We start from the raw sequence: 63,465 nt of genomic DNA, 5'->3' as shown, positions 1-63,465 counted from the left end.
CTTAATGATCTAAAAATAAGACAAATTTTCATTTTGAAATATTGGAGCTCTGATAGCTTTTTGGTACGGTAACAGCTTTGAACCATCTATCATCCGGGTTCGAATCCCAGAAGAAAAAAAAATTTGGGGGGATGAAGGGTGACTTTTATTATTTTTTTATGGGAAAATAGGGGGGAGTTTGGTTGAGCACCCACCAGTTTTAATTTTAGTTTTTTAAAAAATTCAAAAACTTGGAAAAGGCAATTTAAAAAGTTTTCATTAGTTCAGTAGTTATCGAATTCTTAATCTACAGACAAAATAACTCTCCATACAAATCTTTTTTTTTGCATAACTTTTTCAGTGTCTCTCATCAACCACAACGTATTAAATACATTTAAAATTGAAGAAATATCTAAGTAGGAGAAGCTTAATTATATATAACAAGTATTGCGTACCTAAACGGAAAAATAATAGAGAAGCTACTATATAACTTGAGTATCACAAAAATTGATTGCCCCCTGTGAGGTTTGAACTCACGGTCCCTTGTTTACAAGACGAGTGCTCTACCATTGAGCTAAATAGGCCACTTGTACAAGAAAAAAAATTTAAGATAATACAAATTCATAGTAAATATTGAGTAAATTCTGAAAAATTTGTATCTTTTAAAAACAATAAAATTAGGCAAACGTCAGTAGGGCAGTTACCCTATAAATAGTATTCAATAATATTCATAAGTATCAACGTTCAAAAACGTATTGCTCCTGGTGAAATTCGAACTTATAACCCCGGCATAACAGTGTAGAAGAACCGTGCGCTAACTGATTGCGCTACTGGAGCTCTTACATTACAGGTTCAAACTTTTTGTAGTTGTTCGAGATGGTAGTTTCTATGTTGTAATTTTAAAAAAAAACTTAAGATAAAATTTTTATAAAAGAATATAAAAAAATTTAAAAGTATAACATTTAAAAAAATTATTTTTGGGCGATGGAAATGTCTGACCCCCACCCCAAAATTAGCTCAAAACCATCCAATGTCAATATATATATAACTAGCGGCTACGCCCCTAGAGGCCTCTAGGGGGCACTTGAGGAAGAGAGAGAGTCAAATTTAATAACCCAATTTCTTATTTTAAATTTTTAAAGAAAAGTAAACAAAAAATTTTTTTTTGGGGGGGGGAATTTTTTTTTTTAGGGGGGGGGGCCTCCCCCTTCATTTTTAATTTAAGTTTAAAAAATTAAAAAAATTTTTTTTTTATTTGAGGGGGGGGATTTTTAATTTTTTGGGGGGGTTGGGGGTGTCCCACCCCCAAAAAAATAGTTATAAACCTTCCCAGGACCTATGAGAAGCTACCCTGTTAAGGAGAACCCGATCGATTCAGCGGTTAGAGAGATCCTTCGGTACAGACACACAGATACACAGACACATAGACATCCTGTTACTGTAGTAAAAGGATTCCTGAGAAGGACAACATTGTCAGTTCAGTGGTTGCTGAGATCTTAAGCTTCAGACAGACAAAATTAAATGAAAATTAAGCCCCGCGGCTGAATTGACGGCTGAGGCTTGTACTAATTTAGCACCTGCGGCTGCGGCTGGGGCTTACAATATCTCAGCCGCGCGGCTGTGTCAAAGCTGCGGCTGAATTTAAAAAATTAAGCTGCGGCTGAGGCTGCGGCTTACAAATATCAAGCCGCGCGGCTGCGGCTGCGGCATAATCATAACTTTGCAGCTGCGGCTGAGGCTTTCTTGAAGCCGCGCGGCTGAGTGCGGCTGCGGCTTCAAATTATTAACAGCCGCGCGGCTGAGTGTGGCTGAGGCTTCCCCAACTATAAGCTGCGCGGCTGATTGCGGCTGAGGCTTAGAGGGGCGTTGGCTGAATGAGGCTTAGTGCGGCTGAGGCTTAATGTGGCTGAATTGGAGTTTTGTGGCTGAGGCTTACAGTGGCTGAGGCTTACAGTGGCTGAATGCGGCTGAGGCTTACAGTGGCTTATGTTTTCTTTAAGCCGCGCGGCTGCGACTAAGGCTGAGGCTTATTGGGTGGCTGAGGAAGCCGCGCGGCTGATTTTGAGGCTTCTCGTAAGCCGCGCGGCTGATGGTGGCTGAGGCTGAGGCTGTGGCTGCGGCTTCCGAACCCTGGTAATTTTACTAAACTCTAAACTGATGGGTTACTCCTCTTTAGTAGAGACTATTTTACTGAAAATCCAATCCATCCCCACTCACCCTCCCCCCTCCCCACATATATGTTAGAGCGCAGCATTTATGATTATGAATATTTGTATGTGGACATGAGTAATAAAAAAATATTTCTTATCTTTCCTTTGTTATTTTTACAGCTATTGAACCAATGATAAGTTAACAGAGACAATTCTAAACTTGATTAATGTAGCACAATCGACATATTTACATGGATATTGCACCAGAGCTGGATCTTTAAATCATTTTGATGTTGCGCAAAATCGAGGTGCGCAAAATTTCAGCCAATCACAGCGCGGCATTTCACACAATACTGTGCTCTCATTGGTGGAAAGTTGGAACGTCCCGATATGGCGCACCATCAAAATGATTTAAAGTTCCAGCTCAGATGTTCATGTACTCTAAAAAAGTAATTCTCGCAGCTGGCTAAAATAACTCCATCCCCTCCTTTACTTAATTTTCTTTCCTCTTTCTGGAGGAACGAACTGACCGATAAAGAGGTCCTTATCATCAACCTAAATTGGCGAGAAATTTTCCCTTGTCAATTTATCCACATATAATATATCCATTTGGATCACTGAGTACCTCCACCCTCCCAAGAGAAGCGTAGCCGCTAGCTTACTATTAAATAAAAAGATTTAAAAACCAGCTAAAATGCTACTTATAAAGTAAAATTTATATTTTGATTTATAAATTTCAAATTACCAATAACTTATTCTTGTGTGCCTAAAATATTTAATATTGCATATACTTGCATGAAAATGTATAGAAAAGAAACAAGGATGACAACATACATAAGTAGCGAAGCATGACCGACATGGAGACGGATAAAGCATTGTAAATTATAGATGCGCATGTGTCATAGGAAACACTAAAAATTGCACCTTTCTATATTCAATAGCAGCCGAGAAAATTACAGTTCTTCTATAGCGATACGAACTGAAAGACTGACAAACTGACTGACGTTCGGACTGGCAAAGTAAATTATAGAGTAACTTTGTTACAAACAAGAATCGCAGCATCCATAAAAGCGAATCTCTGAAATGGTAGTTCAAACGAACATTAACACTTGTATAGTGTCAGAACTGAATAATCAAAATATAAATGTCGAACGCAACAAAACTGTAAGTAAATCTGCTGAAAAACTGCTTAATTACAGGGTATTGTTTAATGACATACTTACATTTTTAGGATTTAATTATAGAGATACTCTTATGATTATGTACCTTGTTGTCCTAGGAATCATTATTACAAAAATCTAATGAATAGGATAATAATATCATACAAAATTGTCACCAAAGTTAAAAATTAGCATGTAATATAAAAATATCTAAACGTTACGGATGGACCGACCTTTAAGATAGAAAAGATTCCCTTTTAAAACAAACACACAAATGAAATTTCATATCCACAAAAGTGTATGAAGCACTCAAACATACCACAACAAAAGGGATCTTAGGGGATAAGACATTGGACGATAAATTGATGTGCAACACATTGATGACAAGAAAAATTACCCTTCCTGAGTATTAAATTATTGGGACATCGCTGGTATAAAAAAACAATAAAATTTGAATGAAAGTTTTTAAGCCAACGAATAAGATAAAACTTTGGGTACCAAGGTAAAATTTCAGTCCAATGTCCCCTCCCTTCCTAACATATAACACATACACAAACACACTCAAGTTCAGTCACGAGAAAACACTTGATTCAGGGGCTTTGAGAGATATCTTATCCTGATATAAAAGTAACATGATCTTTGTTTGTCTGTTTGTACCAAAGGATCTTGCTACTGAACCGTTGTGGTTCTTATTTACAATGTATCACAGGTCCTAGGAAAGTTTATAACTATTTTTTTTTTGGGGGGGGGAGGGGGGAGGGTACCACCACCCTCAATATTTTAGTAGATGGTATGGTGGGGGGAAGATGGTAGTAATCTCTATTTCAGCCCACTGCAAGTTTCACTTTATTAGAGAACATGAAAACCTGGTGTAACATCCAAGTAATAATATGTTCGATCACTTGGTCAATGTAAGTGTAAAAACTTACACATTATGGTAAGCGCAAATTTTTCTTCCAAAATAGCAGATCTGATTGGGCTATACTTTTAGAAAAGCTTTACACGTGACTTAAAATTAAACAATTAAACATTAACCCTTAACGGTCGGGGGGGGGGGGCGTCGAACGCCCCCCCATCCGGTTTTTTCTACCTCATTTTCTGTGTGTGAAAGATAAAGAGCCCAAACTGCTTGACTTTTTATGTGTGGGTATGAGACATAACTGAGAGTTGAAATTTTTTGAATATCTCCATCCTGGCGGGCACAGGATGCCATCAAACCTGGCAGGGTCATCCAGGTAAAGAGCAAAAATATTTTTTTGACTTAAACAAAGCATTTTATCTTACCAAAATACTAAAATATCCTCTAGTAGTACATCCTCATATTAAATACAGGTGTTCAAGTCAATTTCAGGTTCCAGGTATGATCCTGCAGGTCCTGATCCTCCAGGTCTCCAGAAATCTTTAAATGGCTCCTGTGGCCGCAATTTTTGACTTAAAGACTTCAAATTTTAAACTTAAGCTTTTCTTACATGTCTACATAACGTATTAAAATTTAATAAAGATCCGCCGCCGTTTTCCCGCCGACCGCCGACTGCGGCGGCTGGCAGCTGCCTAGTACAGCTGCGGCCGCTGAAATTTACATTTTGATATTTCAAATATAAAATTTACCCAAAGATAAACATTTTCTGCAAAACAAATTTTATTCTAGCTTCAAAAATAAAAAAATTACAGCCGTTTGAAATTTTTAAGTAAAAAAGGGACCTGAAAACAAAGGTTGTTAAATAAAAAGGTGAAGGAAGCGAAAATTGACCTTGACTTACTGAAAGTCGGAAATTCATCATAACACAGGGGACTTACACAAAAAAACTTAGCCCTCTAGCTCTAATAGGAACTGAGATAATAAGGGGGGGCGTTGAACGCCCCCCCCCCCCGACTGATTAAGGTGCGGCAAGGGGCCCGACTGTAAGGGGTTAAGTAAACGATAAAGTCAAAGATTTTGAAAGTTTTTACCAGTCCCTTTATTTGTGACGCAAATGCCTAAAAAATCTCTATTTTCTATCAATGACTTGCATGGCATAAGGACAGGATAATTCGGTGTACGATTTTGTACAGTACATATTCTGATTTTCTCCAACTTTACAAATATTTTGTTTCGTAAAATTTCTAATCTAAAAAATCTTAAACCAATTATCAATACAATTTTCAGTTATTAATAATAATAATAATAATAATAATTTATTTCGGAAAAACAGAAGAATACAATATTGCATTGGAAAAATTAGCCACATGGCTATACGGATTGGATAAAAACACAAAAGTGTTGTTGGCCCATCCGTTATACAATATACTTTTACAGTTTACATTATATATATAAGTTGTGCATTGTAGTATGATTGTTTCCATACATTATGTATCTACTGGTTGCCTATAGGGGATGTCGTGGTTGTGATTAGATCACACCAATCACTGCTGTGATTTTGGTCCATAGGACCGACATGCCGTTTGGTTAGTTCACACGCCGTGTTGTCCTTATCCTGAAAAAGGCGTCATGCACCAGATCCAAGCATCAAAGAACACAGCGTGACCATGTGACCGTTGGTGTCCCAAGGGTGTGTTTGCGGGGGGTTGCCTGGGGGACAAGTGGGTTATTTACATTGTATTTTTTAAATTTGCATACGTTATCGGACTACTTTGTATCTAACACTGAAAGATTTTAAGTATGAGCTATATTACGTAGTACTCTCTTTTGACAGTGAAATTACTCTATATCTAACTTTGTCTGTCCTTCCGTCCACATAGTAGTAGTTGTAACTATAACAATGCTTCGCTTTCAAATATTTGATAAAAAGACTGAAAAAGGTAAATATAAAAGGTAAGTATAATACAAAAACTAATTCATACCCCACAATGGATATAATATGTATATATGGATATATAGAAAGGGCAAAGTTTGTCGTCAATTTAGGTTGTTACAATGGTCCTTTATCATTATTCAGTTTGTTCATCTAGTAGAAAGTTAGGGAATGTGGTTAAATGGGTAGATTTATTTTAGCCAGCATCGAGCATTACTTCATTAGAGAACATGGAAATCTGGTGCAACATCCAAGAAATAATATGTCGATCAACCCCACTATCTCCCCTAACTTACCTTACCAAGTAAGCAACTCACTTCAAAGGAGTTTATTTAAACCTGTAAATAAAAAAAAAATAGCTAATCAAACTTAAAAGTTATTGGAGTGAGGGAACAATGGGCTGTGTTTTATACAATTCCCGAAAGGTTTAGTCTTTGACTCAAAACTTTAGGAACTTTTTTTTAATCTAGCCTAGTTTATACAAAATTTATACCCATATAAATTGATAAAAAAGACCTTTTTCATTAACTTAGATACATTTCGAATTTGATAATTTCATACAATAGTCCCTTGTATAAGAGAATAAAGCAATGCTCGGTCGTTTTATATGATATGTTTCAATGTATGGACACTCAATTGAGCTTTAAGCATTGTAGTAGTATAAAGTTTACGCCGCGCTCAGGAATATGATATTCAGTTACGTAGTGAGTCTAATCTCTACAGGACAAACAACACTAAATAATGTTTATATTACACACACACACACACTCACATACACACACACACACACACACATTAACCCTTACCCACTCATACAAACACACACACACATACTGTCCCTCACACACACATACCTCACCTCTCAGAGTAAACTTATCACTCAAATTGTACTTTAGTAAAGTTTTAATAACAAATCATTATTTTTCTTTTTATTGTTATTGTGAGTTTTTACTAGTGACAAATAATTTTGAATAGTGATATATTTGAAGATATCTAAGTTTTTCCTACATTTAGGGTAATCTGTTAGTGAAAGATTTTAAAACTGTTTATAACAAATTATGTTTAAGTTTGGTTTCTTGGTCAAAATGTAGGATTATTTACATTTGGTTTTGATTTTTGCAATTGTGGACAATAAGATATCTACAATAATAATTACAAAGTAGCTTGATTTCTGTCCTTGTGTCTGAAGCTTAAGATCTCGGTAACCGCTGAACCGAATAGGCTCTACTATTCAGGGAATATACCTCCTGTGGTGGTTTTAAGCTGTTTTCTTGGGGGGTGGACACCCCAACCCCCACAAAAAATGAAAATCCACTCCCCCTAAAAAAATAGTTTTGAGGCAGTTACTTCACAAAAAATGGCAGCACCAGAAATACTTTATTTTTTTTATTTACCTTTTGGGGCAAAGCCCCTAGAGGCTAGTAATATCTAAAAGCACAAAATAAATTGAAAAGAAGTAAATTAACATGCCCAACTAAGTATTCAGTATAACCTAACCTAAACTAAATTAATAAACAAACCATTTAGTAAAAGAATATCCCAAAATTGGATTTTACTTTTATTTGAAACTAAAATTAAAAGTGGTGGGGGTCGACTCAACACCACCTTAACCACCTTAAGTAGCCTTAAGACCTCTAGGGGCTTGGTATTAAATATAAGTTTTAAGTAATTTGTTAATAATCCTGTGTAAAATATGAATGTACAAATGTACCAGTACCTACCCTAATTTCAGAAATATTTTCAATTTTGTTGGATGTTGTTTATTTGAGATGAGAAATAATTAGATTGAAATTCCCAATGAGAAAAGGAGAATATAGCCCAGTAAAGGCAGCGGACAGGTATTGGTAAACGCAAAGATATGCTATAACTAGGGTCGGTCCGTCCGCCCGTTCGTAACATATAGCTCTTTTTATTAATTTATGCATGTTTAAATTGCCTTATCCATTACAAACTTTGTATGGTGATTCCTGTAGTAGTTATGTCTGATTTAGTAGCAACTGAATGATAGTTATAAGAATGTCCGTACGTACTGATTCCTTGGACAACAGATCTATAGTATAGATGTATATACAGACAACTACCTCCCTTCATTTTTCAAAGACCTCTTTCGTCTGCTTCTAAATAATTTTCTGCTACTTAGCTGTGTTAATATAAGATATACCATTGGTTGATTTTCAATGACCCAATAGGAAGGTTGCACAAGACGATTGCGATGGGGAGATACAGTTATTTAACCCTTTCTCCCTCTATTGTTTTACTCTAATCCTTGGACAACAAAGTAAAATGCTATAAAAAAAGCATCTTTATGATCAAGATCTAAAATTATATGTATTTAAGCAAATTTGTAAAAAGGAAATTACGTACAATTTCGTCTCGACTTTTACATTTGTAAATGTTTTGCTTATTCAGTTCTCACACTTTACAGGTGTTAACGTTCGCTTTTTCTTCCATTTCGGTACTGCATTGTTATGGATGTTGTCATCCTTCTTATATTAAATTCAGTGATTTTAAAAGATAAGACAATGGACGATGAATTTGTATAATTCTATAAATCAAATTCCATCTGTGTAGATGAACTTATTGGATCTACTGCAGTTCACGGTAAAATATTGCTGGTAATCAATATTTCCAAAAATCTATGAAGTTGAAAGGCTGCTAGCTGCCAAACGGCTGAACGTACATAACATACCCGCACACTGTTTAAAGCGGCATAAGAAGGCCTACAAATAATCTGGAATAGCCATAAATCAATAATGCATAATTATCTTGCAGTGCAGAGAAATGCGCGAAAAAGACCTATTTTACGCGTTTTTTTCTTCAGTGAAGTTTTCCCTGTGCATAATTGGATCTTGGCTATTCCAGATTATTTGTAGGCCTTCTTATGCCGCTTAAAATGGTGTGCGGGTATGATCTGTACGTTCAGCCGTTTGGCAGCGAGCAGCCTTTAGAATTAATAGATTTTTGAAAATATTGCTTACCTGCAATATTTTACAGTGAACTGCAGTAGATCCAGAGATCTTTATGGACAGTCAAAAAAAACCTTACTACTTTATATAATAGCATGTGAACAGCTGCGAATAACAAACAATATTAATTAGCCTTTTCCATCAAATAAGACTTTGTTATTTTTGCAATGTTTTTAAAGTGAATTGAATTATGTATTTTGCTTAACGCTCAATTGCACGCATATGTAATACATTATGCTTGTTTACGTGTTATAAAATCTGGGTCAAAATTAAATTTTGTTGTTAAAATTTCTGCTATTTTCTGTCAAAGTGCAAATATTTTTAATCTTTACTCTCCTCCTGTCCAGCCTGTCTCAAAGGAATCAGGGAAGGAGGGGACATTGGGCAGTTTATTATATTAGTCCCCAAAGTCTTATGATAACGTTTTCTTATTCGTTGGCTTAACAACTTTAAGTAACTTTATCGAAATAGGATTCAGTTAAGTGTCCTAACAATTCAACCACTAATTGTAATCTTTAGAAGTCCGTCTATCTGTCTATAAGATACGTCATTTGGGAAACGTTAATTTCTCGCCTGCTTTTCAAGATATACATCTGAATTTTTGTGAAGATTTCCTGAACATCAAGTACATACTTTACTTAATCTATTTGTTAATGACACTTAACTTCTATAATTGCCTTTGTCCGTTTGTCCTCAGTTATAAAACTGGGTGCAATTGTTTTGTTCAAATTTGTTATTTTCTGTCAACCTGCAAATATTTTTAAGTTCTCCCCCTGTTTTATAAGTAGAAGTACATTGTAATAGAATGTTGTTAGAGATCAGAGATTGCATCAAAGTAACGCTTTCCTAACGATTTTAAACCGGATTATTTAAAGCGGAGCTTTTCTATAATTAGGGTCGGTCGGGACGTCCGTGACGGATAGCCTTTTTAGTTAATTTAGGCATGTTAGAATTGTTCTATAGATTTCAAACTTTGCAGTAGTTATGTACGATTAAGAATCATTATCAGAATGATTTTTTAAATACTGATTCCTAGGACAACAAAGTACAATATTATAAGCAAAACAACTCTACAATCAAGTCCTGAAAATGTTAGTATGTCCATAAACATTATTCTGTATCAAGCAGTTTTTAAACAAATTTACTCACAATTTTGCTTCGACTCTTATACATTTATATTCATATTATTTAGTTCTGACACTATACAATGTTAATGTCCGTTTGCCCTACCGTTTCAGTGCTTCGCTTTTATGGAGGTTGTCATCCTTGTTTCTTTTATCGATGCCTAGGAAAATTACCATTTGAAAAGGGAAGCATCTTTATAAACATGTCTAATTATGTAAGTACGTCGATGTTTATGTTTCCTGTTTTAAGCTTGTTTGCGTTTAATTTAGTACTAAAATCCATGAATAAGCCACCAAACAAAATAAATCTAAAATTTTAAGGGTAGATTGAAACGTCTTCTTTACTGCGTTGTGTTGCCCCCCAAAATTTTGCAAGAACTGAAATATTTTTTAGAATTAATTAGCTAACTTAAATCACTTGTTTGTAAAAAAAATTATATCAAATTTTAAACATGCATACTTCTTTGTAATAACAAAGTGGATGCTACGAATTAGGTTTTTGCTCACTCTATGTTTACATTGCTCTATTGTATTAGCATGTTGTTCGTTAAAGTAATGAAATCAAGAAAACAAGGATGACAACATCCATAAGTACCGAAGCTCTAAATCAGAACGAAGGACAAAAGATCAATAACTCTTGTAGAGTGTCAAAACTTTAAAAGTAGAACATTAATTTGTAAGTCTAAACAAAGTTGACCACAAATATATTGCTTAAATAAAGGATACAGTAAAAGGATACACTTTCATTTAAGATTTGATTATAGAAATGTCTCTTGGTGTACCTTATAGTATTAAGAATCATCATTCAAATATCAGATGAATAGGATAATTATATTTCTTTCTTTGCCTCACTGTGCAATGAGAATATCAAGTTGCTTTGTTTACCTTCATGAGTTGGAAAATTAAAATCTAAATTTTGTTTGCCTAGATTACTTTTGAAGGACATCTAAGTACATTTGAATAAAATTAATTCACGTTAAATTGAGTTTGTATTTTTCTGTATGGCTCGAAACGATACACGAATTTTCAGTATGACTCAGAACCGGTTAAGAACTAGCGGGAATAAATCGAATTCTGAGTCATTCCTGAATAGTTATTCTCGCATCGTATTATAGACAGCTTTCTGCTGATGCAAAATTCTAAGAATAAAAATAAAACCTTTTTGTTACACTGAAAACACGGGTTAACAAAACTGGTATTAAATAATTTTTATTTTGATATTCGTGGAGAATTGTTTGTTTTCAAATGCTATAGATGATTTTCAATATGACTCGGTTAAGATCTGTGAAAATAAATCGTAATCGGAGTCATGATGGAAACGTATTTAGGATAAATAAAGAAGGTCAATATTTTCAATTGCTTAAATAGTCCAACAGAAAACAATATCGGAAAATTTCGACCTCATCATTGGTTAGGAAATATACATGTTTTTTTTTATTGGATAAAAGCTTTCTTGGGGGAAATAAACAGATCTATAGTATAGATGTATATACAGACAACTACCTCCCTTCCTTTATCAAAGACCTCTTTCGTCTCCTTCTAAACTATTTTCTGCTACTTTGCACAAGGCGGTTGCGATGAGGAGATACAACTTTATTTAACCCTTTCTCCCTCTAGTATTTTACTCTAATGGGTAATAAGATATCACCGGTCTTATTTTATGATTTTAATAATTTATAAACAAAAATTTATAGCAAATTCCTTTCAAGTTGAACGGACTTTGTGTCTGATTGAGCATCTAGAGTGATAAATGTATGTATTTTAGGACAATGGAGACCCCTATCAACAGACTGGTTCTAGTTGCGCTTCTAACAGCCCTGCTTAGTCTGGCATTTTCAGGTAAAGGCTTATAATTTTAATTCTGTAAAGGTTAATATATGTTTTTTTCGTATATTTTTGAAAAGCCAAGAGTTCGTTAAGTTTGACATTTTATAGGTAATTGATGTATTGATTAGAAAGTCTCTTCCGTTCATTCGATTGAAACATGCTGATTTTAATTTTTGAAGACAACATCTATTTTTATATGCTTCTTTATGGATGTTGTACTTCTTGTTTAAACTTTTAAAAACAAAGACAAAAAAGTCGTTCAAAAAATCTGCGTGTGACGTCATAAAAATGAGGAATTATCCATCTCTTTTGTAGGAGTTTTCTTTCCCACCCCTCCTCTCCTCATCCCTTATTTTTATGGCGTCAGAATTTTTTTCGAGAGACTTTCTTCGTCTTCATTAAAAGCTATTTAATGATTTGACTGTCAAATAGAAATTTTGACAAATATGATTTTGACACTTGTTATACCTAGATATTATAGTGAGGAGATCATTTTTGTTTATTTGTATTATTATTTCCCCTAAAACATATTCATTCATACTTTAACAAGAACGCCAACATCCATAAAAGCTAAGCTCTAAAAGTAGGGGGAAGGACAAACGAACAATTACTCTTGTAGAGTGTCAGAACTTGATAAACAGAACATTTATTTGTAAGTTAAAACAAAATTGTACATATATTTGTTGCAAATTTGTTACATGATACTTTCGGTTTTGGGATTTGATTGTATTGTAATTTATGGACCGACTGACCCTAACTACAGAAAGATTCGAATTTAATGACTAGAAATTTGTTTTTAAAAGAAAGCATAAATCATATATTTTCAAGTAAACAAACAAAATAACTTATTTACATTTTTTAGTAGCGAAGCCGTGATTTTCTCGGCTCCCATAAAAGATAGAGAGCTGAAATTTAAATCAGGGATTAATTTATATGTTAACAGTCTTCATTTTTTCACCAAGTTTCATTAAGATTTGTTAGTTGGTTGGGGTGCTAGATCGATTCCTACATTTTAAAGTTTTCATGATTTTCTCAACTCGTATTTAACACAGATGACTGAAATTTTCAGGGATTTAATACTTTCATATTCTGCATACTTTTATCAAGTTTTATCGAGATTTGCTTATTGGTTGGGGTGCTAGTTCGATATCTAGATTTTTAGGTTTTCATGATTTTTTAGTCTAATGTTTTTTTTCATGAAACTGCAATAAAGTTAACTATTTCCGGATATCTATCGATAGTTTTGAGCTTCGCCACTAAAGGATGTTGTCATCCTTGTTGTGTAGGCAAATCTTTTCTTTTATTTGGGCCTCAAATTTATATATTTTAGGCAAAAAATTAATATAGATTGCGCTGTTTTATATTGTCAAGATTTGGTAATTAAACCTAGTTGATCCTTAGGTCATGTTAAAGTGAAGAAAACTTTTGCTTCGTTTTCATGGATGTTGTTAGCCTTGCTTTAAAAATGATGCACTAGGGGATAATTATTTATCTCATCGTATTATAAACAGCATTCCGCGGATATCAAAATAAGAAAAATAAGATTAAAAACTGTTTTGTGATATCCGTGGCGTGGGGTCGAAGGAACGTCCAAAAACATGTTTCTGATTTTATAATTTTTATTTTAATATGCTTGTAAAATTGTCTGCAATACATTGCTTTACGAGATCATTCAAAGTGGCTGATAACCGGTTTTATATCAATCGGTTTCGAGGCCATACTGGAAAAGCAATTATTTGGGTTTAGTGAATTTTTCAAGAGTTTGCAAAGAGGCAATGATTCAGCGCAGAGACAGAGATATTGCACTCGACAAAATCTTTTTCACCTCTTTATTTTTTGGTGTTTGCCTAAATTCATTTACTTACATCTCCTATAGAATAAAGCTCATTAATTTGAAAGGGGGTAATGCAATTTATAAAATACAATCAGAAAGGTGTGGGTAAAGTAATTTTTCTTCAGATAGCATTTCACTACCCATTGGTTTGAAAGAGCAGAGGGTATGTAGCATATTCTGGAGTCATGGAAGTCAGGGATCATAAGGGATAAGACAATGGACTATAAATTGATATACATCTCCAATAATTATATACAAAATTACCCAATAGGCAGAAAAAATAATTTGGTTGAAAATTTTAGATACTGCAATGTGTTTAGTCAATCAAAGTACCCAAAGTTGATGATTCAACCAATAAGATATGGTTTTTAAAAAAACTGTTGGTACCATTGTAATTTAAAGTCCGATTTCCTCTCCCTCCCTGAAAGTAAGTATGCAGGCTCTCATAGCTCTCATATGGGAGCCTTAATATACGTAGACAAGAGTCACATACTGTTTGCAATATACATATTTCAATAGATAGATGGTTTTAAGTAATTTTATGGAATTTGGAGTGATTAGTTTCAACCTAGCAGGTTCGAATCTTGTCAACCAATAATTTTGATCTAAAGAAGAAGAAGTAATTTGTTTATTATCATCGGGGATGTATGATGCATATTATGAAATATTGTCGTCAACGTCAAGTGACATATACCTTAGGATCCTTAGGATAAAAACAAGCCCCAGGGACAAGGGAGGGATATTCTGACAAACAAGTCTAAAGGAAAATTTCCCTACACTTCACTTACATGATAAAAACAAACTATATCACCAGCTACCACATAAGATTTCATGATAATATGTAATATTGTTGGTTAGACTGGCTACCCCTGTACAAGTCTCCTTTAATTTAGAATAAGACAGAAAAGGGTAAAAATGTTTGGAAAATTACTAATTAGGCACAAACACTGTTTGGTCCAAAATAATGTTTTTCAGGTCATTTGAATTTTAATTTCCGAGTGTGTACACAGTTTCCTCGGTGTTTCCTCATCATATCTCAATATTTACTACAAGCTAAAAAAAAACTTCAAACTTCCAAACTTTCAAAATTTAGATTTTTTTTTTGGAACTTTGAAGCTTTTTTAGCTAGTAGTAATTATATTGAGATAGAATGAGGAAACTGTGTACACGTTCGGAAATTAAAATTCAAATGACTGTTTTTCAACCTTTTTTTTATTAGTATTAACGAGGCTTTTCTATTATTAGGGTTGAAACAACGTATATATGTGATCGTTAATTGAGGCGTATTAGAATTTTGATCATTTTACTTTTTTAGATATTTTAAACACACATTTTTATAGGATAAAATTCCACTGTGGTTTATGCTCAAATGTATATTCTGCAAGAGAACAGACACCCATTAGACTCAGAATGTACACGAGTTTAAAAATAAAAAGAAAAACCTGTTTTATCATTATTAGGTTTTAGTACAAATAATCCTTTTAAAAATTGTTGTCAAACTCGATTAATTCAGGGATTCAAAGGGATAAGACAATGGATGATAAATTTATATAAATCTCCAATTATAATTATCAAATTGACCTCTTATGTAGTTTAATATTGTTGGTTTAAATGTTTGGGCACAATTATTTGGGAACGAACCAATTAAAATTCAATAAATGTATTCAATGTTTTTAAGCTAACCAATGTTAGAACGTGTAATAAAACTTTGGTTAACTACTTAAAGAGAAATATTTACTGTAAAAAATCGGACCATGAATTGACCGTCCCAAAGAAAATATCCTCTCCTGATTAATTAGGGCCATTAAATAAAGTTGGCTTTGCTTTTAGCTTAGATAAACAAATTATGCCACTTGATATATTATTACTTGGATGTTGCATCAGATTTTCATGTACTCTCTGTTAAAGTGATGCTCGCAGCTGGCTAAAAAAACGATAGCCCCTCTAAACTCCCTTTATCCCATCAACTCCACACCTACTTAATGAACGAACTAACAAAAAAATGAGTGGTCCATATTAGCAAGGACAAATTTTCTTCTGTCAATATATCCATGTATATCACATATCCATTACTATGCCACATATCATTTGCATATTCACATAAGCACAGTACAACTTAAAACAAAGTTCTTAAGGAATAAGCTATGGACGATAAAATGATGTACACATCTCCTATGATTATATTGGTCAAAAAGTTTGGACATTGCTTGTTTTTATCCAACAAAAAATTTTAAATAATGTTTTTGAGATTATGAATTGAGAACACAACCTCTTATTTGTTGGATTAGAAGGTCCTACCCCAAACGTAAGAGTCCCAAACGTCAGAGTGGACAAACGCAAGAGTCCCAAACGCAAGAGTCCCAAACGTCAGAGTGGACAAACGTCAGAGTGGGACAAACGTCGGAGTGGACAAACGTCAGAGTGGACATTGCTTAAGTAAAACATCAGAGTCTATGCTATTTTAATTATATGACAAAAAATCTTCTAATTTTTTGCAAAAAATCTTTCAAATATTTTATAAAAATCTTCCAATTTTGAATGACATCTTATTCGTGTTTTGTCTTTGGTAACAATCAGACGTGAGAGATTTTGTTGTGAGCCGATAGCCATGCAGCCGCCGTAAGGTAAAGTTATACAGTATTGAATTTATAAACAAAGTAATTTAGGTGTAAACAATTAATTTCAATATATTGACCTCAATTTATTTGAACAAAAGAAAAAAAACAAAAATTTTAATACCACCCTACCCCTCCCCCCCCCCCCAACCTCCTGACAAAACTATGACTCTGGCTGCAGCACCCTAGCCTGCCTAGCCGCAGCGCTCGGCCCCCTAGCCTGCCTAGCCGCGGGCGCTCGGCCCCCTAGCCTATAACCTAACCTAACCTAATCATAAAGAAAATGGCTCTGGCTGCAGCACTCAGCACCCTGGCCTACCTAGCCGCAGCGCTCGGCCCCCTAGCCTGCCTAGCCGCGGGCGCTCGGCCCCCTAGCCTATAACCTAACCTAACCTAATCATAAAGAAAATGGCTCTGGCTGCAGCACTCAGCACCCTGGCCTACCTAGCCGCAGCGCTCGGCCCCCTAGCCTGCCTAGCCGCGGGCGCTCGGCCCCCTAGCCTATAACCTAACCTAACCTAATCATAAAGAAAATGACTCTGGCTGCAGCACTCAGCACCCTGGCCTACCTAGCCGCAATTGCAAACAATTGTGGGATACTACAACCATGACGTTATTAATGAGTAATATTCCACTGCACAAAAATTATGTTTGTTAAAAATTTGGGTATGCCAATATTTAAACTTTATAATATATATGTGATATATTTGAAAGGGTGTAAAATTTTCGTTCTAACACAGTTGTTAAATAAATATGAAAAAAAGTAAAAATATAAATGTTTTTTTTTTATATGGTAATGATTATAAAATCGAGACTCATACGTTTTACTTATAAAATGTCCACTCTGACGTTTGTCCCAAAAATCCTGCGTTTGTCCACTCTGACGTTTGTCCCACTCTGACGTTTGTCCCACTCTGACGTTTGTCCCACTCTGACGTTTGGGACTCTTGCGTTTGTCCACTCTGATGTTTTTCCACTCTGACGTTTGGGACTCTTACGTTTGTCGTGGAACCGATTAGAATACTTTAATTGGTTTAAACCAGGCCTATCTATTGTAACAATCAATTCTACAAAAAATCACGAAACCTTTGGAAGTTAGCTGGGGGTATATCTTGTTTGCACAATGTACATATAACTGAAGAGGGGTGGGTAAGAAGGGGAGGAAAAGGAAAAGTTGGTTGTGGGTAAATTTTCCTTTAGAATTGTTTGTCAGAATATTATTCCCTTTTCCCTGGTTTAAACCAATAATTTGAAACCCAACTTTTTAACCTATAATTTTAGTCTCTATTAAAGGTGATTTTGTTTATCATAACTGGGAGAGGGTTACTTTGTCATATATGTCAGCCATTGTCTTATCAAGATCTGAAAGAAATTGCTTTTTGACTGGTGAAAATTTAGCGCATAAAAAGTTTTTTTCTAATTATGTAAACTTTACATTAAATTTTGCCTTTTTCATCTTGTTTTACAATGAAAATAAAAATGTAATTATAGTCACCACTAAAATTTTGTAATTTTGTATCATGCAAAAAGAAAACTAATTCTTGGCATTAAAGTTAAGTGCAAACTTGACTTGAAAGAATTTTAACAATATCACATTTGAATGCATTGGCCTTATTTGGCCCCCTTTCCTTACAAACAAGTATATTAAAGGATAAGGCAGTATTACACCCCCTTATGCTAAACAAAATTACCCTCTTCTAGATAGAATAGAATTGTTTTTGGAAAAGTTTTTAACAACCCAAATAATATCCCCTCCCTCCTTTCAAATTCTGGGTTCAAAAACTTAAGGAGAGAGGGGGAATTGAACTGCAAATGCAATCAAAACCAAAGTTTTACACCCTCGTTATCTTATTCGTTACTGAATTGCATTTTAATAATATACAGAAGGATTAGTTTTGTTTAGTCATTTAGATCAATGTATCGTTCTTTGTCTTATCAAAGAAGGATGGGACAATTCAAAGTTTTATATTTCTTATTCATTAGCTTAACAATTTTGGGGACTTCTATTGAATTTTATTTATTTAATTTTCTATTTTGTTCAGTGTCCAAAGGTTTCAATCACTAATTGTTATGCAAAGAAGGGGTAATTTTGTGTATCATCATTAGTGATGTACATTAATATGTCTCATACTCTTGTGGAAGTATGGTCCAAATGATGTGTTATGGAAACTGGTGGATTTTTATTAGTTTGTTGTAAAATAAATTGGTAACATGCACTGCTGGGTATTACCAGGGATCTAAAGGGATAAGACAATTTCCGATAAATTGGTGTAAGTACCAAATGATGATACATAATATTACCCCTTCCATATACATATAGTGGTTAAAACGTTTGAACACTCAACTTAATGAAGCAACCCTTTAAATTCAATAAAAAGTCCCTAAAGTTAAGCAAACAAATAAGCAAAAGGTTTTTTTTATAAAAGTTTGGGGACAAACTATAACTTATACTGGTACTCAAAGTTTTTTCAACACTCTACCTCATTCGTTGGTTAAAAAACGTTGGGGACTACAAGGGTCTATTGGGTTTACCAAAAATAATTTTAATCTACAGAAGATGAAATTTATCTATCAAATTTGGGATTTACACTACACATCGTCTTATCCCCTAAGAACCCTGAGTGCTATTGGGGATGTAAAGGTGTGAAGGGAAGAGTTTTATGCCCGTAAGGCGTGCACAATTATTTGCATTCAACTAAGTTTTTGCTTTAGAGTAAAGCTTCTCTTTAACTTTCCCAAAGTAAGAATCCTAGGACAACAAAGTACAATATAATAATCAAGACATCTATATGTAATGAAATGCAAATTTTAAGTATGTTATTTTACTGTATCCTGTACTTTAATTTTAGCACAATTTTGTTTAGACTTATAAATTAATGTTCTGTTATCAAATTCTGAAACTCTACATGTTTATTGTTCGTTTGTCCTTCCTTATGATTTGCAAGCTTCATTTTTATGGATGTTTTTCTCTTGTTGAGGTAAAGTTTCTATGAGTTTGTTGTCTTTTAAAAAGCAGTTTCTGTAAAACCAACAATATACATGTTTTTTTTTTATCACGGATCAGAGCTGTCTATTTTCCAGCCAAATTGTGTCAGATTTCCAATATTTGTTTGGCTATTTACAATGTTGTTCTTGTTCTAAACACAAGAATAGTTTATTTTATAATAAGGCCAAATTTTCCAGTTTAAAATCCTTAAAATCATGAAACACATATTCAATTATAATTAATACAATGGATATTTATTAGAAAGCACCTGTTTTTAGTATCAAAGCTACTCTAAAATCCGAAACGTCCTTCTTTCCGTTAATCCATCTTTCAGCTTCGTTTTGGGAGAAATTTTCTCAGTTGCTACTTAAGATTACCAAGATGGCCAACTTAAAATAATTCTAATGTAGCTAATTTTCTAGAAAAACAAGGAGGACAACATCCATAAAAGCGAAGCTCTGATATGGTATGACAGACGAGTTGAGTGTTTTGACAAAATTATACGTAAATTTGTTGAAAAACTTCTTAAATACAGAATACTGTTTAAGGACATACTGACATTTATAGGACTTGATTATAGAGATGCTTTGCTTATAATATTGTACCTTATTGTAATAGGAATCAGTACTCAAAATATCTGACAAATCTGATGATTATATCACATAGAAAATTGTTGTTAAAAAAGTTTAAAATCAACAAGTTTTTAATGGACGTACGGACATTTTGGTAACGATTATAGAGTTGCTGCGCTGTCTAAATCGTACCTAACTACTAAAGGAATCAACATACAAAGTTTGAAATCGATGGATAATTCTAAAGTGCCTAAATTAACGAAAAAAGCTATCCGTTACGGACTGACGGACGTACGAACGAACCGACCCTAATTATAGAAAAGCTTCGCTTTTAAAAATCATTAGTAAAGATGATAAAATGATTACAAAGAACATGCAATTCAATGTAATATACATAATACATATCAATCATTTTAGGATTTAAGTAAAAGAATAAAGGGCGAACGTGCTGTATGTAACTCTACCTCCGGGGTGGGGACCCTATACTGACTTTAAATTGGGTCTTTGAACATCAGCCAATAGAGTCGGAAATACATATAAACATATCCAAGTCGCTGCAAACGGAAAGGAATTTGTTAGCAGACGAAATAGGTCCCAACTCTCACCCACCTGGGCACCAGTTTTCTATGTTATACATCTATATTGATACATTTAATCTTTTAGGTTTATGCATGGTGTTCCTGTTTTCTGAAGACTCAACTAAAATAGACGAATTATCTGCTCGTATCACAGATATTGAGGTAGTAATAAACAAGGATTATTTATGCTTTACGCCCCTAGAGGTCTCTTTCATGTCAACAGGGCATGCCCTAGTATATAAAGTAGTAAGGTTTATGCATGGTGTTCCTATTTTCTGAAGACTCAACTAAAATAGACGAGTTATTTGTCAGTATTTCAGATATTGAGGTAGAAATTAACAAGGACAAATACGTCCATAAGTTGAATGATAATTTTTAAAAAAAAGTCAATTTACAACTCATTTATAGACATTTCTAACAAGATGATTTTAGGTTTTAAAAACTTTAAAATCATTTTCGCAATTAGATTTATAAGTAGCACTCAAAAACTTTTTGGTTTGTCACGAAATCTAAATTTTACAACTTTTGAACTTGAATTATTTTCTCAACTCATCAAATTCAATGTCAATTTAATCTTTAATAAAGTAGATTTAATTCCAAAGATTGTTAGAATAATTCTTCCAACTTAAAAAAAAAAGATTTTGTATTTAGTAAACTAAGAGAAATTACCAAAATTGTCGGTGATATTTTTTTCAAAGCAAAGTTTTAACCTTAAAAATTATACATTCCCAAACAAAAAATTCTCCGACGCTTGGGACTCCTGTGTTTGTCCATTCCGACGTTTGTCCCAAAAATCCTGCGTTTGTCCATCCACTCCGACGTTTGTCCCACTCCTGGCTGCGTTTGTCACACTCCGACGTTTGGGACTCCTGCGTTTGTCCACTCCGAAGTTTTTTCCACTCCTATGTTAGGGACTCTTACGTTTGTCATGGAATCAATTATTCTATTTAAATCTTATTGTGGTCGGGTTGTTTCCTATTGGTCGAACTATGTCTTTCGGGATCTATATTTTCTAAATCTATTATGAATACTTTCATATGTGTCTAATCAAGGAGGGTAAAAAGCAAAGAATGCTACACATGTAATCTAATTAGTCTAATCAAGTGATTGGATCTACGTGCAAGTTTAACTTTAAGTTTGCTTTCACCATTTTCCCTGTTTTCTTTTCAATAAATTTGTATTCCAAAATATAAATGAATGAATATATTATTTCTTGAATGTTACACCAGATTATCAAGTTAAATTCAAAGCAGATTATAATAAGGATACCTCTAACCACTCGTTTTACCCCATCGCCTCCCAACCTACTGAATGAATGAACTGACCAATGAGTGATTTCCATGTAAGCAACATATGTATATTGACAACCCCTGGTCATAGTATCCATGTACATATATTCTATTTCCATTGTGTTATGTGTATAACACGAAAGATCTTATAAAAGATTAGCCTAATAATTAAACATTTTACACCATTTCCCTCAGAATTCATATTGGAGCACAAGATTAGTTAAAGGATAAAGCCGCAGTGTAAGTGCATCATATGCATAGACCCTACAGGGATAGGCACCCCAGCTTGGGTGAGACTTCCCTCCACCCTTATTTCTATTTCATTTTAAAAATAAGTTAGGTTGAGGGAGGGACTGTGTTTACTAGGTACTTAGAAAGGAAAGTACCTTTAATGTTTTGAGGAAGTTGTTTCTTTATCTGCTAAAAGAAAACCTGAATTTATAGATCAACTTTCTATTGGTCCAATTAGAGAATTCGCGATCTAGTCTCTCTATATTTATTGTTAAAAGGACTCTCCACAGAAAAATCAACTTTGGATTTTTGAAAATCTAACCTGAAACTATTATTCTCTGTTCAATTTTAGGCATTTTTTGTTTTTGTGGCATCGCGATCGAAGCCCTTTGAAAATTTTGTCCGCCGCCTATTTGTACTGCCACTATAACAATATATACTACACTTTCCTCCACTCAATATATGTTTGCCGCTAAAGAACATTTGCTCCATTGCAACCGGCCGCTCTATGATTTATCCTCTTCCTTGACTGGACAATCCTGCCGCCTCCATTTTGTGTTCGCCTCCGCCAAATATAACCATCGTTTGCCGCAGTTGCCGCATTCATCGCCCTTCTCCGCCGCTACTCCGCTATACATTGCGTACGTTGCTATACACAACACCCCCAGCCTCCATTTAATTTCTGAACAAGGGAGAGGGGAGCATGTATTGAAACGCGACGTACAGCAATGAATAGCGGAGTAGCGGCGGAGAAGGGCGATGAATGTGGCAACATAGAAGCTAAAAATCACTAAAGCAGCACAAATTGAATGGCGGGAGGATTTACTTAAAGGAGGTAAAAAATTTCAAAGGGCTTCGATCGCGATGCCACAAAAACAAAAAATGCTTAAAATTGAACAGAGAATAATAATTTCAGGTTAGATTTCCAAAAATCCAAAGTTGATTTTTCTGTGGAGAGTCCTTTTAAGAAAGAGCATGATTACCTGGTGGACTAAGGAGTTATTTTAAAAACTGACAAAAGTTTACCTGTAATTTACCATCCTATTAGTCCAAGAAAATTGGGAACTAGTCTCTCATTTATTGATAAGTAGAACTTCCCATTGGTCGAATTAAGAAATTAGGGATCTAAACTAGACAATCTGTATTTAATGTTAAGGAGGAACATGATTACCTGGTGGACCAAGGAGTTATTTCTAAATCCGCTAAAAGTTTACCTGAGTTCTGCGGCCAGCTTCCAGATCCTGGTCCCTGTAAATCAAAGGTACGTGTATTTTATATTTAGGCTTATACCAAAATATTTTTTCTTATGAATAAAAGAAGGGACAATGGAATTTTTATTTTAAATAAAATTAAACTATCAACGTTCAAACGTTTTCACCATTAATTGTAATCTACCGAAGGGGGAATTTTTTTACCAATGTCTTATCCCTCATAAGATCCCTCGAAAAAAATCTAAATTTGTTATTATCACTACCCAAGACATTTTAGATAACTTAAGGAACAGAATAGTTATTTCTTTCATCGTATTATAAACGGCTTTCCGCGGATATAGAATGTACATCGTATGGATGAGAACCGGTTCCTATCCACCGGATTCGAATCAATACAAGAAAATAAATTATCAAGTATACAAATAGGAATAGCCTGCAAAATTTAACCCGAAATTAGCAGCAGCTGAAAATAAGGATGACAACACTCATAAATGCGAAACTCCACAATCAGAAATAAGAACAAACGCACAATTACTCTTGTAAAGTGCCAGAATAAACTAACCAGAACATTAATTTGGAAGTCTTAACCAAATTGTACAAAAAATTGGTTGCAAAATTTCATAAAAAAATGTAGGAATCATCATGCAAAGTTCGAAAAGGATAGGGCAATTAAAACATGTCTAAAACGAACGAACGGGCGTATGGACGGTCCGACCCTAATTATAGAAAAGCTTTGCTTTTAATAGGTTTGCATAAATGTATTTATTTACATTTGTTAAACTAACATCATGCATCTTACAGTTTTGGGGGCTACGTCACCCATGCCAGGGAGGGAGGGGACATTAAACTGTAAATGGACGGTCCGACCCTAATTATAGAAAAGCTTTGCTTTTAATAGGTTTGCATAAATGTATTTATTTACATTTGTTAAACTAACATGATGCATCTTACAGTATTGGGGGCTACGTCATCCATGCCAAGGAGGGGAGGGAGGGGACATTGAACTGTAAATTTACCTGGTTCCCAAACCACGTTTTTTTGGCTTTGGTAAATATAATTTTGTTAGGTTGTGTCCAACCTTTTTTTGTTTATCATCATTGGGGATGTATAAAAATTAATCATCCAATGTTGTATCCTTTGTGATCCATGCATGCACATAAACAAACAAAATACATGCAAACATGTCATGTATACCCAAGTATCTGGGATCTAAAGGGATAAGACAATGGTAGATAAATTGATTTACATCAACAATGACGATAGATCAATCCTTTAAATTAAAATTCTGGCTATTAGTCGAAAAAAAATTAAATAATACTTCAATAAAAGTACCCAAAGTTTTAATCTGCGGGTACCAGTGTAATTTACACTCCAATATGCCCTTCCATCCTGGTATGTATGCATGTAATGCATGTATATTCTTTGGTTCAGGGAGGATGGGAACATTGGACTGTAAACTGTATTAGTAGTCAAAATTTCAAAGCTTAAAAAGTTTGGTGACTTTCCACCAATAATTTAATCTACAAAAGGGATAATCTTGGGTGTCTTTACATACATTTATCATCTGTGTCTTATCCCTTAAAATCCCTGAAATATGTTTCATCCTTTGCTCAGGTCCTCTTACTTCAATTTAACTTTCTCATTTGCTGAATTATGTTCACTTGGCTTGGAGAGAATATTCTGGGATCTAAAGCCGATAAAGTATAAATATACTCAACGATGATAAACAAAATGATGCTGTGAGTATTTGTGCAAAAAATGGGGACATGATTCCAGTGACGTCATATTTTTCTTTCCTTAAAAGGGAAGGGGGGGGAAGAAAAAAAGAGATGGGAGAAAAGGGGGTTTTCCCCATCTCTATTGAAGAGATTTTCTTCCCTTTTCCCTTTTTCGGGAAAGAAAAATATGACGTCACTGGAATCATGTCCCCATTTTTTGCACCAATACTGACAGCATCAACAAAATTTTAGTAGATGGCAATTAGTGGTTGAAACGTTTGGCCACTCAATTTAATGAACCAACTACCAAAATTAAAAAAATAACTAAAACTTTGGGGACAAGTGTAATAAACAGCCCAATTTCTTTCCACTCTCCTTGAAAATATTAGATAATCTTCGAAATTGAATCGTTTTTCCATTTTTTTCGGGAAAGTGAAACGTCCGAATCTCGACCAAACATAACTAAAGAAATTAGAATTAGTTTATACTGTTGCTGAAAGTCGGCCAAACGAACATTGCCACTTCTAGAGTATAAATGTGGTATCCGCCTAGGTTAAATGGCAGACACCAGAGTTCAAATGACTACGGCAGTGCGAACAGACGTGGACACATATATTATAGAGAAGCTACGCTTCTCTAGCAATCACTAAATAATAAACAGAGTCTATTCAGTTGTTCCTTTATTCAGGGTCTAAGGTTTACTAAAGTTATATACAACAAACAATAAATACACAGATTGGAATAAGTAATCATAAACAGAATCAATATAATACATATACAATAGTCAGTTTGATCCCCCATCCCTGGAAAGGGTGGGGGGAATTAACAATACAGCTTAACCATAATAAGGCTGTCAGAATCTATCATTAATTTTAAGCATAGGGAGGGGGTCGGCAGACCCCTTCCCCATGCCTCGGGGGAGGGCCCTCGGCCCTTCCCCGTACCCAGGTCAGGGTTGCCATAGGCATGGCTCACGGTTGCCGAATACCACAACTCTCCCCTCGGAAGGCTGGGAGGGGGTTTCCCTGCCAGACTTCCGACAGTGGTTTAGGCCTTCGGCCCGCTCCTTAGGGCTAATCTATATACAAGCGATAACGATTCAATGGAATCCTAGTGGTGATTTTCAGGGCTGATGGGCCCCCAACGTGGGATAGAAGGTAGAGGCTGGCTTTTGTTGGACACGTAGCTCGGCGCCAGCAGGTGTCAGGTTGGCGTGGGGCACAGCCGCTGCGGGACCGGTCAGTAACGGGGCATTCTGGTTGTTGTTGGCAGCGGCTGGGGCACTGGCTACCAGGTTGACCATCTGGGCGACAGCCTGGCCTCCCGAGGGGCTGCGGGGCTTTCCAGAGTGTGGCCCAGGCCTGCCTGGGCGGTCGTTTCCACTATCGGCTGATTGCATGGATACCATTTCCTCGGCTGCTTCCTGGCCGATAGGAATGGCATCCCAGTCTACTGAAAAGTCCCGGGACTTGGCATGGGTGAGCCTGGCTCTGGCCAAGGCCTTGCGATACAAGGTTGGGTGGTACAGGAATACTTGTGACATCGCGTTCATGGCAGCCCGTACACCTCCTTGTGCGGCTGCCAGGAAAATGATGGTTAAGTCTCCAAGCAGCTTGAGGATCAACAACAGCAGGCACAGTATGGCTGCGCCATCTCCCCACTCGTGAATAGCCTGTCTGAACCCAGCCCAGACATCCAGGGTTGCTTCTCCTTCCTCCGCCAGTCGGTCAATATCGTAGGACACAATCCCATGGTCTCCGGTGGCTGAACAGCTACCTTGCTGGATGCATGAGCCATACGACAGGCCGGTCAGCATGGCGGCCTTATACGCTGGGAACGCTAGCAGCTGCTGCCAGTCGTTCAGCTCGGCCTGCGAATACAATCCTCCCGAGCTGAAGTCATCCAAGGGCTCGGTCAGCAGCTGCTTGGGTGTATCCAGCGGGGGTGGCCTCTTCTTAGGTGCGGGGGTTAGCTCTATCCATCCTTCCTCAGCGTGTACAGTTAGGGGGTAGGTGGAGGAGCAGGGAATTTTGGTGGCGTGGCCGCTATACACCTTTGTCACGGCATCTACAAATCCTGTGGGCTCCACCGGCACCTTGTCCCAACATTCATTGCTCTCCCTAACCACATACTTATTGCGTTGGCAGGTAAGCTGGAGCAATACATCTCCCCTCAACACAGAGAACATGCTCCCCTGGACACGCACCGGATGGGCCGGGTCTAGCTGCTGGAGCTTCCAGCAATTGGCCGCTACTTCTTCTGCTGCGGCGCTTCTCATTCGAGTTTCCAGGGTAAATCCGATGTAACCTGCATGTATCTGGGCCTGCAGGGGGACATCCACGTCCCTGGCCAATACTCTGGGCAGCGCTGCCGAGGCCGGGTCGGCTGCCACGAACAATGCTGGGTGGTTGGTGGCATGGGCCTCAAAGTCGCAGTATTGAGGTGGGGGTAGTCATGTTGATGAAGAATTGGGCTTGGTGGTCAACCAGAAACGCATCCATCACCAGGCTGGGCTGGAGGCTGCGGATCAGCCTCAAGGGGCAATCTCTCCCCAGGTGGTCCCACACGTAGGTGGCCTCTCCAATGATGCAGGACAGCTCGGAATGGGGACACTCTAGGGTCAGGTGGTCAGACTGGGACTCCACCCGTCCATTCTCGACTACATAGGTCTCTTCCTTGACCAGCAGCCGTCGCTCCTGGAGCACTAATTCATTGCGGTACAGCTGGCCTTCGAAATGGACATCCTCCCCTTCACAACCCACCCCCTCGGGGCTGTTGACCAAGGCGCCCACCATATCGAGGGTGAAGAACAGGGGGTGGTTCAGCTGGAACGTCAATGGCTGGGTCTTGCCTGGCAGGGTGTAGACTCGGTTCCTGGCCAGGTTTCGGCACGTTTCTGGATCAATCTTGGTTGGCCGCATGAGGGTGGGGACCGAGGTCACCTTGAGGTGGCCCCAGACTCCACACCTAAATGTCCACTGGGACACTGCGAGTTGACAGCTATATCCCGTGGTCTCCCTAATCTTGACTTGCTGCAGGACATGTATCTCATGGCCCAAGGGCACCTCCTGGTGTAGCGGCTCCTTGCTACACATCTGCTCCTTGTTGTAGGCGGTGACATGGGTGGGGTTGGCACAGTCCCACCCTACCAGGACATAGCTAGTTGTAGGCTACACAGCTGCGAGCAGTAGGCCCCACAGGACCATCCACCAGTGTGAGAATCTACCAGACAGCCATCGACCTCGCGCAAGCATCTGGGGATCCTTGGCTCGGGCCACGGCTGCTTCTTGGGGCTGGACACTGCTGGGCTGCTCCTGGCTAGATATAAATTTCCATTGAGCGTTATCTTTGGGCGCCCGGGGCATCCCGATACCCTCCCCAATGACAGACTGACAGGCGACTGGCGCCTGCCTGGGTGTCGGCTCCCCTAGCCCCAAGGGGTCCCTTCCCTTGTCCATGGCATGCCCAGTGGCATGGGGCTGGAGTGCGTGTGGCACAGGCTCGCCCTGTATTACATCCCTCCCCTGCCCTAGGAACTCAGGTGCATGTGGCACAGGCAAGTCCTTATAATCCCAAATCTCAATCTCCCCAGCCTCTGGTGCGGGAGGCACAGGCAAGGCTGGAGGGTTACAATACTTTGGATACAATACATTTGTCAAATTTAACTTATCCTGGCTCAGTTGAGAATGGTGGACAGCTGGGCTCCCTCTGCTGGCAGGGGGCGCTGGATGGTGTATGGCTGGGCTCTCCCTGCTGGCTGGTGGCGCTGGATGATGGATAGCTGGACCCTCCCTGCTGGCTGGTGGCGCTGGCTGACTGGGGGTGTTAGATGTCACCCCTCCCTCTGGGGCTGCTGGCTCGTTCCAGGATCCAGGTATCTCGGTGGCGGCAACGGTTGTCGCCCCATGCACCAGGGTGGGGGCGCTGGATAGCACCCCCCAGTCATCGCAGGTGGCAGCGGCGGTTGCCGCCCCAGACATCAGCTTGGGGGTGCGGGGGCGCACCTCTCGTCCTTCCCACGTGGCGGCGCCGGATGGCGCCCCATACATCGACTCCGATGCGCTGGCTAGCGCCTCTTGTCTCTCTCGCTCAGCGGTCGCCAGGGCCTCCCCGTACACTGTCTCGGTGGCGCTGGGTAGCGCCCCTCCACTCTTGCTGGGTAGACTCGGTCTGGCAGGCCCCATCATGTTGATGCTGAAGGGTTGAGGCCTCAGGACTTCTGGCTCTGCAATGTTGGTTGGCTGCACGAACTCCGGTCCCAAGTGGTTGAGGCTGAAGCCCAGGCCAACCCGATTGGGTTCAGCCGCTCCTCCCAGCACGTTGATCCTAGCTGGGATGGTTCCAAACTGCGGCATTCCTTCGGCTCGGCCCGCTGTATTGGGGGCGGCTGCTTGCTGGAGTGTTGCTGGGGGCGCGCTCCCTTCCATGTTGGCTACTCCTGAGGGAGCGCCCTTGTCGGCGATGCGTCTCCGGCCGGCTACCTGGTCCCAGTCAGCCTTGCACTCGGCTGCCAAATGGCCTGCGTAATGGCAACGTTCACATTTGGCAGGACGGTCACGGCGTGGCTGGGTGCGTCTCTCTTCTAGGCTGACCTCCATAGGCGTAGGACAATCTCTGACTCGTTGGCCCTTCCCATGGCAGCGATAGCAGTGGCCTGGAATCTTGTCATCTGGGGCGACCTTCCCCATCTGGTGGAGACCCGGAGCCAAGGCGCCAATCTCCATTGGCTCCGACTCATCATATTGGGGCAACTGGACGCTGGCCGATCCCGTGAGCCCGTCGGTGGCGTCCACTAGGCACACACCCTCCTTCAGCTGCTTGGTGATCATGGTCACGGTAAACATGGCTCGCCTCATGTACTCAGGTACCGAGGCGATCTCATGACCCATCATTTCACGTTTCACATTAGCGTTACGAATGCCACGATTTAATTTGTCTATCAATAACTCAAGGTCCTCGTGGCTATAGGCCTCCCTATACAATGCACACTTTGTGGATATGTATGCTTGTATAGGTTCTGTCGAGTGCTGCCTGTAATCTCTGAAGGCTTGCTTCAGGGTCTGAGATTCATAGGCTGGACGAAATAACATTTCACACTCGGCCTTGACTTGTTCGTATGTCAAGGCTTGGCCTGCCTCGCCAAACAGATGAGAGGCCATCTCCGCCGCTTGCCCCGCCAGGGATAGTAAAAGGGCGTTGGGGCGATTCAGTGTGTCATGGGGGGGCACACGGTAAGCCGCCCATGACATTTCTAATCTCCGGATGTGGGAATTCTAGGATTGCTTGGGCGGTCCTCGGTACTCCGGCAGGTTACTCAGCATCAGCTTGCGGTACTCGGCTGGAGCCGGCTGGGGATCGTCCTGGAGCCATCCTTGGAGCTGGTCGCCTCCTTGTGCTTGTGGCTGCTCCATCGGGTCAAAGGTTCAGCGGCGGGACACTAAGTTTTAAGTCAATACTATAAGTGGTTTACACTTAGGGCTTTCTAGCCTAGCAGCCAACACTGTTTATCACTAGGTTTGTAGTTGAACTACAAAGATCTAAATTAGGTGTACACTAGAGTACTTGTCACTAGCTTCTGAGTTGTAAAGTAGGCTGGTAGGTGTAGATAGTTGTTGAGGGTCTGAACTGCTGTCAGGAACTGATTTGGTTTTCCTTATCACACTATAGATAGGAGGGAGGAGCTTGCAAGTCTTTTTTTTTCTAAAAATATCCCTGTTAGATGCTATGGAGTAGCTCCGCTCCTGTGTGTGTGTGTGTGCGTGAAATCTCCTTTCCTTGCAACGCGCCTACGCGCCGTCAGATTTGCGCACACAGGTAAAACGCGCACCTATCCCTCAACCTGCTCTCTCATTGGTCCGCTTTATCTTATTCGTCCGTTGAATTTTTGTTGCGTCCCAAGCTCTGCTGCGCGACCCGTAAATGGCGCTCTGTTCTCCCGGTCGCTATCTCCGCACCGTGGGCGGACTTATTCAAGTGTGGGTAGGAGGGGGAGCGCGTGAGGGGACGGGGTAAAACCGTCCGTTCCCCCCTATGGGGAGGGGGGTGCTGTAGGTTTGAAGTAACTGGGTGGTGAGGTAATTGTGCCTTTTCCTTAATCCTGAGCTTATTGTTATGTCACCTCAATTGTATTTGCTTCAATTTATGGTGGGCCCCTCCCCTTCCGTTGGGATAAGGGGTGTATTTGTTGTGCTGAAGGCTTGGGGGTCAGATTGTTTATCAATGCATTGTTATATTACATCTAGGTTCTAATTTTGGCTTTATCACAATACACAACAAATTTGCTTACCAAGCCTGTTCTATTTTTGGCTTTATCACAATACACAACAAATTTGTTTACCAAGCCTTGCCCATAAATCTATTGTTCAGCTTTCACACTAGGGTGGTAATCCCTAAAATTTGATATAATATCTGTTTTTCTAGATGGGTGGCTGCGCTGTAGCCTCTCAGGATACTTGGAGTTAACGTAGTTTTTTCTTCTGCTTGGTACACTACACTCGTATTTTCGCTCACAGCTCGCAGCTATTTGGCTTGTTTCAGCCTGTCGGCGGCAGGGAATGTCCCGTCCTGCAGCGCCGTGTATCCGAATCCGGCTGGTGGCGGCAGGGAATGTCCCTTCCTGCAGCGCCGCTGGTTCGGATCCTGCTATCTCTTGCAGTAAATGTGGGCCTATTTTCAGCCGTTTGCACTTATTTGGCCTGTTTCAGCCCGTCCGCAGGCCTGTTTCAGCCCTTGAGCGCTCAATCCTCCGTTAGATGTCGGCGCTTCTCGCGGTTCTCCGTCAAGTTTCGCTGCTCTCCGCAGTCTCTCGTCCGATTTCGCTACTCTCCTCAGCTCGGGTTCCGCCACACTTAGTGGTCTTTCGCTAGGTTTCGCTTCCACAACTGCCGGATACAGAGTTAGACCTTGCTATCCAGGGTGGGTAATTCAGGTTGCTTGTGTCAGTTTTGCCAGTTTCACTGCTGGGAGTACCTTAGCCTCAGCTGCGCGTCTGCTCTACACTTGTGGTTTGCCGTAATCTCACACAGCTGTCACCAAAAGTTGTGGTATCCGCCTAGGTTAAATGGCAGACACCAGAGTTCAAATGACTACGGCAGTGCGAACAGACGTGGACACATATAGAGAAGCTACGCTTCTCTAGCAATCACTAAATAATAAACAGAGTCTATTCAGTTGTTCCTTTATTCAGGGTCTAAGGTTTACTAAAGTTATATACAACAAACAATAAATACACAGATTGGAATAAGTAATCATAAACAGAATCAATATAATACATATACAATAGTCAGTTTGGGCAATAATGATCCCCCATCCCTGGAAAGGGTGGGGGGAATTAACAATACAGCTTAACCATAATAAGGCTGTCAGAATCTATCATTAATTTTAGGCATAGGGAGGGGGTCGGCAGACCCCTTCCCCAGGACTCGGGGGAGGGCACTCGGCCCTTCCCCGAACCCAGGTCAGGGTTGCCATAGGCATGGCTCACGGTTGCCGAATACCACATAAACACTTGATGAAATAGAATATAATTTGGTGTCAAGATTGCTTGAATTAAGGATACTTACTATGGACATATTTACATTTCAAGACATTATATTAGAGATGCTCTGCTTAAAAAAAATGTTCCTGTTCATCATAAGAATCATAGTAAGAATACTTGGCACAAGCCTGTTAGAGAAGGCTTGCAAGGCAACTAGTATTAAGAATATTAACAAGCATTGAACAAAAGAGAGGGGAGCTAATTCAGCGTCCAATATTGTACAGAATATATTTTGTACATGTGAGTTTTACTAATATTTTCAATTATTTCAACTTTTTCATACAATAATATCCGGGACAATTAAAGGTATCTAAAGGGAAAAGACTATGGCCAATAAATTGACGTACATCACAAATGATGATACACAAATTGCCCCTTCTCAAGATTACAATTAGGGATGAAAACCAAGTCCCCAAAGTTGTAAAACTTTGGGAACTAGTTTAATAAACAATCCAATGTCCCCTTCCTCCTTGAATAATTAAGTGCTTATTTACCCATGTTCTTTATAAACTTGCACACATTATTAGTGTACTGGATGTCTGTGATTAAAAAGGTTACGTAACACACAAGGAATACCAAACTCAAGGCCTTTGTCACAACATTTTAAAACTTAGAAATTAGAAAGATTATCTCATTTGTAGTTTGGTCTCTAGGGGTTTTTTAAGGATAAAAGAACTAATGGACTTTAAACTAACATTTGTTGTCTTACAATGTTGGGTAATATTAAGAAATATTGATTGGTTGGTTCATGTTAGTTTTCAAACTTTTCTCCTAATAATTAAAATCTACATGAGGGTATAATTTGGTTATTGTCCTTTAAAAATTTAAAATTAAAAATTATTGATACTTCAAAAATTTGTTTCAAACGTTTAAATTAAATATATTTAAATTTTAAGTGCTTTGCTACTTATGGATGTTGTCATTCTTGTTATCTATCTCGACGCGTTAGGCCATTACTATATCTGTATTAGAAACATTTTAAATGTATATTGGATAAACAATAAACATTTAGTTATATTACTTTTCAGATAATGAGATGGTATTACCTGGGTAAAGAGAAGGACTGTATAGAATTTCCCTGGGGTGGGTGTCAGGTAATATTTTACTTTTATTATATAGTAACAACTAACAGACTGTCTATATATCCATGTCTATTATATCCATTATTTAGGGTAAAAATAGCATTTTTTTGTCACTGGAGCTGTGTAGGTCAACCTTTCACGTACCCTTGGATATTATATCCATGTAAACTATATCCATTATTTAGGGTAACAACAACAATTTCTTGTCGCTGGAGCAGTGTAGGTCAGCCTGTCATGTACCCCAGGACAATATATCCATGTATACTTCATTATTTAGTGTAGCAACAACAATTTCTTTTTGCTGGAGCAGTGTAGGTCAGCCTGTCATGTACTCCTGGACATTATATCCATGTATACTTTATCCATTATTTAGGGTAACAACAACAATTTCTTTTCGCTGGAGCAGTGTAGGTCAGACTGTCATGTTCTCCTGGACATTATATCCATGTATACTTTATCCATTATTTAGGGTAACAACAACAATTTCTTTTCGCTGGAGCAGTGTAGGTCAGACTGTCATGTTCTCCTGGACATTATATCCATGTATACTTTATCCATTATTTAGGGTAACAACAACAATTTCTTGTCACTGGAGCAGTGTAGGTCAGCCTGTCATGTACCCTTGGACAAGCCCAGACCTGCTCATCTGGCCACCAAAGAACTCAGTGCTCCTTTACCAAGGAACTTTTACCTCTCAAACTTATAAACTATTCGGATGTTGCGCCATATATTCGCTTAAGTTAATAAAATGTGCCTATCATCGCATTTTCTCAAAATAAGGAACAGTTCGGATTTTATTATTTACATTTCTAGCATCTCAATGCATGGTACTAACCAAATTATTTTTTGGTATAATTATGTATTTAGACCCACTTGCAATATTACATTTAGAAGGTTAAAAATTATTTGTGACCAGGATGAACCTGTTACCAGTTGTACAGACATATGAAATTGATGTTTCACGCTGTCTCCACCCACCAGACTCAGGTTCTAGGCTATTTCAAGTAGCACAACTACTTTGTAATTATTTTTTTCTGTCTGCCAATAATGTTATGGGGGAGATGTGATCTATTTAAGAGAGAGTAATGATTTTTTACTTTGACCGTAAGTCCTGCGTTCATACTACGAAAGAAAATATCTATAATACAAAGTAGAACGATGTCTGTCTGTTTGTGTGTTTGTCTGTTTGTTTGTAGCGAAGGATGTCGCTAACCGCTGAACACATATTTTTACTCGATGATTTTTAATATATTTATCTTTATTAAGGACCATGCAATGAAAGGCTTACCAGATATTATTATGAAAATGGTGAATGTAAAAGGTAAATTAATAGTTGATTATTGCATCGTATTATAAACAGCTTTTCGGGTATATTGAAATTAAAATTGTAAGATAAAAACTTTAGTCACTCGGGGCTTATAAAACTGGTTTTATTTCTTAATTTAATATTTTTTAAATATTGTCTGTAAAACTATGCTATAAGTGGCGTTGCCACGAAAGGGACTATACCCCACAATTTTTAGTTTTTAGCCATTAATAGTAAAATACAAAGAGGGTAATTTTGTGTATCAGTGTTTTTATTTTTGTTTTTAAATATCAATTTATTGATCTTTGTATTACTCCTACATTCTTTGCGATGAAGGGTTGATTGTCTGATGGGTGTTTTGAATTGATAACTTTCCTTTCCTATCAATTTTATATGTTAGAATTACATAATGTTTGATAATCATGATTTGTATTAGTTTATCAAAAATTTGAAAAGGGAGGAGACATTAAATTGTAAATTACACGAATACCCAAAGTTTTTAAGCTATGGGAACTTTTATTACATTTTGATTGTTTGTTCCAAGTAGTAGTGTCAATTATTTTAATCTACAAAAAGGGTAATTTTGTTTATCATTTTTAGAGATGTGTATAAATTTTTGTTTATTGTCTTATCCCTTAAAATCCCTGAATTAATATCAAATTAATCCCATCTCTGCAAGGCTAGATCGCAATTAAAAGGATCAAATTTCCACAACATTTTGATTTTGATAAAATATTCTGATAAAGCTTTGGGGCGGCGATTTACCTCAAGGTGCCAAATCGAGCACAGAACACCCCATTTTTGTTTGATTATTACCTTAAGGTTAGGTTAGTTTAAATTGGGCAAGGCAGCGCACCGTAGGGTTAGTGTTCCCCGCACATGGTTAGACATAGAAAAAAACTAAGTATAACTAATACAAAAAGGGTAGGTGGGGAGGGGGGGGGTCAGTGTTCAAGAGAAAATTTGGGGAAAATTAACTTATGATTTGCATCAAATTGCTGATATTTGAGAAATTTACTTCGTTTAGTAATTAAGCCTAATCTGTAACTGCAGCTCTAGACTCTAGGAAATTCAGAAAATATAATAAAAAGTAGCTTTAAAAGAGGTGATTCCCCCCCCCCCCTTTTTTTCCTTATTTTTCTAAGTCCTTACAATTAGAGGAAGAATGGTAGAGGTTAAAGGTTTTTTTATTTGTATGTCTATATTAATTTTTTTTCTTTCATAAAATCACAAAACTTCTGCATTTGTTTTGGATCAGTATTTTTTTTACATTTATAACCTACTGTTATTGAAATATCTGAATTTTAGACAGTCAGAAGGATAGACAGGAACACTTATATAATTATGCTATATATATATTAGCCTGTCCCGGATTTGAAAAAAATTGTTAAAATTTTTGTCCTCAGCCAAAATATGGTAGATTTATGCAAAAAAATGAACCATGCAAAATATTTCTTCTGTAATGCAAAAATTGCGACGGTACAAGCACTGCAAAGTTTTTCAAATGTGCAAAAAAACCTGTTTTAGTGCTTTTTTAAGGCTTTTGTACCATACCAATTTTAATGATTTTTACAAAATTTCAATTCTAGTGTGTCAATATAAACCTGAAATTAGCCAAAAATTGCGATGGTACAAGCACTTTGAAATTTTGAGCCCCCCCCCCCCCCTTATGGAGGTAAAAAATTCATTGCATCAAAACTATGGCTTCATGGTGATCCCAGGAAAGGCCTTGAGGAGTAGAATCGGGAACTTTTGTCTGTTTCAAAATATCTCGTTCCTAGCCTGGGAAATCACAAAAAAAAACATCAAAAAACTTCTACAAATTGGACAATTCTCAATAAACCATGAAGCCAATGATGATTATGCAATGAATTTTTGACCTCCATAAGGGGGCTCTTAAAAATTCCAAAGTGCTTGTACCATCGCAATTTTTGCATTACAGAAGAAATATTTTGTATTGGTCAATTTTTTTGCATAAATCAATTACATTTTTATATATCAAAATAAATGTATAATTAAAGATTTATACACTACACAACTACCTGGCTTAAGTGGTGGAGACCATTTTTGCCTGATAGCAAATTGCTTTAAGCTCTTTTGTAGCGACTTGTCTGTGTTAATATTTCCGAAGCTATTGGCTGTTATTCAAAAGCCCAGTCAAAAGTCGGCATAGGGTCCCCTCCCCATGGGTAGAGTCACATATAGCTCATGCGGATGCCTCCTCTTTTCTTTTACTTCATAATATAAACCTTGTTCAGATTTGAGTATGGAGGATGTGCTGGTAATGCCAACAATTTCTTCACTGAAATCGACTGTCAAAGAAAATGCTTTCAAGGTAGTTTTGCCTTCATTTTTATGAATTTCCGTAACAAAGCTTTTGTTCATGTATCTTATATAAAGCTTTTGTGTTCACTTTTGACTCTATTTATGAATGATATCATCCTTGTTTTATTTAGATCAAGTAAACGAACGATCAAGATCTAGTGAAACTTCAAGTGCTGATCCTCTTTTTGGCAATCAGGTAAAAATATTTCCAGAGGTGAAAACTTTTGCCTCACTAAAATCAGTTTGCCCCACTAAAATTTTATTGCGGCAAAATTATCCCCTCAAAATTTTTAGTGAGTCTCACTGATTTTAGTGAGGCAAATTTTTTTATGAATTCACCTCAGTATGGTTTTAAAACCGATTATATTCACAGGAATAGATCCGGTTCTCAGCAATACTTAAAAATCAAATATATCATTGTATTACAGAAAGTTGTCCACAAATATTTAATTAATTATCATAAAGTTAATACCAGTTTTGTTATCCCGGGAGTAGTCCCAAAAAAATTGGTTTCTATTTCAATTTATTTCATTTTAGTATCTATATCAACTATATAATACGATGCGATAAATAACTATAATCCACAAACAAAGAATAGCTAAAAAGATAAATGTGAGTTATAGAGTTTATGCTCATTTGGCCAGAGAAATGGCGAGCCCTGTTCTTTAGTCATAAAATCTTAGGGACAGAAAGACAGTCGGACAAATTAAAATATCTAAATTAACCCATTAGTGCCGAACCGGGCATCAAAACCCGGTTCCGAAAAATGGAATAAAAACCGGTTTCCGGCTTCATAATTGCATCATTCTCAGAATGAATCCCCCCTCTACTACCCTGACTTTCATTTCCCCCTGGAGCAGGCAGTTTAGCTTACTTCCGTTTGCTGGTATAGCTCAACAAAATTTGAAAATCATGAAAATTCAAAATACCCCTTCTAACTTTTTTGTTTTTATAGTAAAGTCGCTGATTTTTTTTGTGAAATCTAATGTTTATTGACAAGTACATCTATTTGTGAATTCGTTTTATTCAAATTATAATTTTTTATATGATTTTTTTATCGTTTTTTTACGCCCTATTATGACCCGGTTCGGCTTGGCCATAAATACCCGAAAATTTTAAAACCCGGCTCGGTTTCGGTTTTTATTACCCGGTTTTAACTTTTCAACCAATAAAAATAACAGTTTACGTCATTAGTAAGAGTTTGAGCCACCCTAATAACCCTAGTAATCTCTATAGGTGTCACCCAATAGTTTTATGCTCGTTTTCTGATATGTAACACCCAAATTTTATATGTTCTTTTTTTGTAGTGTGTGTCTTTTAAAACTTCGAGCAACGGGTTTTTTTACCCGAAAACGGCGGCACCTATAGCCGAAACACTAAATTTGAAATAAATCGCTTCGTATTATACTTGTAGCTCTTTAGATTACATGAGGTTGTGTAGTTTTCAATTACGGATCGTATCAAAGTTCTAAAAAGTGTTCATCTCACTTTTGGCGTTCAAAAATTACATTTTTCGATTTTTGGTCAAAATAACCGGGTTTATACAGGTCAACCGGGTTTTAAAACTGGGGGAAAGCACCAAAAACGGGTGTTAATGCCTGGTTGGTATTTATGGCCAAGCCGAACCGGGTTTTTTTGCAACTTTCCTGTGCACGCCACTAGAGCAAAACAAAAAAATACGAATTCCGTTTTGACCATTATAAAGCTTCCCTGAAACTTACAGCTCGATCGGCCCATAAAAGTGGCGCTCGGCACTAATGGGTTAAGATTAAATATTACATTTTTATTTATTTAGGATATAAGAGTTGATATAAGCAGAAGAGGAGCAGAAAATCTTTGTTCTCTACCAGAAGACCAGGGTAAATTATTTCTATAATATAAAAGTAACTGGATGTCTATCTGTCAGGATGTGTTTCTGAAAGATCTTGATAATCGGTAAACCATCCCTCAACTATAATAAAGAATGGACTCTAAGTACTAAATCTAGTCTCTGTATTAAAGTCGCTGATTTTTTCTAGTTTTATTTTAACAAACAGTTTAATTTTGGTTTCAATCATTCAACTCTTAATTTCTAGTACCTTTTATGGGCATAATTGCTCTTGCTTTCATAAATCGATATATAATTACTTTGATTTTGCAACATATTTTCGCCTTCTCTAATAAAATTGTCCTTCCAGGTAGCTAATATAACGATAACCATCCATCCAACTCTTTTACCCCATCCCTACCAATCCTACTGGAATAAAGAATGACCAATAAATAAAGACTAAAGTAGGAACTTAAATTGACGACAAAATTTCCCCTGTCATAATATCCACGTTTATTATATCTATTTTTTCAGGTGATTGTGATGATACACTGGACAGATACAGATGGAGTACAGATCTTGGAGAGTGTGTCAAGTAAGTATTTAGGATCTTAGGGTATAAGACAATGGTCGAAAAATTTATTTACAGCCCCCAATTATGATAAACAAATCAACAATTTGTGATGATACTCTGGACAGATACAGATGGAGTACTGAGCAAGGAGAATGTGTTAAGTAAGTATTTAGGATCTGAGTGGATAAGACAATGTCTAAAAATTAATATACACCCCCGTTTATGAAAAACAAATCAACAATTTGTGATGATACATCGGACAGATACAGATGGAGTACAGACCTTGGAGAGTGTGTCAAGTAAGTATTGAGGATATTTATTGGTAGGACATTTTACGACAATTTTAGTAGCTCAGTTACTATACAACTAGGCTGTTAGTCTGTCCGTCTGTCCTTAGGTTTAAAATCAATATTGCTTATTTGCTATGTAAGAAGGACATTTTATTTTTTTGTGTAAATTATCAGGTGTAATTTAATTTTAAAATAACATTAACATTTATTTCCTTACTATGCAGCTAAACAGACAGACGGAAACAGTGATTCATATGAAGGGTATAGTTGCTTTTTCATGACAGGAATATTCACAAAACATTCCAGAGGCATATCTTTGATTTCCCTCTTAGGGCATAAAGACTGACAAACATAATAAATATATAGTTGCTTTTCAATGAGAAGCATTAATAAGTGTACTGTTTTCATTCATACGCATCTATGAATATTTTTCGGTGACAGGCAAATTTTGGGTCCTAATTTGTACAGTACATTTTTACAAATATTTTATAAAAACTTTTTTTGACTAATTCTAAACCCCGAGAATAGTTATTTCTCGCATCGTATTATAAACGGCTTTCCGCGGATATAGAATCTTCTTATGATTGTACATTTTTATATTCGTAGAAAGCTGGATATAATACCGGTTCCTATCCACCGGATTCGAATAAATACGAGAAAATAATTATACAATAAGAAGTATATGGAATTGCAATACGTGTGTACAGTCTTGGTCTACTAGGTATCTGTGACTATATTTTCGTATTTCTTGTATCAGATGAATTAATAATAAGATACAAATATGTAAGTCTATTTTTACACAGATATACACTATAACTCGGTAAGCGCACATTTTTGGGATATTCCAGGGCTCGGCATTCGCCTATTAGCCTTAAGGAAATAATCTTTATGAATTTTTTGAAATCAACTAGATGTCTAAACTTGACCCAAATATGATAATTGCTCTTTTCATTAAATAATTTTAAAACGTTCATATTGGCTTAAATTTGAGAATTAGACGCGGATGCCGAGCCCTGAGATATTCACAAGAAGTGGTTGGACTGCAGATTGAAAATATTTAAAAGGCAGCAGCGGCTATTTTCAGCCGCAATAAAAAAATCTCGCATGGTGTTTAGTAAAAAAAATTCTGCTGCAGTTTAGTATTGAAAAAATGCGGCTGACAAGCTTTGATATACACTGAAAATACATTTCTGTATGCCTGCCTTTTATATGATTAATGTTTAATAATGTTTTTATGGCAACTAAGAGTGGCAGAAAATCAGTAGTCATTGAAAGTACGAGTACGAGGGCAAATCTTTGCTAATAGAAAATTTTTATAAATATTGGATTATTTTTTTGTTTTAATACAAGCTATATAAATTTATTAAAAACAAAAATGTTTAACAAATTTCTCCGCCAATTGAAAACATTTGAAGACATTCAAATTCTAAAACGCAAAATAAATCAAAGTTAAATTCACTAGAATTATGGTATAAATGATTTTGTTGCATTAATTCTCAGTTTTATTTTGATTACTTATCAGTATGGCTTCGAAACGGATTAAAATCCTCAGAATTATAGCCGGTTCTCAGCCATACGGAAAAATCATGTATATCCTATTACACATAATTTTCCATGAATATCAAAATTAAAATCAGGGCTATTAAAACTATTTTTTGTCTTATAACTTTTTATTTTAAACACTGCGGAAAGCTGTATAAAATGCGGTTCGATAAATAACTATTCTATCGTGAACTGCAAATGAAAATTAAAGGAGGTAGATACCAAAATAAATAGAATTGAAAGAATCTAAATATAATTCTTCAATGTTGAGTCTAATTACTAATTAAACAAAAGATTAATTACCCGTAGACAATAAATGCATCTGTACAGATGTTTTAACCAGACAACTACCTGGCCCAAGTGGTGGAGATCCTTTTCGTCTGCTAGCAAATTGCATTCTGTTCTTATGTAAGGACTCGGCTGTGTTTATATTTCCCATCCCTGTGGACGAGATACATATAGATTATTTCCCTTCTATAATTTTACTTTAGTTAACAGACAAAGTTTTGATTTATAATTTATATCCCATTTGGTTCAATCACATTAGTCCTACATAATTTACTATTTCTAACCAATAATGGTGTCAGATAGATCCTTTACTATTTTTCTATTGGTCCAATCAAGTGATAGAGTATCTAGACTTTCTATATTTATTAATTAAACCTTTCTAATTTTAGATTTACTTGGTCTGGTTGCGGAGGAAACAATAACAATTTTGTTTCAAAGGAGAAATGTAACAATAGATGCAAGATAAACAGTTAAAGTGATTGTGAAGTAAATTTCAAAAGTTTAATTTTCTGCTTCAATATAAATATTGATTAATGTAAATAAATTAAGTTAAGGCTCAAATATAAAGAAATTAAAACATTTAATTTAGGACTTTTTATGAATTTTGAAGAATTACAAAATAATGATTACTGTAAGATAAAACTCAAATTTTCAGAATCAAAACTTCAAACCAGGTTCTTAGAATTAATTAAAACAAGCTTTAATGTATTAATATTCCTTTTTATGTATTTTTGTCATAATTGTACCAAATGGTATTTGTAATTATGATTCGAAAAAAATAATAAAAATATAATATCTTATACTATATCTGTAGCTTATATGATGGTAAATTAGTGTATTTCAAGATTTGGATTAAAATTATTATTTTTGAGAAAAGGTTCTTGATCACTTTAAAAGTTGAAGAATGTATGGGATCTAGTGCAATTTACAGTAAAATGTTTCTTATATCTATTATCTTCAAAAATCTATAAAGGCTGCAGGCTGCCAAACAGCTGAACATAAATGCTATGTATTAAGGTCTATAGAATATATGAAATAGCCAAGATCCAATGAAAAACATGAAATGTGTCACAGATCAAAAAAACACATAAGATAAGTCTTTTTTGAGTATTTATGTGCACTGCGAGCTAACTGTCCAAAATTGACTATACCGGATAATTTGTAGATTCTTTTATTGGTTAATATTGTGTGCGAACATAATCTATACGTTGTTCCATTTGACAGTTAGCAGCCATTACATTTCCTTGATTTTTGGAGATAATCATAATTAAGAACTGCATTAGATCCAATGTATGTTATATATAGCTGAAACAAACACTGAATTTAAATTTTACAATTTCCATGGAAAAGGGGCAGCGTGGTAAAAACGGTGGAAATATTTTGAATGTTTTAAAAAATGGGGAAAAATGATTTAATGGAAAAATTAACAATGAAAACTTTGTTAAAAAACAATGGTATTTACAAATATAATTGACTGATAATAAAAATTACATTGGTCATTAAAAGTAGAACTACTCTAACTTTTTGATTTTCTAATTTTTGCCTCTGTTCGTCTGCTTCTTTTGACTACGCTTTTGTTTAAGTTACTAACCTTATTCTTATTCTTATCATTTGTATTTTTGCCACTAATGTCTGTCTTCCCATCCGTTTGTCCATCCGTCTGTCCATTCATCTGTCCATCTGTCTGTCCATCAGTCAATCCATCTGTCTATCCGTCCGTCTGTCTGCCTGTCTAATAATTCGGTAATAATTAAACTGATTTGGCTCTTAGTTGCAACTCGGCCGATTGTCTATCAATCAATCCGTCTGTCTGTCTGTTTTTGTGAAGATAAAAATCTCAATATAAAATTAGTTTTTAAACTTTGAATTGCTTTGAAAATTTTATATAGTACTAGTTTGGAACTGACCAATCAAAGTTTGATAAGAATACTCAAAGTATTTGTGTTTTGAAACGTTGGGTACCTGTGTAATTTGCAGTCCAATGTCCCCTCCCTTCCTGGTGCCTTGTAAATGTGATGTAAATAAATGATGGTGGTGTGGACAATAGATATACATATTATAACTTGGATGATGCACCAGATTTTTATGTACTCTGATAAAGTAGTTTTCTCCAATGGCTAAAGTATCCAACCCCTTTACCCCATCCCCTCCCTTTCTACTGGATGAAAAAAAAACTGACTAAAAATGAGGTTAATTTAAGCAATCTAAATTGACGCTACATTTTCCCCTGTCAATATATCCACATATTATATATCCTTTGTGTGGACTGACAAATAGAATTAATTAAGAGAATCAGAGATAGTCAATTTCTTGTATCATCAAAGTAAAGAATTAATTCTGTGCAATATCCTATCTTCATCTTTCAAACCCTATCTTTTTAGAAAGGAAGGGGACCTGAAACTCATAGTTAATACTTTTTTTTAGATTATAATTTAAATTATTAAGGAGAGAGTTAACATTGGGCTGCTTTTTAAACCTGTCCCCACAATTTATAATGATATTTTATTATTCGCTGGTTTAACAACTTTGGGGACCTTTATTGAATTTTGATTAGTCGACTCATTAAGAAAGGGTAAAATGCATAATGTCATTAGAGATGCACATCAATTTATCGGCCATAGTGGTATCCCAATTGATCACTGGTAAATTATACTGGTCCCCAACGTTCTATCATTCGGTGGCTTCTAAACTTTAAGAACTTAAATTATTAGATACTAGTGGCTTCGCCCCTAGCCTCTAGGGGCTTTGCCCCAAGAGGTTTTATCAAACTAATTTTTCGTGTTTTTTTTGGTTGGGGTTAGGGGTGTCCCACCCCCCTAGAAAATAGTTATAAACCTTCCCGGGACCTATAAAAAGCTACCCTGTAAAGGAGAACCCGATCGGTTCAGCGGTTAGCGAGATCTTTCGCTACAAACAAACAGACAGACAGACAAACAGACAGACAAACAGACAGACATCTTTCTACTTTGTATTATAGATTGATTGGTTGGTACAATCCAGCAGTGTTCTCCAATAACTTTAATCTACAGAAGGGTTGTGTATAGCAATCTGTCGTTCATTGTCTTATCCCTTTTTTTTCGTGTGTACATTCTTGGTCTACACATGCTAAAAAGAGTAACATTCAACAACCAAGTGAAATTATCTGGTTGTACTTTATATTTGTGTGTAATTTGTTTTTTTCCTGTTCTTCAGTAGTACAATAGTTAATTATCGTATCTTATTTATATAGACAGCTTTCTGCTAATATTAAAATAAAAAGGATTAAGATTTAAACTAGTTTTGTAAGCCCTGAGGATCCGAAAACCAGAACTTACAAAACTGGTATTAATTTTATGATTTTTATTTTCAAATAACGAAACGATACATGCTTTGTCAGTATGGCTTAGAACCGGTTCTAGTCCATCAGATGTTGATCGGTTTTAAAGCCGAAACTGGAATAATTAATATAGGTTATTCAAAGTCTTTATTTTACAACAAGGATGACAACATCCATAAAAGCGAAGCACTGAAACGGTAGGACAAACAGACATTAACACTTATATAGTGTCAGAACTGAATAATCAGAATATAAATTTATACGAGTCGAAGCAAAATTGTAAGTAAATATGTTGAAAAACTGCTTGATACAGGATAATGTTTATGGACATACTTACATTTTTAGGACTTGATTATGGAGTTGCTTCGCTTATAACATTATATTTTGTTGTCTCAGGAATCAACATAACAAAAATCAGATCAATCGAATGAATAGATCACATAAAAATTTGTTGTTAAAAAAGTAAAAAAATCAAAATGTTTAAAATGGACGTACGGACATTCTTGTAATGATTATAGAGTTGCTACGCTTTCTTAATCGTACCTAACTACTATCGGAATCACCAAGCAAAGTTTAAAAGCGATAGGACAATTCTAACGTGCCTAAATTAACAAAAAAAGCTTTCCGTCTGTTACGGACGGACGTACGGACGGACGTACCGACCCTAACTATAGAAAAGCTTCGCTTTTAATAAAAATAAATATATTTGGTGTTTAGATATTTGATGTATTTTTGACTTTTAAAAGGCCTTTGACTAGTTACTTACACATTAGTTTTAGGGTGGGACAACGGAAAATGTCATGTGTGACGTCATAAAAATTATCTTTTTAATGGGTTTTCTATTCCACTTCTCCTCTTATCTATACTATTTTTAGACGTATTTTTATGATTTCACACAGGACACATTCCGCTGTCCATTTTGGGTCCAATAGTGACATTTCTAACCTACCATTTTTTTTATTTCCATTGTCATATCCCAGCTGTTTTCTATTTATACGTTATTGTATGAAAGAAAAGAGGTTATAATGCTAATTTCTATTGACAAAAAAAAGGTGAACTGAAATTAGTTTCTGAATGTGAACACATTTTCCTAGGTGTTTCCCAATCCTATCTCAATATTTGCTACTAGCTAAAAAACCTTCAAACTTCCAAAAAAAAAATCAAAATTTGAAAAATTAAAAATTTGAATGTATAATGTATAAATCGTTAATACATTCAAATTTTGATTTTTTTTGAAGTTTGAAGGTTTTTTAGCTAGTAGCAAATATTGAGATAGGATTGGGAAACACCTAGGAAAATGTGTTCACATTCGGAAACTAATTTCAGTTCATCCAAAAAAAGATACATGTGTAGACAAATACAAGAATGACAACATCCATAAGTAGAGAAGTATAAAAGTATGATAACTATTTGATCTAGTGCAGATCACGGTGAAATGTTCCTGGTAACGATTATCTAAAAAAATCTATGAACTTTCAAAAGCTTTTAACGGCCAAACGGTGGTAAATTTAAATTAATAAGTTTGCTAGAAAAGGTTGAAGTTTTCATCATGATTTTTAAAAAGAAATGGCATTTTTGATGCATTATTTAGGTTAAGAAAGGTTAACTAAGAAATAGATAAGTCCTGCAGGGATATAATATCTCTTCAGAATAAGAACACAGAAGTCTTTTCTCTAACTGCAGTTATTATTTATCCAAAAGACTGAGATAACAAACAAATAACATAGAGTAGCTTCGCTTCTAAGGCAGAGTTGGGACATATTCAATAGTCAGGGAGGGAGGGGACATTGGACTGTAAATTAAGATAGTAACCGAAGACAAAGTTTTGTAATAATGACAACTTATATACGTTGGTTAAAAAAGTTTGGGTACTCTGATTTTGGAATTTTTTAACCAAAATTGTAATCTACATAAGGGGTTATCCTGTTTATCATAATTGTAATAAACAAAAAATCATAGTCCAATGTCTTATCCCCTATGATCCCTGTTGACTAGTTGTTGATATGCTGTAGTTTGTCTAGAATTCTTTTCATATTCTATCCGATACATTATATCTCAGGAAGAAAGGGTACTGGTACCCAAAGTTTTCATATTCTATCTGATACATTATATCTCAGGAAGAAAGAGACTGGTACCCAAAGTTTTCATATTCTATCTGATACATTATATCTCAGGAAGAAAGAGACTGGTATCCAAAGTTTTCATATTCTCTCCGATACATTATATCTCAGGAAGAAAGGTACTGGTATCCAAAGTTTTGATATTCTATCTGATACATTATATCTCAGGGAGAAAGGGTACTGGTATCCAAAGTTTTCATATTCTCTCCGATACATTATATCTCAGGAAGAAAGGGTACAGGTATCCAAAGTTTTAATATTCTCTCTGATACATTATATTCTCAGGAAGAAAGGGTACTACTACTGGTACCCAAAGTTTTAATATTCTATCTGATACATTATATCTCAGGAAGAAAGGGTACTACTACTGGTACCCAAAGTTTTAATATTCTCTCAGATACATTATATCTCAGGAAGAAAGGGTACTACTACTGGTATCCAAAGTTTTCATATTCTCTCCGATACATTATATCTCAGGAAGAAAGGGTACAGGTATCCAAAGTTTTAATATTCTCTCTGATACATTATATTCTCAGGAAGAAAGGGTACTACTACTGGTACCCAAAGTTTTAATATTCTCTCAGATACATTATATCTCAGGAAGAAAGGGTACTACTACTGGTATCCAAATTTTGATATTCTATCTGATACATTATATCTCAGGGAGAAAGGGTACTGGTATCCAAAGTTTTCATATTCTCTCCAATACATTATATCTCAGGAAGAAAGGGTACAGGTATCCAAAGTTTTAATATTCTCTCTGATACATTATATTCTCAGGAAGAAAGGGTACTACTACTGGTACCCAAAGTTTTAATATTCTCTCAGATACATTATATCTCAGGAAGAAAGGGTACTACTACTGGTATCCAAAGTTTTGATATTCTATCTGATACATTATATCTCAGGGAGAAAGGGTACTGGTATCCAAAGTTTTCATATTCTCTCCGATACATTATATCTCAGGAAGAAAGGGTACAGGTATCCAAAGTTTTAATATTCTCTCTGATACATTATATTCTCAGGAAGAAAGGGTACTACTACTGGTACCCAAAGTTTTAATATTCTATCAGATACATTATATCTCAGGAAGAAAGGGTACTACTACTGGTACCCAAAGTTTTAATATTCTCTCAGATACATTATATCTCAGGAAGAAAGGGTACTACTACTGGTACCCAAAGTTTTAATATTCTATCTAATACATTATATCTCAGGAAGAAAGAGTACTACTACTGGTACCCAAAGTTTTAATATTCTCTCAGATACATTATATCTCAGGAAGAAAGGGTACTACTACTGGTACCACAAGTTTTAATATTCTCTCAGATACATTATATTCTCAGGAAGAAAGGGTACTACTACTGGTACCCAAAGTTTTAATATTCTATCTAATACATTATATCTCAGGAAGAAAGAGTACTACTACTGGTACCCAAAGTTTTAATATTCTTTCAGATACATTATATCTCAGGAAGAAAGGGTACTACTACTGGTACCCAAAGTTTTAATATTCTCTCAGATACATTATATCTCAGGAAGAAAGGGTACTACTACTGGTACCCAAAGTTTTAATATTCTCTCTGATACATTATATCTCAGGAAGAAAGGGTACTACTACTGGTACCCAAAGTTTTAATATTCTCTCTGATACATTATATCTCAGGAAGAAAGGGTACTACTACTGGTACCCAAAGTTTTAATATTCTATCAGATACATTATATCTCAGGGAGAAAGGGTACTACTACTGGTACCCAAAGTTTTAATATTCTCTCTGATACATTATATCTCAGGAAGAAAGGGTACTACTACTGGTACCCAAAGTTTTAATATTCTCTCTGATACATTATATCTCAGGAAGAAAGGGTACTACTACTGGTACCCAAAGTTTTAATATTCTCTCTGATACATTATATCTCAGGAAGAAAGGGTTCTGGTACTCAAAGTTTTACAAACACAATTTCTCATTAGCTGGTTCAAATTAGAAGTTTTAAAACAATTATCTTAATCTACAAAAGAATGAGTAATCTTATTTTGTTACATTGTGGATTTTCATCAATTTTCATTGTCTTATCCCTTAAAATCCCTGAAATACATACATTGCTGATTAAGCAACAAGAACAATTATGTCCATGATAAGCTAAGTAGCAGTAGATAAGTTTTATAATCAAAAAATAAAAGAAAAGACGATGAATTTTAAATTCATATACCTCCCAACCCGTGACCGTGGCTCAACTTGTAGCGCATCCGCCCGTCGTCAGGAAGGTGATTGGCTCGGATCTCGGCCCGACACCGCGTCATAACTAAAGACGTCAAAAAATAGTTCCTACTGCTGCTATGTTAGGTGTGCGACATAAATAGTTAGGGGGAATGCCTTGGCCCAAAATTAGGCGCAACTCACTACCATGCAAAGTTAGGACTTCTCAGACAAAGGTCGTGCAATCAAAGAGATGGTTGTATGATGGGCAAATGGACGCTTTACACCGCAATCAAAGGGGTTAGAGCTGACAACCCTATTCCATATCCATAAAAAAAATGTCAGCGGCCTATGCTCCCCTGTGGAGTGAGAACGGATTGTTACTGTTTTTTATCTCCCAATTGATGATAAACCAAAATAGCTCATTCTGTACATTAATATTATTGGTTGAAAAGTTGAACAACCCAATTTAATAATTTGTGTTTTTCTTTAAGTTTGTAATTTAATTCAGCAAAGTAAAAAAATATATGCAAACTTTTAAGATTTGATAGAGTTAATTTTTGCACTCTCATACTCATACAAATTTGCATATTTTTGCATAATATAAAGAGGTTAATACGGAGTAAAAACAAAGATGACAACATCCATAAAAGCAAAGAATAAAACAAAACAAACAGTGGAGAAAAGTTATTTCTTAATAAAGACAGCTTTTCGCGGATATTAAGATGAAAAATAATAAGATAATATACATAGATCTTATTCTAACTTTCGTGAAAAATTATCGGTGATTCGATGATATACATGATTTTTTCAGTTTGGCTGATGACCGGTTTCGAAGCCACACTAGAAAAATAAATAAAGAAAATTTTAGAAGCTTCCAAATATGTATATTTCTTTTGTAGCTTGACCGATAAAACGACGTACTATAAAAGTTGTTTACTAGATGCTCTTTGATAAGGTATGTCCTTTATAGCAGCCTTTTGCGACTGACTGGGTAGATTATAGAGTAGCTTCGCCTTTAAAAAGAAGAAAAGGATATAAAAGTACAAAAATAATTTGACTGCAGTAAAATGTATTAAGGTTGATGTATATGGTAGTTAGTTATGTTAATTACGGATATTTTAGTGCGACAAATCAGTGCTTTATTATTCAGAGGTTTTCTATAATTTTTCTGTGCGTCCTACCTTCCGGCTATAACGGATAGCTATTATCGTTTATTAAGGTTGATTTATGTGGAAGTTAGTTATGTAAATTACGGATATTTTAGTGCGACAAATCAGTGCTTTAATATGCAAAGTTTTTCTATAATTTTGTCTTTCTGTCCGTCTCGCTGTATATGATAGATATGTATCAGAACCTATCGATTTAAAGCCTTTTATGATAATTTTTGTAAAAATGAGTTATAATTTAGAAAGCGTGGCAATTTTACATAAAAAGAATTAAAAATACCTTGATTAACATGCTTTTATTAACTTTTGACAACATCTTTTTAAATTTATACTTTTCATCTGATTTTTGGAATAATGATTCCTAGGACAACAAAGTTCATTATTATTAGCGAAAAATCTCTATTATCAAATACAAAAAATAATAATATGTCCCCTTACTGTATCCTGTATTTACGCAATTTTGCAAAAAAATTAAGTACAGTTTTGTTTAGACTTACAAATTAGGTCCTGCCAATCTACAAGAATTAATTTTGTGTTTGTTCTTCCTTATGATTTTACAGCCTCGCTGTTAGACATTTTGTCATTCTTGCTTTTGGTTTTACTAGTGCAGTGCACTAGCTTCTTCAATGGGCACAATTTTGTAGCATTAAGGGTTTGTCAGCTGACAGAATACTAATGATTTATGTCGCAATTTTGTATTGGGTCTTTAAAATCAGCTAATAGCATCGGAAATATTAACACAGCCAAGTCACTAAAAGAAAACAGAAAGCAATTTGCTAGCAATTAATTACGGCATGTTAGAATTATTCTATCGATTTCAAACTTTGCACAATGATTCTTATAACTGTTATGTACGATTTAGCAACTCTTTAATCCTTACCAGACGTCCATATAAATTAATGTTTTGCTTTAAAAGTTCTACCACCTTATAAGAGTTTGTCCTACCTTCTGATTTAAGAGCTTTGTTTTTATGAATGCTGTCATCCTTGTTTATACTGCGACTGTCAAACCACCCGTAGTAAAACTAACACGAACTTAAAAACGTGTTTGATGAGTTTATATTAAGTGTCGCATAATTTTGTGTAGTAGCCGCAGGGATATTTAGGGATAAGACAATGAATGTTGAATTTATATACATTCCTGATGATGATAAATAAAATTACCCCTTCTGTAAATTATAATTATTGGTTAAAACGTTTGAATTTTACAAGTCTCTAACAATCAATTAAAATTTTAAAGCGATCGAATAAGATGGAGTGATTAAGTTTGGGTACTTGTTTAATTGATTTACAGTCCAATATCCCCTCCCTCCCTCCCTAATAATTTGGTGTAGTATCTGTCATATTATGCTTATAATTTTCAGAAATTATACAATAAATGAAAATAATTAGAATGTTGTTTGATAAATTCATTTAGTTCACAAACTTTATTTTATCTGCATAGCTCTATGTTTTCTTTCAGGAAAGGAGGAGACATTGGACTCCTAATTAAACTAGTACCTAATCTCTCATTCGTTGGCTTAAAAACTTTGGGAACTTCTATTTCATCCATTTAGTTTTCGTTATTCGTACACACTTCCAGAGTACAAACTGAATTGCTTTCTGTTAATTTGTAGGGACTCGGCTGTTTTTTTTTTATATTTCCGACCCAATACAAAATAGAGACAGGCTACCCTCCCTGTATATTTTTAAAAGCGAAGCTTTTCTATAAGTAGGGTCGGTCTGTTTGTCCGTCCGTACGTCTGTAACGGATACATTTTTTCGTTGATTTAAACAGGTTAGAATTGTCCTATCGATTCCAAACTTTGCGTGATGATTCCTGTAGTAGTTAGGTACAATTTAGAAAGCGTAGCATCTCTATAAACAAGTCCCAAAAATGTAAGTATATCCTTAAACAGTATCATCTATTTATGCAGTTTTGTAACAAATTTACTTACAATATTGTTTGCAATGATGCATTTAATATTCTGCTAATCCAGTTCTGACAATCTACAAGTGTTAATGTTCGTTTGTCCTTCCATATCAGTGCTTCACTTTTAAGTATGTTGTCATCCTTGTTTGTAAAGAAAACACTCGCAGCTATCCGTTACTGACGGACCGACCACAACTGTAGAAGAATAGTTTTGAGTTCAACAACACGATGCAGCTATCCGCAAAATGATTGCATGATTTACATAAAAAGGTGCTTTCCCTCAAAAGTTTTGTCAAACATCCCAACCCCCCTTTAAAAAAAATTGATAATAAGGGGTCAGCAAATTGGCTATGCATAGCCCCTCCGGGGCTACTTAATGCCCAACCCTTTTTTAGATATTGATGGGCTTTTTTAGCTCAACTAGGCCTTTCAGGGAAACCACCAAAAAAGCTGATTAGAATCAATTACTTGCTTGAAAATGTATGTTTGTAATAAAAATTCCTATTTTCATATTCACACAAGCCAACACGAAACATAAAGTTTTTACTGCATTATTTTATATGTAGTTCGTACAGTATGATAAATGGATAATTTAAAAAACTTTTTTACTAGATTTAACATATTTATTATACTATGACTAAAGTAATTTTTAAGCTAATTGTTTTTCTATGGAAATAAATTGCAGTAATTATGACTTAAAGTACTTTTGAAAAGCGAAGCTTTTTAATAATTTGGGTCGGTCAGTCCGTCCGTAACGGATAGCTTTTTTCATTAATCTAGGCATGTTAAAATTGTCCTATCGATTTTAAACTTAGCAAGATGATTCCTGTATTAGTTAGGTACAATTTATTTGATAAAATCAAAAATTGATATAATTTTTGGATTACTGATTTCTATTACAATAAGGTGCAATATTTTGAGCGAAGCATCTTTATAATCAAGTCCTAAAAATGTCAGTATGTCCTTAAACAGAATTCTGCATTTAAGAAGTTTTGCAACAAGTTTACATATAATTTTGTCAAAAATTATATATTCATATTTTTTATATATTAAGTTCTGACACTTTACAAGAGTTAATGTTCGTCCGTCATACCGTTTAAGAGCTTCGCTTTTTTGGATGTAGTCATCCTTGTTGAAGCTAATTTTTGTTTTATAAAAGATAAATTGCGCTAATAACAGTCGGATAAAGTGAGTCATAGGAAATTTAATTTTTTCTAAAATGTAATATAAATCAGATCATTGGTCTGTTTATTACACTAGTCACCAAAGTTTTATCATAACATTTACTTATTAGTTGGCTTGACAACTGTGAGGACTTTTATTGAATTTTGATTAGTTGGTTCTTTAAGTAAAGCGTCCATACGTTTCAACCACTAATTATATTCTAGAGAAGGGGTAAATTTGGGGATGTACATCAATTTATCGGCCATTGCCTTATCCCTTTAGATCATACAGTCAGACTAAGATTCCAGGTAAGAGATAGACCAGCTGCTTACTGGAATAGAGGCAAAACGTTTTTTGAGAATTATATTAGCCAATAAAAATATGTCTTAGATTAAATATGAACAAGGATGACAACATCCATAAAAGCAAAGCTCTGAAACGGTAGGACAAAAGGACATTAACACTTGTAGAGTGTCAGAACTGAATGAGCAGAATATAAATGTATAAGAGTCGAAGCAAAATTGTAAGTAAATTTGTTGAAAAATAGCTTGATGCAGGATAATGTTTAAGGACATACTTACATTAGGACTTGATTACAGAGTTGCTTCGCTTATAATACTGTACTTTATTGTCCAAGGAATCAGTATACCAAAAATCAGATCAATTGGATAATTATATAAACATATTGAAAATGGACGTACGGACATTCTGGTAACGATTATAGAGTTGCTTCGCTTTCTAAATTGTACCTAACTACTACAGGGATCACAATGAAAAAAATTAAGTCGATAGGACATGTCTAACGTGCCTAAATTAACGAAAAAAGCTATCCGTTACGTGCGGACGGACGGACCTACCCTTATTATAGAAAAGCTTAGCTTTTAAAAATCAGTACAGTGCAGTGTACTAAAGAATATCTTTGATAATAAAAATATGGAAAAGTTATTTATATTTGATACGTGTTCCAAATCTTTAGCGATAAGACAATGGACGACTAATTGAAGTACCTCCCCAATTATGTAGATTAAAATCATTGGTGGAAAAGATTGCACATTTTGATTTTGTACAATATCACAAGTTTTCAGCCAAACGAGTTGTCTGTCCGTCTATCCCTTAAGATCTCGGTAACCACTAAACCGATCGGATTCTACTCTTCAGGGTGTATACCTATTGGTCCTGTGGTGGTTTTAGACTATTTTTTTGGAGGGTGGGACACCCACAATCTCCCCAAAAACAAAAAAAATCTCCCCTTTTTTTTAGAGTTTGCTGAAGATATCCTTGGTCCTTTTATGAATTTCGCCTTAATTTTTTTTAAAATCACCTCTTGGGGCAAAACTCCTAGAGGCTATGGGCGAACCGCTAGTAATTATATATAATTTAGACAACTACTAAGTAGTGGAGACCCTTTTCGTCTGACTATCAAATTGATTTCTGTTCTTTTTTAGGGCTGTGTTATATTTCCGACGATATTAGCTGATTTAAAAGACCCTGTGGGCAGAGTTACATATATCTCATGACTCCTCTATTCATTTACTTTAATAATAGTTTAATTTAAAATCCAGTGTCCACTCCCTACCTGTGAATTATTTACAATAAGCAATAATATAATTAGTCCATATAGGATCTATATAAGGTAATTAGTACAGTATTGTTTATAGATATTTCCCTATGCTAGGATAATTCAGGCTCCTTTTTTGTACAGTACTAATGGTGTACATATGAGTTTTTCTCAAGTTTTAAGAATATCTTTAACAGGGTTTTTTCACTAAAATGTTCAACTAAAATAAAAATAAAATTTTTTCAACCGTGTACTTTAAATCTTCTAAACATACATTATTAGTCTATAGTTAGCTACCTCCTTTTGAATACAAAATAGGCCAAAAATAGATTAAAACCAGGGATTCAATCAATCTGCCAAGAACATTACTAAGAACTATTAATAGTGATATTTGAATTATATAAAACATTCCATTCGCCAGAGGTTTTCTCACTTATCCATGAAGTGCAAAAAAATAAAAACAAGCTTAGATAGAAGGTAATTAAAAGTATTAGACTTTAAAAAATCTTTAATATTGTTACTCTATCTTTCACACAATTATGTTTACTGTGCTACATATTAACATAACAATCCTTGTTTTTTTTTACTGATTGTTTTTGATTAGAAAACTTTTCTTATTTTACAATAGACCTTTGTCTTACTCTTGTAAAAAGATGTATAGGAAGGGGAGTAAACAATAGGAACCTTAGGTATTAGTACTATTTTCTATAGTAGAACATCCCCCCCCCCCCCCAATCCCCTATGCTTACTATACTTCTTTGGATATATTATAATTTTATGTACTCTAATAAAGTGAAACTCGCAGTTGTCTAAAAAATGATAGCCCCCATTCACATCCTTACTCCATCCCTTTCCCTCCTACTGAATGAATGAAGTGATCAATAAATGAGGTTCACATTAGCAAGCTAAATTGGCGACAACTTTTCCTCTGCCAATATATCCTATATCTATCACATTGACTAAAAATATGTAGTTGTGTGTATGGGAGGAGGGATGGGGTGTCGTTTCGTTTGTTTGTATATTACTTGCAATGTTAGAATCATGCTCTAGGTATGGCAAGGTGAAAAACTAACACACCAGCATATACTTTATTTCCAATTTATTTAAATGACAAAGAGGAGGGGGAGGGGGCTCAAAAGTACCTTTGTGTAAAAATCATCACCTAACCTTTTCATTGCAAATGATACAAAGACACACACTCACACACAAACACACATACACACACACACACACACACAGAAGGTAATGTATTTATTGTGTATTGAAAAAAGATTTTGGTTTGTATTATAAGGGAATATTGATCAATATTGTGTATTATAGCTTAATGAATATAAGAAAAAGGATGTTAACATTCAAAAGTAGCGAATCTCAATAAATCATTGGTAGAAAAACGAGATCAGTGGTCAATATAAAGAGAGAGAGAGAGAGAGAGAGAGAGAGATACTGTACTTAGAAAATCATGAAACATTTACTTTATGAGCGACTGAATGACGGAATAAGTATGTTGTATAATTGGTGCAATTTGGAAATTGGTGAAAAAATCAGCAGTATAACTTAAGTAGCAGCTGAGAAAATGTCATTTACCAGGATTATTACGGGCGGACAGACAAAGTTAACTACAGAGTAGTTTTGCTACTAAAAATAAATACAATGCTCTAAATTACTCATTGATAAACAATCAAAAAAAAATAATTAAATGATCTTTGTCAGATTGTCCTTTCAGTGCAATCTTGCAACATCCATATGTAATGAAGTACAAAATATCATGGAGGGTCCAACAAACATATTGAGTTATAGAGCTAAAAGTTTACAACTCTGACAACTAAGAAGTAAGCTAATAAGTTTAATTTACATAAGAGTTAACTTTGTTTATCATAATTGTAGAGGTACATTATTAGGGATCATCCATTGTCTTATCCCTTAAAATCCCTGAATGTCCTAACTCTGTCAAATTTTTCAGGGAGGGAGGTTACATTGAGTTGTTTATATTTTTTGTCCAACAAAGTTTTATATAACGTTCGTAGCCTATCAACTTTGGAGACTTTTATTGAATTTTGATTGGTTGGTTCACTAAGTTGAGTGTTCAAACGTGAAAGAAATATTTATGTATGTCATCATTGGGGATGTATATCAATTGATTAGCCATTGACTTATCCCATTAGATCACTGAAAATTCTCCCCCTTTTTGATATTTGTGTCATATATTTATGTTGTGATGTCATATATTTAAGTTTGCAGACATATTTTAGTTGTTACTCTTAGTTACTCTTCAATTGCTCTCAGAAAGAATAAAGAGAAAATATATTTAAGTGAGTTGATATTGAGAGTCCTAACACAGAACATTATCTGGTTTGGGTTCGAGTCTTTATTAAGACCAATACAGCTATTCACAGACATCCTACTACTTTAGATAGTTTGCATAGGCAGATATTCTACCCCTTCAAAGTGCATAGTTAATTAATACATTGTATTAATTAAACAGACAGTCATCCTGTTGCTTGGTGTCCTGATATACAGACAGACATCCTGCTACTTCAGAACTTTCCAGCTTAAATAATCAGTAGTTTTGACTTATTAATATATTTAACCATTTCTAAATAAAGTATCAATATATAATCTTATTTACTCAAAAACTGCATTTAATCCAATATAATAAATACTTAAAAATCTGTTTGCATTTTGAATTGAATATTAAGTCTACTCTATCATTAACTTATGTAAGTCTGTCTATTTCACATTTGGCGCAGTCTTATTGTGCTACGTGTTATTTAGACCTGCTGCTGAGTTAAGGGTGGGGGAAGTGGTGTTTAATTTGAAGTCAATCACTTTTTGAGATTTTTTTATCTCGGATTTTTCACAGTTTTGTTTTAATTTTTTATATTTCTAACTTGATTTATATTTCAGGTTTCTGTGGAATTTCATTCTTTAACTCTTCTGATCTAAATTTCACGGCGAATCTAGTTCTAGTGCTCGGATATGGCTGATGGAGAAAAAGGAGAGCGGGGTAAAAATGAAGGCAAGCGTGGACGGCCGCCTAAGCGTCCTCGGGAGACTGACAGTCAGGATGATGATGGAACTCCCGAAAATTGGGAGGAGGATGATGCTGTGGCTGAGGATGTTGGTGCAGGTGCCAATGCGAATGTGGAGTCGGCGTTGGGCGAGGTGGAGAATGACGTTGTGCCTGAAAGCATAAAAAAATATGTTAGGGCAATGTTAAAGGAGCATACGACTGTCAAAGGTCAAGTGGATAAGCTAACGGCGGCGAATAAACGGCTGGAGAATAAGGTGAAAGAGTTCAAGAATTCTGATGAGCATAAGAAGTTAGGCTATGATGTTGATTTGGCTACTATTAAGAAAAAGGTGGCGCAATTGCCAGCGGATGGGGATATTAGCGGTTTTTTGTATGAGACAAGTATGGGGGCTAGTGTATCTGCAGTCAAAGCGACGGGAGATGATTCGTTTAATACATCTTTCATTAATCGTTTGAGTGTGGAGGCTAAATTGGATTCTACAAATTTTGAGGCTAAAAGGGTGAAAAGTGCTCCTGGACATTTGAAGTTTTCGCAGATTGAGTTTTTGGGTCCGGTTGGGAATGGAAATTGGATGAATGTTCGTGAGAGTTGTCTGACCGAATATGAGAATCAATTGTTGGATATATTTCCTTTAATTGAGGAAAGGGCTGAAGTGCTTAAGGCCTATAAAAAGGTGGCCGGCGGTAGTGTAAGCCAACAGACTGTAGAGGAGCAGTTTAAGGAGTTTTGTCTTGTAAGAGGAGTCAAGTGGGATAGTGATTTTGTGCGGGATGCTCCATTTTGGGATGGAAACATTGATTTTGAGGATTATTTCTTATCCTTATGGAGGGTTGCTCGGTTCGCAAAGTTGGAGGATCCTATGCTTTTCAAGGACGTCCTGTACAATAGGATTTTTGAGTGCAAAGGGAAGAAGATGGGGAGGCTTATTACGCCGGAGGCTAATGCTTCCCTAAGTGCTTTAGGTTATTACCTGTTGATAAGAAGGTTGGTGATACCCTTTGCGGATACAGAGTCAGCTACTGAATTCTTCTACGCCCTGAAACAAAAGAGTGGTCAGAATGTGGATGTGTTCTTCAATGCTAAGTTACGGCTGTTTAGGCTTATGCATCCTGGTCAAATTTCTAGACAATCTTGGCGTGATTTCTACAATAATGTGGCTAAGAATTTGCTGTTTTCTGATTTAGCTAGAGATATGGCTAATTTCATTGAATCTATGCATTACCTGGAAGATTACAGTGCTTTTTTGACTTATTTGATTCGCAGAGGTCAGCATTACATAAGCTGGGCCCGTTCTGGACACGTTTCACCTGAAAATGTAACGTCCTGTTATTCTCAGGCTATGGAAGGGTTGAAGCTAGAGGATTCTAGGGAGGTAAAAGCTAGGCCTGTAATTAGTGAAGTGCATGTATCTGATTTGGAGGGCAGGACTGAGATTGGCGATAATAATGCGTGGATTGAAGGGGATGATGATATTCCTTGGGATCAGGTTGAGAACGTGATTGGGGCTCTGAATTCGAAGGCTAAAACTATGATTTGTTGGTATTGTGGGAAAAAAGGTCATGTAGTGGCTAGTTGCTGGCAGAAGAGAGACGGTAAGCTGCCAGCTCCTGATTCTCGCATAGGAAAGACCAAAGCTAGGTTTTTCTCAGCGGGTAGCGAAAAGAAAGAAGGTTCTGGAGTGCCTAATAATAGGGTAATACCTGAGCAGTTTCTGAAGAAGACAGTCAATCAGGTGGGGCCTGTTGTGGATTCTGAAAAGAGCAGAGATGAGAAACAGTATGAGGCTATGATTGCTGACATAGCTAGGAACAATTTTCAGCAATATCCTATGTAATGGATATGATTGATTCGATATATAAATTTCATTTTGAAATGAATGAAATTTATAGATCGTTCTTTTATTCGTATTCATTATATAGGCTATAGTACTGTAGTTGATTTTTTCTGGGTTTGCTATGTGTAATTAGTTAATTTTGCTGTTTTGTATTCAGATAATTGCTCTCAACTTTATAAAGTATTACTGTCTTGCTTATTCTTCAGTCAAGGTGTGATCGTGTTAATGAAAACAATATATATATATTTATATATATATTTACTATATATTATATTTTGATAGGTACCTATGCAAAGTTGAAGTAAATGTTAAAACTTTGAGAGGTACTTACTTGTATGAGAAAAGGCTTGGTGTGTAGCTGTGTGTTGCTGGTAGTCTGGAAGGTGTACAGGATTTCATAAATCGAACCGTATGTTGGCGGCTGGTGACGGATGGAGGGCTGGCTGCTGTGTAGTGGAATGATGTATATCTAAAATTTAAAATTAATTGACATGGATATATTAATTATTTGTAATCCTGCATGGAGATTTTAATTCGAAGATATATGGATAGAAATGACTAGTGTTTTCAAGAGATTGTGAAGTTTTTGAAGATAACGAAAATGCCTATTTGTGCGGATTTAGATTTCTTTGTGCCAGGGGCTGATATTACGGTGAAGGAGTTAGGAATTATTGATACAGGAAATAATTTTAATTCTTTAATATCTAGAGAAATTCTTGATAAACATGGAATTGAGTTTTGTCCTGCTAAATTATCAGCGTATTCAGTAGATTTAAAGAAAGTTAATATTATTGGATATGTCGAGTTGAAATTTAGATTTGCTGGAACTCAAGCTGTATTTACGGAGTTATTTTATGTACCTGAGGTGACGAGTAGGTTGGTGAATCTTGGATCTGATTTCCTGAAAAAGAATAAAATTAATATTTGTTTGGATGAGGATAAGTTTGAATTTTGTGGGGAATCTGTTCTTATTAATTCCTGTTTACAGAAACAGGTGGTGGCGGAGGTACAGAAAATTCCTATTTTGTCCGGACGAATGAATTCTGAAATTCCATCTAAACCTACCTTGCCAGGGATAAAGGAGGGGGGTGGGTTTGGAGAGTTATATTCAACGAAGTATAATGTGAAGTTGCTGGACAAAACTATTTTTTATCCTGGAGGATCTACAGCTGTTGTGCATGTGGCTGGATTAAAGAATGATGGGTTTTGGTATGTGTCCCCTAATTCTTCTAAGATGACAAGTGGCAATGGGATTATGATTATTGAGGGAGTGTATCAGCCACGGAAAGATGGGTCCTGCGTGGTTAATGTAGTTAATGCGTCAATAAAACCTATTACCTTGCTGAGAAATGTGAAGATGGGGCATTGTTTCGTCATGGATAATCAAGATGTCACCTGTAATAAAACAATTAATGAGTTGGATAAGCCAGAAAAGTTGTCGGGGCAAAAAATGCATGAACGGGTACAGTTTATTATTCAAAAATTGAAGTTAGATGAAAACCAGATGATTAAGGAAAATCCAGAATTGAAACCTAGGATTATTAAAATTTGTTTGGAAAATTTTGATATCTTTTCAATGAATGATTCAGATATCGGTGATTGTCGATTAATGACATATAATATAGAATTGTTACCTGGAGCTAAACCTGTGAAGGCCAGAAATATTCCGTTGAATCCAGAGTACGATGCTAAGTTGAAAGAACAGTTAACCAAATGGCTAGACGCCGGCATTATTGAAGAGGGTTTCTCGGATTGGTCTAGTCCTATTTTTGCTGTGAAAAAGAAGGCTGCACCTGGAGCAGAGGCGAAGTTGAGGTTTGTCATCGATTTCCGCAATTTGAACAACATGACTAAGCGAGTGGCGTGGCCGCTGCCACTGATTTCTGATAATCTGACGAAGCTGGGTTCTGGCAAGGTGTTCAGTACTCTTGATTTGACAGCTGCCTACCATTCGATGACTATGGATGAAGACTCTAAACCGTTGACAGCTTTTAGTGCAGCAAACAGGATGTATTTGTTTAACAGGTTGCCATTTGGGTTGTGTAATGCACCCAGCCTGTTCTGTGCTCTGATGGATAAGGTGCTGTCTATCCTGCCAGGTATGTATGGATTCTGTATCAGTTACTTGGACGATCTGATCGTGTTTTCATCAAGTCCAGAGGAACATGTAGAGCATCTGCAGGCACTGTTTCAAGTTCTTAGGCAGGTCAACCTGAAATTGAATTTAGATAAGTGTGATTTATTGACTAGAGAATGCCATTATTTGGGGCATATTATTAGTGCCGATGGATTGAAAATGAATCCTGCATATTTGGAACGGATTAAGGATTGGGGCAAGCCTAGAACAGGGAAGGAGTTACAGAAGTTTTTGGGATTTACCAATTATTACAGAGGATATTTTGCTGATTATGCCAAGAGGTCGTGCATGTTGGATAGTCACAGGAATGACACTATAATAAAGTGGACAGAAGAATTGAATAGAGTATGGACTGAATTTATGGAAATGTTCAAGACTGAGATGTGTAAAGGCTATCCTCAATGGGATAATCCTAATCTTTTTATCGTGGACGTAGATTATAGTTCTCAGTATTTTGCAGGGATTATTTCGCAAGAACAGGATGGTGTAGAGAGAGTGTTTGGTGTCTGTAGTAAAAAGTGTAATGCTGCGGAACAAAATTATCCTTCTTATAAAGGAGAATTAGGTGCATTAGTATATGCATTAAAGAATTTTTTACACTTTTGTAGGTTTCGTGAATTTTTGGTTCGGACAGACAGTATTTCACTAGTGCATTATAAACGTTGGGCTAAAGGATCAATAAACGGTGTCACCTATCGATGGATAACTTTCTTGCAAAGTTTTGACTTTACAGTTATCCATCGACAGGGGACTAAGCATGTGAATGTAGATTATTTGTCGAGAACTGAGTTAGATTGTAAGGAACATCGACTGAAGGATTGTCAGGAGTGTAGAGAGACAGATAATAAAATTTTGGATCCTTACCTGGATGATTCACCATTTCTGGATCAAATCTATTCCATTATGCAGGTACATTCTGCAGAGGATGAGGTGGATGTTGAGTTTGTTTGGCAAAGTAGTCTTCAGCAGGACGAGATCCTAAATGAAATAAGGTTATGGATATTGGAAAGGAGACAGTTGTCGTCTTATGAGAGGGCGGAGTTATCGGGCAGAAAAGAACTATTGTACAATCTTATTGGCCATATGTATGTGCTAGAGGGGGTTGTAATTTTCAGACAGCCTTTGGCCGAAGGGGGTTTTGTCGAGAGGCCTGTAGTGCCTCTTTCTTTATACAATGATATATTTGATTCAGCTCATGGTGGATATGGTTCTGGACATAGAGGTGTGCAGGAGACAATACGTA

At 36.1% G+C, this 63,465-nt stretch overlaps 1 protein-coding gene and 1 non-coding gene across 3 annotated transcripts; one reads left to right on the top strand and one right to left on the bottom strand.

The window, feature by feature from the left end:
* Positions 1–491: 491 nt before the first annotated feature.
* TRNAT-UGU (transfer RNA threonine (anticodon UGU)) lies at positions 492–563 on the bottom strand. Its single transcript has one exon. It is a non-coding gene; the product is annotated as a tRNA-Thr (tRNA).
* A 7,241-nt stretch (positions 564–7,804) lies between these two features.
* LOC145312280 (carboxypeptidase inhibitor SmCI-like) lies at positions 7,805–42,576 on the top strand. 2 transcript variants are annotated; one of them, XM_080151521.1, is made up of 14 exons: positions 7,805–7,919; positions 11,937–12,010; positions 20,669–20,745; positions 23,260–23,364; positions 33,598–33,663; positions 33,837–33,874; positions 34,255–34,334; positions 34,570–34,638; positions 34,918–34,972; positions 37,216–37,292; positions 37,414–37,478; positions 39,078–39,141; positions 39,624–39,684; positions 42,173–42,576. In XM_080151521.1, exons 1-14 carry the CDS (start codon positions 7,879–7,881, stop codon positions 42,255–42,257), a joined length of 957 nt encoding a protein of 318 aa, XP_080007647.1. In that variant the 5' UTR covers positions 7,805–7,878; the 3' UTR covers positions 42,258–42,576. The 2 variants fall into 2 exon arrangements, with proteins under 2 accessions (XP_080007647.1, XP_080007646.1); XM_080151520.1 differs by lacking the exon at positions 33,837–33,874 and having other exon boundaries at positions 34,217–34,334.
* Positions 42,577–63,465: the final 20,889 nt, after the last annotated feature.

Source organism: Acartia tonsa, chromosome 2, assembly GCF_053477335.1.
Source record: "Acartia tonsa isolate MP-2025a chromosome 2, ASM5347733v1, whole genome shotgun sequence".
Taxonomy (NCBI): Eukaryota; Metazoa; Arthropoda; class Copepoda; order Calanoida; family Acartiidae; genus Acartia; species Acartia tonsa.
The sequence above is the reverse complement of the archived record's forward strand: the minus strand, read 5'-3'. Positions and strand labels throughout refer to the sequence as shown.

Bases quoted from the DNA above. Each gene is read 5' to 3' on its own strand.
- LOC145312280 (XM_080151520.1), top strand. From the start codon at position 7,879: ATGAGAAAAGGAGAATATAGCCCAGTAAAGGCAGCGGACAG. The intron at 12,011-20,668 runs GTAAAGGCTTAT...TTAATCTTTTAG, and splicing joins GCTTAGTCTGGCATTTTCAG to GTTTATGCATGGTGTTCCTG. The intron at 33,664-34,216 runs GTAATATTTTAC...TCCATTATTTAG, and splicing joins TTCCCTGGGGTGGGTGTCAG to GGTAACAACAACAATTTCTT.